Below are 72,089 nucleotides of genomic sequence, written 5' to 3'. Positions count from 1 at the left end.
AACCCAATCAACAACAAGATCTAATATGTATCTCACTCAACAGCAGTAGAATATACATTTCTTTCAAAATTCATGGAATATTCACCAATATAGACCATGTGCTAATCCTGGACCATAAAACAAACCTCAACAAGTTTAAAAGAACTGAAATCATACACAATATGCTCCCTAACAATAATGGAATCAAACTTGAAATTGTAACAGAAAGGTAAATCTCTGAATACTTGCATACAAAATAACACACTTCTAAATAGCTCATAGTCAAAGAGGAAGTCTCAAAGGGTTTCTATATATATGCATATATGGGTGCATATATATGTATACATATGTATATATATGCATATATAGATATAGATGTATATATGTCCCTACAGAATTCTATCTATATGTATATGTATATAGATAGAATTGAGTGAAAATGAAAATACAACATATCAAAATAGGTGAGCTATAGCTAAAGAAGTGCTGAAAGAGAAATTTACAGCACTAAATGCTCACATTTGAACAAAAGAAAAGTCTTAATAAATAATCTAAATTCCTACCTCAAAAAACTAGAAAAAGAAGAGCGAAATAGAACTAAAAGTAAGCAGAAGGAAGAAAGTAATAAATGTAAGACCAAAAATCAATAAATTTAAAAACAGGAAAATAGAGAAAATCAATGAAATGAAAAGCTGATTCTTCAGGAAAAAACCCAATAAAATTGATTAGCCTCTAATAAAAATGACAAAAACAGAGAAGATGGAAACAACCACCAACATCAGGGATGAAATAGAGGGTATCTTGCAGCCCTGTTAAAGTGACAATAAGGAGACACTAAAAACAACTCTCCACTCCTAAACTCAACGACTTAAAAGAAATAGACTAATTCCTCAAAAACTACAAACTACCAAAACTCAGCCAGAATAAAGCAGATAATCTGAATAATTCTATAACCATAAGAGGAAGTAAATTTGTAATTTAAAAGCTCCCAAAGAAGGAATTCCTAGGCACAGATGATTTCACTGGAGATTTATATCAAACATTTAAATAAGAGTTAACACTAATTTTACACAATCTCTTCCAAAAAATAGAAGAGAAACACTTTCCAAGTCATTTTGCATGGACAATATTACCCTGATAGAATGATACCCAAAACAATTCTAAGATATTACAAAAAGATGAAAACTACAGACTAATATTTCTATGAACTTACATTCAAAACATCTCCAGGAAATATTAGCAAATTGATCCACCAATACATATATAAAGTACATAAAAGAACTACACCATCAGCAAGTGGGATTTATTCCAGGTATGCGAGAATAGGTCAACATTCTAAAATTAATCAATATAATCCACCATGTTAATAGGCTAAAGAATAAAAATCAGATACTTGTATCAATAAACAAAAAAGAATTTGACAAAATCCAACACCTATTTAGTCAGGAAGTTAGGAATTGAGGGGGAACTACCTCAACTTGATAAAAAGTATCCACAAAAATCCCTACAACCAACACTATAGTGAATGGTGAAAGACTGAATGCTATCCTCCTAGATTGGAAACAAGGCAAGGATGTTTTCTTTCAACATAGCACTGGACATTTTAGCCCCTGAAGTAAGAAAAGCAAAAAAAAAAAAAGACATAAAGCAAGCGAGAGAGAGAGAGAAAGAAAGAAAGAAAGAAAGAAAGAAAGAAAAAAGAAAGAAAAGAAAGAAAGAACACTGCTCCTGTTTGCAGATGACATGGTTGTCTTCATAGAACATCCCTCAGAACAACACTAAAAAACCCTCCTGGAATTAATAAGTGAGGTCAATAGGGTGACAGGAAACAAAGTCTACATACAAAAATCAACTTCATTTCCATATACTAACCATAAACGTGTAGGACACAAAATTAAAAAACAATATCATTTATAACAATTTCAAAGAAAATTAAACACATTTATAAGCATAACAAAATGTACTGATTCTCTATGATGAAAAAGAAAGGCTGATTAAACAGATGTAGAGCCATACCATGTCCACGAACTGGAAGATCAGCATAGTAAAGATGTCAATTATCTCAAACTGATTTATGGGTTTAATTACATTCATATCAAAATCTCAGCAATATTTTTTTGTAGACCTAGACAAACTTGTTCTAATATTTATGTGGGAAGATAGAAGCCCTACAATAGCTAGCACCATTTTCAAAAAAGGAGAATAAAGTCCGAAGGATCTCTGTACCCAAGATTAGTTCCTACTACAAAGCGACAGTAGTCAAGATTGATTGCTTTTGGCAGAAGCACAGATCCACAGATCAATTGAGCAGAATCTAGAACCCTGAAATAGAGCCACACAAATATGTGCTAATGATTTTTGACAAAGGTGAAAAAGCAATTCAAGGGAGGAAGGGTAACCTTTTCAAAACAGTGCTGGAGCAGTTGGACGCTGAAGGAAAAATCTGACTCTCAACCAGTCTTCATGCAAAAACTATCTCCAAATGGACCACTGACTTAAATACAAACCCAATACTCTAACATTTTCAGGAAAAAAAAACAAAAAAGAGAAATTCTTTAGGGTAGAGGGCTGGGTAAATTATTCACAGATTTGACACCAAAAGCACGATCAGTAAAAGAAAATTTGACCAGTTGGACCTCATAAAAATTAAAAACTTTTGCTCTGTGGAGCACCCTGTTATGAAAATGAAGAGAAAAGTTACATATCAGAAAAAATATTTTCAAATTACATATCTGACAAAGGACTAGTATCTAGAATATGTAAAGAACTCTCAAAATGAAACAGTAAAAAAAAAAATAGTCCAATTAGAAAATTGACAAAAGACGTGAAGAGACATCTCACCAAAGGGGATGTACAAATGGCAGGGAAGCCCGTGAAAAGATGCTCCACATCACTAGCTTACAGCGAAATGCAAACTAAAACCACAATGGAATATCACTACACACCCTTAAGAATGACTAAAATAAGAAAAATATCAAATGTAGGCGAGGACGTGGAGAAACTAGATTACTCATACATTGCTGATGAGAATGTAAAATGTAAAAATTTTACAGTCACTCTGGAAAGCAGTTGGATACATTCTTATAAAACTATCCATGCAACTGGGTAAAGGGTGCATATGATCTCTCGGTATTTTTCTTGCATTTGCATTTGAACTTATGATTATCTTCAGAGAAAAATTAAAAATATTAGTCATGTGTTATCCTCTGCTTTCTTCCTCCTTTATCAGAACAGTCAGGCTGGGGACAGCTTGGCAAGATCCTGGATCTTGGTGACCAAATTAAGACAATTGGTGAGCCAGCACTTGCACCACGGTTTCCATTTTGCTTCTTTATCAGCCTGTGGAGCGTGATTCCACCCAGCGGGCCCGTCTGCACTGTTAATGCGCAGTGTGAAGGCAGATGCCTTCTCCTCCCTCCTCTTGCCACCAACCTGCCTTTCTCCCTCTCTGCTGCCAGAAGGTCCTCTCTGTCGTGCCACCAGAATGCCTGCTGTCATCCTCCCAGGCAGTCCTCTCCCAATTCCCATCATGTTTCAAACCGGAAGGAGCCACCACTAGAATAATGGAAGTGGGAGGCATTATTTATAAATAAGAGCAAAAGATAACTTGAGAATCTAGTGAATCCTGCAAGGAAAAAACAAATTTACAAATTACCAGGAATAAACATAACAAGAGATGCCTTTTCTTGAAAGACATCAAAGAAAATCTAAACAAACGGAAGGTTATACCATGCTCATGAATAGGTAAACTCAATATGCCGAAGGGGTCGATTCTACTTAAGTTGATCTGTAAATTCAATACAATTATAACCAAAATCTCAATGCACATTTTTTTGTGTGTTTTGTTTGTGTGTGTTTTGTATATAAGTGTGTAAAAACAATGTTAGTTCTAGTACATAGCGAAGAGCAAAGGAACAAGAATAGTCAAAACATGTCAGAAGAACAGAAACAATGGAGGGGGCAGCTTACTTTATCGAATATCAAGATGTACTTATTAGAAACCACAGGAATTAAGACAGAAAGGCATTGGCTCAGAGACATACCAAAAGAACACCATCGAGAATCCGGGAAGCTTGATTTGTGAATGAATGAGGGACCATTCTAGAGAAGGTACCTGGAGAAGTGATTATCCATATGGGAAAAAATAAAATGATTGACAGATATTATCACCCAGGATGTGGCCACATGTGTGGTATGAATGGCAGCAGGAGGTGGAGTTCGTGGCAACCCCACACCCACGCGTCCCTCTACCGCTGTGTCCCTGTCTGGAACAGCACTGCTCAGTAGAAACATAGAGTGAGTCACATACATATTCATGAGTTTTCTAGTAGCCACATTTAAAAAAGCAAAAAGAAATAAGCAATGTGAATTTTCATAGCATATTTCATTTGGTCCAATATATAATTTCCACATGTAGTCAGCAGTGACATGATGAAAAATGTCACATTTTTTTGTTCCCAGCCGTGAAATCTAGTGTACAGCTTACACTTCCAGCACATGGCAGTTGGGGCAGCCCCGACCCGGGTGTTCGCATGGCCGCTGAGTGTCGTGTGGGAGGGCAGGGCTCTGGGTCAGCTGCCTCAGAAACCTGCCCCACCTCTGATCCCTGTTCGGAAGCAAGTGTGCGACACACAGAGGCCAGGCCGGGAGGAAAGTGCTTTGGCTGGTGCACCACACAAAGAAAGCCAAAGATAAAAGACAATAAGATACAATGTTTGCAGGGTATGTTACTACAAAGAACTCCAGTACATCAATAATAAGAAAACAGAGAACCCAGTGAAATAAAGACACCAGGCATAGACATAAATACATCTCCAAAAAGAAATATCCTATAAAATAAGAAAATATGTTCAATCTCAAGAGAAAACACTCATGAAGACAATGAGATGCTTTTTTCCCTACTGCGTCGGGAAACGTGAAACACATCCACAGTTCCGAAGGATGTGGGAACGTGTTGTGAGGAAGGAAAGTGGACAAAGCCTGGTGTGACCAGGGCCAGCTTTCCACCGTCAATGGTGATGCCCAGACTGTTCCTTCCCATCTTCCCGACAGTCAGGCACTGGCGCAGGATGCAGGCTTTGTTGACGAAATCCTGGCCACAGCCTGAGACTCAGGATCTAGTGATGGGAAGAAGCAGGGCCAGCATGGACTCCTCCCTGTGCTTGCTGCCAGCACCACTTCCTAAATGCTGTGGGCGTACGGAATCCAGGAGAAACGACCCTCCCTGCTCTGTGCAGTGGCATGGCGTGTCTTAATACATTCTTTGATATATTCACCACCACCTCCCCTGACAGAGTGCAAATGATCTAGTATTTATCTCTTTGTCTTTAAAGTCTAGCAAAGGGCCATTCTTGTGGTCAGGGGCTGGGAATAATGTTTGATGAATGACTCAATCAGTGAATAAGTGAGAAAATGTGAGGATGGTGACATAAGCCCAGGAAGTCCTTTTTATTTTACGTTGATTTTATTTTTTAATTTTTATCATCCTTCTCCTAATGTGCATCAAAGTGATGGCATCTCTTAAGGCCCTGGTTTCTCCATAAAGACTGTCAGCCTTGAGGTTCGTGTGTGTGGCACCTTAAGTAGCCAAAGCAGGAAGCCAAGGACAGACTCTTCTGTCTCCAAAACACCCAGGCCTTGGCTCCTTCCCTCTTGGTCCTTAACTGGCTGAGCCCGGACAGCCAGCAGGCTCAGGTGTACTTACAGCGGCAGCTGGTCTGTAATCTGCACAGCTCCATGGCTTAAAGCCTAAATTGTTTCTCATTATTGTTCCTTCATTATAACTTGGGGTATCTATATTTACGCAGAAAACTCTCCTGGCTCATTTTAAACAAAAATAATTCTGTTTAGCAGTTTGCCTTGTAAACTGGAGTGAATATGGCCATAAAAACAATCATAAGTTTATTTCAGGCCTGAAAGTGTGGATTTCTTCACATTGGAAAGCCCTTTTCTCCTGGAGCCACTGGCGGGAAAATCCCCTTAGACAGAGATCGCGGCGATTCCCCTCGATCTGAGGAAGCCCTGGGCGGTCCTGCAGCCGGCAAGCAATGACAGGGAGAGCAAATTTATTACATTTTCCATTGTCTGGCCTCCATATTCTAATTGAATGTCTGCTTTAAGAAATATGCCGTGAATGTTAACAAGAAGGACTGACAGCCCTGGAAAGAGTTGACCCAGCACTGCCTCATGTTTCCTGCAGGCCTGTGCTCTCCTCCTTTGCTTTGATGTGGGTTTTGGCATCAGGAGCCTTAGCAAGGATGATTTGGAAATGGTGAGGCCAAAAGCAAGCAGAATAAATTTGCTTTCTGGGTTGATTTAGATAAATGAACTTCTCATTTAGAAAAAATTGCTGTAGGTGTTTTTGTTTATTCTTCTTAAAATACTGTAGACAATTACAAAGCAATTTCAATTGCATGCTAATTTCCATGTTGAAAAATGAGTGCCACATTGGGTGTTCGTTTCTGTGTTGGGAGAATTTTAGTCTGAACTGGAAGCAGGGTGGGACTTGAGTAGTCAAGAGCCGCCTAATAGCAGTAAAGCCGATGATGGGGAGGTAGCCGATGATGATAGTGACATTTTTGGGTCACATGCCAACCCCTGTAGACGTGCTAGGTCACCGAATCTTTATAACTCATGTTGGCAGTGCCATTACTGGTTTCACAGGAGATGGACAGGAGCTCAGAGTCAATAACTTGCCTCATCTTTTGCAACTTGTGAGAAGCCCAGCAAAAGTCAAACCAAGTTGCATAACTAAATCTGGTTAATTGTCTAAGATCATGCTGCTGATTTATAAAAGACACAAGTATTCTGTCCTTGGATCGATATTGATCTTCAACTTTCCAAGGTATTACTTCCAGAAGTGCATTTATTTTCTTTATTTTATGTGTTAGATACACATGTATTGACCAGCTACCATATAGCTAGGCCTACGGCAAATCCTAAATCTCTCTCTCTCCATTTTAAAATGCACTCGTTCAGTTAAGATCGCCAATTCTTCACTCAAATGTGCCAATTCCACTGTTTTCCCTTCTTAGTGAACACAGCTTAGTTTAAACCTGGGCCACTCCGAATTCCCAAGATCTTCCCACCTGTAGTTTATCCCACTCCTATACTTTTTCTGAACTATCATTTCGCATAGCTCTGTGCAAAATAATATTCATACCTCCTCGTTCCTCAAGTTATAATATACAAAATCTTTCCCCTCACATCTAAGGCTCCAAATAATTCAGTAATGAGTGACATCCTGCACAATCTTAAGGATGTGCAACTATGACAAAGCTCTGACAATTCTGTGATTGGAACCTCTCAGATCTGTCTTCTCTCCCCGTTTCTGTCCAAGTCTTTCATGCAAGAAGGCTTTGAAGGGCAGACCATAGGGCAAGGACCTTGCTTTGTTCACTTTCTTCCCTGAGAGTAGAGTGGGAACCTCTGTATTAATCACATGCATCCCCAGCTTTCTGAGCCAGAGTCGTCTCATAAACAAGAGTTACTATGGTAACAATGAGAAAATGGATTCCTCCTTATTTGATGTAAGTAATCTAGAATTTAGGGCTTGGGGATTTGCACTGGCTTTTGGACATTTGGCTGTGCTCTGTGGTCTGAAAGATGCTCAGGTGATGCTCTCTCCCAAGCCCATGACCTCACATGACTCCACTGTCTCAGGACCCCGCTCTCCTCCCTCTTGCTCTCTCTAGTAAAGTGCTGTTCCACCTAGTTCCAGGGAAGCAGGCGATGACCTTGACAACACTCAGGAAGGACTTGGGAAGGAAATTCTAACAGAGAAGCCAAGATCAGATCCCATCCCTTTCAATTCCACAGTGTTCTCCTAGGGAGTGTATGTAAGCCCAGTGTCCGATCTGCTTTCAGAAGAGGAACCAGTGCCCTTCCTCTAAGAAATGCCTGGAGTCCATCTCCCCCTACTCAACAGAGAGGACCCTAAGCATGGGAGGTCCAGAGAAAGAAAGCACTTCCCCCTTAGTTTAGTTATGCTCCCTTCAGGCTTACTCCCAAGCCCATCTCCTGCCCTAGAATTCTCTGGTGTGACTGAGAGTGTGAACATCCTGCTCCTTCAGAGGAAGACCACACTCCACCCACGGAGCTCAAAGCACATTCGGGGGTACGTTCCCAGGAGTCTGGGCTGCTCCCCGTAGAAAGCGCCACAGGCAAACTAGCAAAGGCACATCCTAAGTTCATCCTTGGAAATCCCGGTCAGATCTCCCGGTACATGTTAGAGTGAAGATGTTTTCCCTCCATCCTGCCATCTTCATGACCCTGCTCCCCATCTGCCATGAACAAGGGCCCATGTGCGCACTTTCAGGCCTCTGCCTGCCGTGTCAACTGAGTGTTTGTGTCCCCTCCAGATCCATATGTTGAAGGCCTAACTCCTAATGGGATAGTGTTTAGGGGTGGGACCTTTGGGAGGCAGTTAAGTTTAGAGGAGGTTGTGAGGGTGGGCCCCCATGATAGCATTAGTGTCCTTATAAGAAGAGGAAGAGACCCCAGAGAGCTTGCTCACTCTCCCTCTCTGTTCCCTGCCATGTGAGGACACAGAGAGAAGGCAGCCGTCTGCAGGCCAGAAAGAAAGTCCTCACCAGGAACCCAGTCTGCTGGCACCTTGATCTTGGACGTCGAGCTTCCAGAACCATGAGAAATCAGTGTCTGTTCTTGGAGCTGCCAGTCTATGGCACTTTGTTATGGCGGCCCGAGCAGCCTAAGACACCTGCATCTTGGGAGAAATCGTTTTCAGGGACTTTCCAGTGTAAAAACGTATCCAGAAAGGCAATTATTTCTGAAGAGAAACAAGCTGCAGAGATACAGCTCTGTTTTTAATGAAAACTGATGTTACATTATTTGGAGAACAGCTTATAGTCTTGGAAGCACTTCATCTCAAGCCTCTGTCTTCCACATGGTCTGCTTCTTGCTTTAGCCTAACCCAAAGGTCACTATAATGTTATTCCAAGAAAGTCAGTAAAGGTCCCAATATCTACAAAATGAGGAGCATCTAGAAGCCTGAGAAAGAGTTTTCCTAAGGTTTCTAACTCCAGGTTCTACTCCTCATCAGAGACCAAGTTAAAACATACAATAGACATTTCCTCCACCATGAACACCGACAGGAAGGTCAGTTGACCACACATATGGCCAGGCGTGCTGTTCCTCTCTGAGCCACTCAGGACCCAGGAGCGGTGCTTCCCTGGAGCCCCCTCCTTCCTCTAGACCACATTCTGTCAGCAGGGGTCTCAGACTTTTTTGGGCTTTATAGGATGTCTCTGCTGGGTCAGGGTGCGCCCACGGGGCCTGAAGTGTGGTTAAGGGCAGATGTTTTGGGAGGCCAGCCTTGGGTGTGCAGGCTCAGCAGCCCCTCAAGTTTGAGGAGAAACTGTGGGTTGGAAGGTAAAGTGGGCGTTACCCATGGCTGGGAGCTCCTGTTTGTGGTTATGCCATCAGCCCTGGAAGTAGTGGGGCTGGCCTGCCAGGATGTCTACCTGTATGCAGCATCCAGGAGGGTAATATTAATCCCCATGCATCTGAGAGGCTGTATGGGTCTGGTTGTATTTTGAGACTTTTCTTCCATTAGTTTGTAGGTCTATTCATATGTGAATGCCAACTTGTTTACAAGAGTATCTTTACGCTATGTTTTACTACCTGATAAAGCTGGTACCTCTTTGTAGCTCTCTTTTCTTCAGAATTCTACCAATTCTGGCTTTATCTTTCTAAATGAAGTTTAAAATGAGCCTATTGTTTTTTGTTATTGGGAATGTGTTAAATATTACGTTAAGTTGGGTAAAACTGTCCTTTTCACGATGTGAGGTCTTCTCTTTCAGAATACCATACGTCTTTCTTTTGAATCAAGTCTACTTTTTGGTGGGTAGGTTTTGTGCATTTCTTTTAAAGTTAATTCCTAGGTATTTAATTTTTAAATTTCATTATATTTTTATTTAATTTTTATAATTTTTTATGACTATTTTAAATGGAATATTTTTTCTCATGAATAAATCACTCATATTATTTAGAATGAGGGTGTGAAAACTGGTGTGTCAATTTCCTGCATAATTAACTTTAGAGGATGCTGTCTCGTAGCCATTGCACATCTACGTCATTCTGCAGAATATTTAAATAATCCAAATTATTTTGCTCTTAACAAACATTTACAGAGGACTTACTATATCATGGGTACTGTTCTCAGAGATTTAAAACATTAAAACACTTAATCCTCATGGCCCTATGAGATCAGAACTACTATTTCCCCTATTTTAGAGATGACACCACTGAGCCATAGCAACTCCGCCACTGTGACGCCTTAGTGGTCATTGTGCCGAGACCAGGATCCAGGCCCTACAGCTTCAGAGTATATGCTTGTAGTCATAGAACTGAGTTATTTAATTTCAAATTAAATTACATCTAAAATAATTTTTCTCTGTTGTACAGAGAGAGTGAATGTGAAACTCTACGAGCTACTATTTAAATGTTGATAAAATTTGAAGAACACTGAACTTTGTCTATTTCAAATGCCAGCACGTCAGTTAAGCCCCAACACCCCATAGACAGGATGTGATATAAACAGCAGGCAAAAACGTTGGATTAGGGGCCAGCTGAGTGTTAAGTTTGTGAGCTCTGCTTCAGCTGCCCAGGGTTTTGCTGGTTCGGATCCTGGGCACAGACCTAGCCCCACTCATCAAGCCATGCTGAGGTGGCATCCCACATAGCATAGCCAGTAAGACCTACAAGTAGAATACAACTATGCAGTGGGGGCTTTGGGGAGAAGAAGAAGGGGAAAATGAGATTGACAACAGATGTTAGTGCAGGGCCAATCTTTAAAAAAAAACCAAAATAAGAACATTCGATTATCGTGCAGATCGGCCCACCAACACTGCTGAAACCTACAATCTTTAATAAGTGTCAAGGAATGACCTATTTTAAGTAATCAAAAGATTAAAAAAAAATAGAAAGTCTGAAATAAAAAGTTTCGCAATTTCTCTAAAAATTTTTCCAAGCATGGTTTATTTTGGAACAGAAAGATTTTCTTTTTTTGCACAGAGAACTTGACCCCGTTAATGTCTGATGGCATGAAACTCCCTTGATTGCACTTCTGACTTTGTCCTTTAGTTAATCTATTGTATTTATTTGTGTGTAACAGGGCAGGGGCTAGAGGCAAATTTGGACAAGTCTGTTTTGTTTAGTCGAGGCCACAATGCTTCACTGCCCTCCTCTCCTCTCTCTCCTCCTCTCATACTCCACCCTTTCCTGAGGGTGAAGAACATCTGTGAATAAATAGCCTTAAAAAGAGAGTATTTAGATTATTTTTAAGGTAAGCATTTTCAGCAAAGTATAGAGGTAGGAGAATTGAGACTGAAATGCTAGTTGACTTGCATTTGCCACCCAGCTCAGAAGTAGCTGCAGCAGAACTTAATGCAATGCATTCTTCACCATTGTGTGATACAGCCTTCCAGGTTCCTTGTGACAGTGGCTTACATTGGTAGGAATTTATGGAGAGCATTCGTGGTCCAAATCTTCTCAGGAACCCTAGGATAGAGGTATTATCTATACTAACACATGGAAGGGGTGGCCGCAGGAGTAAAATAGTGAGCTCCTGGTCATGTAGTTAGCAAGACTCAACGATGTCTAACTCCGAAGATGTGCATGTCTCAGCTTGTGATGTTGATGTTGACTCAGTGTGACTATCATCCAAAAATACTAGATCAAGAGGCCAATTATACTTCTATGTAGTTTCTGTAGCCATGTTTTCAGTTTTACTGATCTTTTCTTTTGTAGTGTCTAACCACATCCCATTGAGTGCATTTTCTACCTACAACTAACATTATAGAGGTCATCTAGAGAAGTTTTATGTGTGTCTTTTTCATATTTTCCATGTCTGAACTTACCATGTTTATCTTTCTGCTAGCCTTTTGAATATGTGGAATAGTTATAATAATGAGTGAATGTCCTCGCCTACTATTTATCATCTGTCATTCCTGAGCTGATTTTCTCATTATGGGTTGTAGAGCTTCTTTACATACCAGTCAATTTTTTGTTAGATTCCAAACACTGAGTTTCACATGGGGTGCTGGGTATCCTCTGTTGCTCTATTGAGTTTTGAGCCTTGTTCTGAGATGCGGTAAATTATTGAAAACAGTCTGATTCTTTCAGATCTTACTTTAAAGCTCTGTTTTGTGAGACTAGACCCAGGACTAGAACTAATTTGGGCCAACTACTGACGCATTTCAGTGCTGTGACCAATATCCTGTGGATTATAAGGTCTGTCACTCTGGCTGGTGGCAAACAAACTACAGTTGCCCTTCCTGCCTCCTCCCATGGCTGCTGCGGTTGTTTCCTTTCCTGGCCTCAGTGCTTCACTCACACACGTGCAGACTTGTGCTCACCTAAATGTGGGAGGTGTCCCTCTGCAGATCCCTGGCCATTTCTCTGTGCATGCTTCCCTCCCGGGGACTGTGCTTGTGGCCATGTGGCCTCCTGACTCCCAGCCCCATCTGCCCCACTCTGGGCTCCCTGCCCTGTCCTGTGGCCTGGGGATTTCTCCCAGCAGGTGCAGAGGCAATCATTTCTTATTCCAGGGCTCACTTCATTGCTACATGTCCAATGTCTTGATAACCACTGTTTCCTACATTTAGTCAGTTTCTTTAATTCTTTCAGTCAGGAGAGGCATTTTTTAAAAGCAAAAAGACCTTTGGTCAAACATTTACACTGCATATATCATTCCAACTTCCTTCCTTCCTTCCTCCCTCCTGCTCTCCCTACCTCCTTCTCTCTTTCTTTATTTCTAGCAGGGGACGTATGGCATTTCATTGCCTCCCCCATGCATCTGAGGTACTATCAGGGCTGAATTGTGTCCCACAAAATTCCTACATTGAAGTCCTAATCCCCAGGACCGCAGGATGTGACTGTATTTGGAAATATGGCCTTAATTACATAAAGAGGTAATTAAGATAAAATGAGGTCATTAGGGGGCCCTAATCCTCTGTGACTGGTGCCCTTGTGAGAAGAGAAAATTAGGACATAGACATGCACAGAGGGAAGACCCTGTGAGGACACAGGCGGAAGACACAGTCATAATAGGGAGCCCTCAGGAGAAACCAGACCTTATCCACACCTTAGTCTTGGACTTCCAGCTTCCAGGATTCAGAAATAAATGTCTGCTACTGAAGCCGCCCCATCTGTGGTATTTGCTATGGCAGCCCGAGCAGACTCATGCAGATACTTTCCCTGGGCCACCCTGGGGTTCTCTCACCTGCAGGCTTACCTGTCCTCTTCCCATACCTGCTGACCTACAGTAGTCCTGTAGGAGGGTTCCCCTGCGCAGCCAGCCTGGGTCAACCCAGCCTCAGGCTTGGGAGTTGTACGCTAACTCCAGGTTCCTTAGCTCACATTTTTGGCTTCTGCTTTGGCCCATTTTTGATGGATCCAGCCTTGCTCAGATGTCCTGCTTTTAGGAGCCCATGGGCTGACCAGGTTTCGTGTGATCCTAAGCTTGTGCAATTCAGAGGGATCCTCTTCTTAAAAAAGATCACACAATTACAAAGGCAAAATTGCAAATTCAAAATTAGGTGCAAACTAGAGGATTTAGAGTGAAGGAAAAAATCACAAAATCATAATAAGTTTTGCTAAGAACACTTCTGATCATATTAGAATTTTGGTGTGATCAGTAATTTTAAAAATATAAAGGCTAATCTCAAATTACACATTAACCAAACCAGTTTTATGTGCTGCTGTTGTTTTGAGCTACATAATTGTATTATCAAATTACTCCTCCAGGATCCCAGACATCCTGCCCCATGGTGACTTGTGTAGGAGTTGTGGCTGGATCTCTGGTGTCTCCGACTTTCTCTGTATCATGTCGAAGGCAGCTTTGCCTGAGGTTCCGTCTGGTATTGCCGGGTGGGACACATCAGATATTCTGGCACTTTCTGATATGTCAGAATGTGTAAAACTGACCTCATGCACAGACATACCTGCTCTAGGTGGGGACACTGCAGTTTGTGGCTATTATTGAGAAGCAGGAGGCTCTAAAGGAAAAGAAGCGTGTGTGTTTATGTGTCATTGTGCCCACCGCATAATTGAATCTGATGCTCAGAAGGAGGGGACTTCTGTTCAAGAGAGCAGGAATCGCCCCATGTCCCGTGTCCAGGAAGTACAGCCTGTTCTAGAACATTGTTAGTGTGTGCATGCCTGCTTTGTCTCGGGACAGCGTGGACTTTGTTTCTCCTCCCCTTCCTGCAGACATCTGGTGTGGGGCACCTTGGGAAGACTTCATGTCACTCTGTGACTTCTGTCCCTCATCTTTTGGTCCAGATGCCTGTTGAGAGGCACTGTGGACACCCACGGGTGATTCTGAAAAGCCATTTCTGCTTTGGGGCATCTGGCAGTGACCTAAGTGTATGTGAGAAGGACTGCAGACCACATGAATATATCCCACTGAACTCAGCTTATGAACCCAGTTTATGCCGCCCCGCCTTTGCTTGAACCCCAAATGCCTGCAGTCTTACCAATGCTGCTGAAATCATGGCCGTGTGCAGAAGGGACCTTGGGGTGGAAGAGACGGTGTCCTGAACATGTGCAGTTAAAGTACCTTCCTTTTGCAAATTTTGCCAAATTCACAAATATATGGATATGAGCTCATTGCTAGGGCCCTCTCGAGGTCTTGGAAGGGGCCTGTGCAGGGGCAGGGCTCTGAGGCTGACACTTGAGACTGCTCAGTAAACCTGCCCTTGTATGGTGCCTGTCCCCCAGGGGATGAATGCCCAACATCCAGCCCCACCATGTGACCCACCATAAGGAAACTTCTGCACACAGCTGTGTTGAGCACAGGCACCTCTTCGCTGGACCTCAGACGCTGAGTCTTTCTCAACTTCCAATGAGCTGGCCCTGCTGGCCTGACTGCTACCCCCGGCACCTCCTAGTGAACCACGGCTCTCCCTGTGGGCTCCTGTCTTAGCCGTCACCATCCCCCACCCTGCCCCTGTGGGCAGGCTGGGCCTGCTTTCCTGCTCCACTTTGCAAGGACAGAAGGACTCTAAATGCACCTTAAACAAGGTCAAGGTAGGTACCAAAAGCAATGATTCTCTGGAAATGAGGATAGTTTTCAGGATCAATTGTATGCGTCCGACTTGGCGGTTTACCAAATACTTTGACCTCATTTTCCTCCCGACCCTCCCAGCAGCCCAGTGAGTTAGGGGCAGTTTTCTTCAGGGATCTTAGTCAGCTTGGACCACTGTCACAGAGTACCACAGATAGGGGCTGAAATAACAGGCATGAGTTTGCACAGTTCTGGAGGCTGGAGGTCCAAGATCAGGCTGCAGCATGGTTGGTTCCTGGCTTTCTCACTGTGTCCTCCTCACATAGCAGTGTCTCCTCCTCTTCCTACAAGGACACTTATCACATCACGAGGGCCAGACCCTCATGACCCCATCTGACCCTAAGCACCTCCCAAAGGCCCCACCTGCAAATAGGACCACATTGGGGGTAGGGTTTCAATATATGGATTTTCAGGTGTACAATTCTGTGCATGGCACCATTTTACAGATGTGGAAATTGAGGCTCAGGGAAGTTTATAAATGACCTGAGGTCCCAAGGTTGGGAATGCAGAACCCTGACTTACATTCAGGTGCTCTGTCCTAGCAACAAACTCCAGCAAGTACACTAGGAAGCCCTTTATTTAGGATGTCAAGTTTCTAGGGCAAAGATCTCTGCTTTGTTGGTTGAAGTTTGCCAAGATCCTCCAGGCAGGTTTCCTTGACAAATGGGTGCTCACTTGTCAGTCTGCAGAGGCTCCCGCTCACCCCAAGAGGAGGACTCAAATGAAACATCATGACAAAAACGTGAAGGATGTGTAAAATATTAATTAAAAATGACGTTCAATTCTCAACTTCAAATCATTGGGAAATTAAAAGCAAATTTTTATTTTCTTCCCATGTTTGTTCTTTCTGATATAATAAATATTAGATCTAGCTTATCATTTCATAGACCTTTCCAATGACCTGTTTTCTAGAAGTTCATCTTGCACAGTCTACTTATGTTCAATGTTATCTAGTCCACACTTTCTGAAAAACAACATACATTTTTTTAAATGGGACGTCTCCAGGATTATAAAAACAATTTGTCCTTTGGCCTTTTTTTTTTTAAAGTACATGAAAAGCTTTGGTTCTCCAGGGAACATTTATAGGAAAGTTCATAGAATTTGCAAACAACCAGAATTTATTTCTCTTCCTAGAACTATCAAAGGCATCAAATACAGCAGACACAAAACAAACCTATAAAAATAAAAATAGATTGTGTTGATGGCTCTGTTGGGAGGGATAGCAGAGGTGTGACTCCATTTAGGAGAAAGAAGAAATCTATATGGTTAAACTCTAAACAGTAATATGCTTAGGAGGGTATTATATACAACAGGAGAGGAGGGCTTGCCAGGAATCAGGACACACATAGAGCATGGGAATGTCAAGGAACTCATGCTTTAGTGTTGCGGTTTTGTCCATGATATCTTCCCTCAGACCCATCCCTCTAAGGTCGTGCTTTGATGTCTGACCTCCTTCAGGTCAAGATGAGACTTCTTCCTCTATCATTTCTACCAAACTTAACTTCTGCCAAAATAATTAAATCCTTCCACTTCCAAGAAAAGCCTTTCCTCCCCCATCCCCCCGAAAGACACACATGGAGTCACTCTTCTCTCCAAAGACTCACCAGGTCTTTGGAATTCTACAGCCAGGAGATACTAAGGAGTATTCTACTCAGAGAAGTTTAGCTGGTGCTGGATCGAGTCATAGTAAACTGGCTTGTTTCCAGGAGAATCTCCGCATGTTTAACGTGCCATGTACAGTGGAACACATTGGTCAGGCATGTTGTAGATTGTCCCTCAGTATGGATTTGTTTCATGTTTTCTCATGATTAGACCAGGGCTATGGATTTTGGGATGGAGACCACAGAGGTGACGTGCCCTTCCCATCACTCCATGTCAGGGGTCCATGCTATGAACACAACTTAATGCTGTGATGTTAATTGATCACCTGGTTAACAGCGAGTCTGCGGTGTCCCCACCTCACATTACTGCTGTCCCTTTCTGTTCTTGTTCACTGGTCCCTGAGTCCATCTCCACCTCCTTGGAGGATGAAGGACTTTCTAAGACTTTGTTAAATTCTCAGCGTAGGTTAAAACCACGAGCATAAGTGATCAATATTTGGGCAGAGATACTTTGAGGTTCTACAGATGTCCTCTGTCCCCTTACAGCCTCAGCACTATTGTCAGCATCAGCAGTGGACCAGCACTTACGACTGCGAGGTTCCAGTGCTGATTTCCCATTTCCCTCACTCCTTCTGTTTATTAATTGGAGTTCTTCTGTAAGGAGAATTTGTCTGTTCTTATTTGTGTGTTTGTTTATGCAGTTGTTCATCTGTATCAGTGTGGGCCATGGGTATTATTTATTCAGTCACTCATCTGTATCAATGTGGACCATGGGTGTTGTTATATTTGGTCATTCATATGTGTCACTGTGGACCATTGGTGTCAGTTTATTCAATTGTTCATCTGTATCAGTGTGGACCACGGGTGTTATTTTATTTAGTCCTTGTAATCCAGTACTGCCTTATTTGTTCAGCTGTTCACATGGTTCCAGCTCTGCCCATTGGGATCTCTCTGGTTAGCTCCTGTGTTCTTTCGACATTCTGCATCCTATGTTTTTGTTTGTTTGTTTTTTGAGCACTTCCTAACTTTCGGCCGCTGCAAGATGCTCCAGGCTCACCTGGTATTTTCTCTGCACCAGCCCTCACAGCAGCCGTTGTCCAAGGAGCCCTGTTTCCTTCACTGGAGAATGGGGTTGGAGCAGAGGGTGTGGTGTTGCTACTGGGCTGTCATTGTATCTGGGCTTTCTCAGTAGGCAGAACAAGGAAGTATGTGTGTGTATACTCACCCGTGCACACACACATCTGTATTTATTTCAATAAGTGGTTATCTGTACATATGTATATATTAAAATACACAGGAGTTCATACCGATGGATCTGGCTCAAATATGGTACCATAGCCTCATTCTAGCCTCCTTCTTGGCTTACTTGTAACTTCTTGGTCTGACAGTGAAAATCTTGCACTTTCATTATCTACAAAATATTTACTAGTTTGTTCAGATCTAGTCTAGTTGTTTCAGAATTGCTAGAAAACACTCTGGTGAGAAACAAATTTACCTCTGAAGTGTTTGTATGCAGTTCTTTTGGTCTTCAGCCTTACACTGTCTTGTCCAACACTTCATCCCACAAGTTACTCAGGTCAGTTCCCCCTCCCCACCCCTTTAGTGATATTGTTATACAATCTACGTTCTCCTTGCATTTTGATTGATTTTTTTAAAACATTTGCATGCAGTCAAGTCAAATCTCTGTGGTATAATTTATGGGTTTTGCACAAAATGTATTCATTGTGTCAACCCACACAGTAGCATCCGACATACAGAGGAGTTCCCTCACCCTGAAATTCCCTATGTGGTCTCTGTAATAACCTCTCCCACTCACCTCTGCCTCCTGAAAACCACTCGTCTGTTTCCTTTCTCCATAGCTTTTTCTGGAAGACATATAAATTGAATCATATGATAGGTAAACTTTTAGATCTGGCTTCGTCCCTTTAGCAAAATGCATTTAAGATTCATCCATGTTGTTGCAACAATCAACAGCTTATTTTTTGATTCCTAGCAGCCGTTCATCGTATGAATGCACTGCATCTTGTTTATTCATTCATCTATCGAGGGTCTCTGGGTTGTTTCCATATTTGGGCAATCGTGAATAAAGCTGCCATAAACTTTAGGTACAAGCTTTTGTCTGAACATAAGTGTCCATTCCTCTTGAGTAAATATTATGAAAGAGATTGTTGAGTCATATGGTATATGTTTGCTTTTATAAGAAATTTCCAAATAATTTTCCAAAATGGCTGTATGATTTTGAACTCAGAATGCAGTATGGCCGCAAATGTCCGTCTCGTTCCATATCCCCATGATCATTTGGTATTGCTAGTATTTTTATTTGAGCCATTCTAATAGTGTTAGGTAGTTGTGGTTCTAATTTGAATTTCCTAAAACATTAATAATATTGTGTATAATTTCAGATACTTATTTGCCTGCCATCTTTTATCTTCTTTGGTAAAGTGTTTGTTCAAATAATCTGCCCATTTTTAAATTTGGGTAGTTTGTTTTCTTATTGTTGAGTTTAAAGAGTTCTTTATATATTGCAGAAACAAGTCTCTTATTAAATATATGATTTTCAAATATTTTCTTCTTTGGTCTCTGGCTTACTTTTCATTCTCTTAAAAGTGTATTTTGAGAGAAAACGTTTTTAATTTTATAATTAATTGTCAATATCAAATAGCCACTTTATTGTTTATGTGTGGGTGAAAGGCCAAATGAATCTTTTAACAAAAGTTTCTCAAGATTTTACAATGAACAGCTGGCCTTTAGTGACTAGAGTTTTTCACGGGTACATTGAATTTAAGAATGAAAGATCTGGTGGCATAGCAGTTATGTTCGCATGTTCCGATTCTGTGGCCAGTGTAGACCCAGCACTGCTCATCAAGCCACGCTGTGGCAGGCGTCCCACATATAAAGTAGAGGAAGATGAGCACAGATGTTAGCTCAGGGCCAGTCTTCCTCAGCAAAAAGGAGGAGGATTGGCAGCAGATGTTAGCTCAGGGCTAATCTTCCTCAAAAAAATAATTAAAAAAATAAAAATAAACTAAAAAATATGAAAGATCCATCTCATGATCTGAATTGTCTTTTTCTTATACGTGTAGATATATGAATGTGTATGTATGTGATCTACATATGCAAATGTATATTCAATTTATGAGCTTGAAAACACTCACATAACCTTACAAGCTTGGGGATAGGGGTTGGGGTGAGATGACGTTGAGTAACTAAGGCTCCAAGAACAATTTTCTCCTTTCCTAATATACTTAATGAGAAGAATTTGTGTAAATACTTTAACTTGAGGTAAAGAGCTCAGTGTTCATGCTAGGACATTTCTGAGTTGAAGTCCCAGCTCGGCAGTGTCTAGCATGTGACCTCAGGTGAGCTGCCTGATTTTGGCTGACCCGCCTAGTCTTTTTGTAAAACCAGGGGAGCGATCTCTGCCTGTGTATTGTGAGGGCTTCCTAGGAACATTTCAGGAGTAGTCATCAAGGCAGTGTTAATGTCACACTGTTGGATTCTTACTGAGATACAAAGAGTTGCAATTGTTACAACACCACAACTACAAGTTGTTAGTCTATCAATGTTTGTGCCCCTGTCTTTGTGTTATTCCATGTAAAATACTTAACCAATAACACCCTTGGGATGGATATTGGAGAAACGGGAGAAGGGCTTTTAATGAGATAACACAATGCAGCTATATTTTGGACCAAAGCCAGGGAGGTGTGTGTGTGTGTGTGTGTGTGTCTGTGTGTGCATTTTTCGTCAGAATCGCTATCAGGAATTTTGTTTTTTCCCATCAAGAATGAGAGAGCTTCAAAGTTCTTTTTGAGTTCTACAAGATATTGTTCAGCATAAAAAGCAAGACGTAAAAAATGTTTAAAACAATGCACCTCCTCCACATGTGTTTGTGTGTGTGTTCTTTTATTGTGAAAATATATGATGGAGGAAAACCACAGAAGGCAGCATATTAACTGGTAAAAATGAATTAACTGAAATTAGGCTGGGAGAGTTGAGACAAAGAGATGCAGAAGTAGAAGCAAACGATCAAAGAAAACGGGAAATATAAACCTTAGACTAAAAAAAGAACAGTAAGATAAACATAATCTTGGTTTTATTTTTGCAATAATGCAAACTACTGTGTGCACCCGTGCATAAAGGAATTTAATGCAATGGACTATAACAAACCCGTCCCTTTGACACAGAGCTCTGGAAAGCCCCAATGGGGCAGAGATAGAGGCTGCCGCAACAAGCGCAGAGCCCAGATGGAGAACCGGAGAACGAAGCACAGACACGTGGGTGCCAGGTATTGTGAAGAATTCACTAGGAGAAAGCCTGTCTCTGTGGAACCAGGATTTTTAGAGTCTTGGTAGGAATAAAAGCTTTTGACCTCGAGCTGACATGTGCCTGTAGGCATTGAGGAACCGCGGCAGCGTGGAATCCAGATGAGGTTCAGCTGAACTTGCACGAGGCAGAGAACAGCCAGGCAAGGGGCTCTTCCTGAGATGCGCCAGGCTGGGGCCGGTGCTGGTGGAGAGTCTTCTCCAAGGCCTAGGACAACAAATGGACCATAAAAGAACCCGAGAAACTTTCCAACGTAATATGTCCTCCCTGAGTCAAATTCCATTGCTGTAAAGGGTTCAGTTCTGTACTTTGTTTTATCAACACACATTTGCAATCAATACCATTTTTATAGAGATGATATATGTCTGGATTTGCGTAGGGGTCAGAGTTTCATTTCCTCACCATTCCTTCTTCCCACTCACCCTTTTTTCAGGGATAATTTTCCTTCTTCGTGAAGCACCTGCATTAGATGCTCCTTGAACGTACTGTTTTTTGTAAACTCTTTCCACTTTTGGATTCTGTATTTCATTCCCTGAAAGATAGTTTGCTTTGTGCATATACTAGGTTGACAGTTATTTTCGTCCTTCTTTCTGAAGATACTATTTGAATGTTTTCTGTCTTCCATTGTTGCTATTGAGAAATCTATGTTTATCCCGACTTTTACTTTTTGGAAGTCCTTTCTCTTCCTTTATGGCTACTTTCTAGATCTCCTCTTGTCTTCTGTAGTTTTAAAACAATATGTCTAGCAGCAGATTTCTTACTAATTATCTTATATGGTATGCATTGGCCTGCAGCATCCTGTTTTTGTATTGGTTCTGGAAAATTTCCAGCCTTGAGCTCCTGAGGTTACCTCTCTTCCATTTTCTCAATTCTCCCCCTCTAGGACTCTGCTTAGACCTGTGTTAAAATATCACCGTCATTGGCACAGTTCACCAGACACGTCCAGGTGACTGCTTCCGGACACCTGGGAGGGTTGCCCTTGCAGGTCTTCTTAGGGTGTCTGGGGACACATGACCTATTCTGGTCAATGAACTGTAGGCAAAAATGATGCATTTAATTGGCAGTGAGAGCCCTCCTGGATCTCTTCCTTCTTCTGCCAAGGTGAACAGATATACTCCAAGCTGTGGCCGTTTCAGTAGGTCCCAGAGGAGGCTGACCCTGCACACAGGCCACAGGGGACTCAGGATGGACTTGTAGCCCGAGCAGTAGATCACGTTAGATTGTTTCAAGGCACTGAGATGTTGGAGTTATTTGTCATCATAGATTTACTAAACTTATCCAAGCCGAGAGACCATCTCAACATGTCGTCCATATCTGTTAATGCCTCCTTTATGTATTTCATCCTATTCCACATATTTCTTTTCCCGTATCTTCGATTTCACTAGGTATTACTTCAGTTGTATGTAAACGAATATTACAGTCACATTTCCATTGCTATGTGTTCTTTTTCTAATAGCCTAATTTTGATTGATCGTTTGTTTAATCACGCCATTTATTTTTCAAACATTTTGTGTGTGACTATTCTATGTTCTGGATCTGAAAATCTGCAGCTCTGTAATCCTCAGGGGTATGATCTATTATTTGTTGTTTCTGTGGACACTCATTCCTGGTGGTTTGCTTTCTCCTGGCTTTTGTGAACTTGGATTACAACCTCCTTGATCAATGTTGGCAGTGGGATCCTTGTGGGGAACAGAGAAGCGTCCCCCACTCATTCTGCGTGAGTCTTGCCTCAGCTTTCTGGTCAAGCTTGCTCGTCTCCATATGGCTAGCTCCAGGACTTAGTGTCTTGGTTACTGTGGACATCTCTCCCAGGGCACTCAGCCTCTCCTGCTCTCCTGTCTCCCTGCAGCTCTAGATCCAGTGAACCCCATCTCCTTGATGCGCCTCTATCAGCTCGTTAATGTGTGTATGTGTGTGTGTGTGTTTGTGTGTGGTGTGCTTTGTTTGGAGGAGGCAGGAACCTGGAGACATCAATTAATATATGAAAAAAAGGGCAATGTTTCAAAAATTATGTGTATACCTCACTTTGTTGCCCCAAGCACACTAGAAACATTTTTTTAAAAAACAACCTCATTGAGTTGCAATTGACTTAAAATACATATAGGTCATACATATATGACTTGCAATAAAAGACATATAAAATACACATCATATAAATACGTATATACAATAAAATGCATATATACCGCTTACAATAGAATACATATAAATTTAATTTACGATAAAATACACACACAAAACAATTTGCTATTTTGTTGTGTTTTTACACCCATGGAAACACCACCATCAAAATGATGAACATAGGATCACCCCTGAATGTTCCTTGTGCCCCTTTGAAACCTCCCCTCCCTACCTCCCACTTCTTAGATAACTCCTGATCTTCTGTTACTATCAATTATTTCGTATTTTCTAGAATTTGATAGAACTGGAATCATACACTATGCATGCTGTTGTCTTTACTCATTATAATTATTTTGCAATCCGTCCGTGTTTCTGAGTTGTATTCCATTATATGGATGTATCACAGTTTTTTTATTCATTCATCCGTTGATGGGCATTTTGATGGTTTATAGTTTTTGTCTATTACAAATAAAGCTACTATGAACATTCATGTACAAGTCTTCATACAGACAATGGTTTCATTTTCTTGGGTAAATAATCTAGGAGTGGAAGGGCTTAGTCTTAGAGTAGTTGTATATTTGATTATATGTATGAAAAAGCCAATCAGTTTTCCAAAGTGGTTGCACCATTTTACATTTTTATCAACAATGTAGGAGAGTTCTGTTCTTCCACGTTCTTGCCAACACTTGACATGGTCAGACTTTTTAGTTTTAACCATTCTAACAGGCGTGTAGCATCTCATTGTGGTTTTAACCTGCATTTCCCTAATGACTAATGATATCCAGCACCTTCCACATGTTTATTGGTCGTCTGGACATCCTATTTGATGAAACATTTGTTCAGATATTTTGGCCATTTTTTAAATTGAGTTGTTTTCTTATTACCGTGTATTGAGATTTCCTTATATATCCTGGATTCAAGGTCTTTATAAGCCATATTACTTATATTTACTGTCTCTTAGTCTGTGGTTTGCCTTTTCAATCTTTAAACTCGTTATTTTAGCTCTTTTTATCCTTTCATGCTTTTTTTTTTAAAGATTTTATTTATTTTCCTTTTTCTCCCCAAAGCCCCCAGTACATAGTTGTATATTCTTCGTTGTGGGTCCTTCTAGTTGTGGCATGTGGGACGCTGCCTCAGCGTGGTTTGATGAGCAGTGCCATGTCCGCGCCCAGGATTCGAACTAATGAAACACTGGGCCGCCTGCAGCGGAGCGCACGAACTTAACTACTCGGCCACGGGGCCAGCCCCTATCCTTTCATTCTTTTAACTCATACAAAAGTGGAGCTGAAGTTTTTAATGTTGATAAAGTCCAATTTACTTTGTGAATTATGCTTTTGGTGTTGTATCTGAAAATTCTTTGTTTAAGCCAAAGTCAAAAAGATTTTCTCCTATGTTTTCTTTTAGAAGTTTTATAGTGCTAGTTTTTACATTTATTCCTTGATTAGAGGCTTTTGATTCTCATTTTACTGAGTAAACTGAGGACAAGTCCGACACTGAATTGGACCCTGCTTTCCTCAAAGTATGATAGGTGGGTTGGGGATGGGGCAGTTCATAGAGAGTAAAGTACAGCAGAGAGGAGCACAGGGTGGGTAGGAATGCGAAGGTACCTCTTGTGCTGTCCATGCTTCTAGACGTGTTAGGTGAAGATTTTTAGGAGAGTGTAAATTACTGTTAAAACAAAAACAATGATAAAAATATCCACACTACTTTCAGAGCAGTGCAACTTGAGAAAAAAAAATCAATGGTTTTTAAAAATCATAAAATGTATTTTTTTGTGTGTGTAGGAAGCCTTTGGGGTGTTTTTATTCGCAGGTCAAACTGGGCCCCTCCCCACTCTGAGCCTCCAGCATTCTGCCCTGCGTCCGCCTCTTCAGCATGCCCACCTCCCAGGGAAGGCCTCCAGGCAGCCACCCTGCACACTGGAAACCCAGCGGCAAATGCCTTCCTCCGGAGGGTCCCTCCAGAATAGCTTCTGAAGGACGAAGCCACCATCCAGCAAAAGCCCCTTGGAAGCCCTCCCAGCACTCCCACCCTTTCCTGTCGCCTGCTCTCGGCTTGCGTGCGAGGCGCCACGGGATTAGACATCGGGATGTTGTTACAACAGCTAAATTAAACTGTTTCTGCAATGACATTTTGGCATGTATGAACATGATAGTGAAAAGCCCTCTTAATACGTTTCTCAGCTGGGACATTAGAATCATGTATATGCAGCTGTTTTTGTTTGCCAAAAAAAAAAGAAGAAGAAGAAGACTTGTCTCCTGCTTGCCTTTTTCCAGAAGGCTAAAATTGCAACACAAAATGGTAAAGGAGGAATTTCCCCAGTCTTCATCTTTCTACAGGGTGCCTGCCGCCGTGGTTGTCACCAACAGGCTTTGACAGTACTTAGGTGACATATGCAGGCTGGACCCCGTGCCAGGCAAGGGACGAGGGGAGGAGACGTTCCCACCCATTCTAAGTGACAGAGATGAGCCCAGAGTCCCCTGTGGGAGAGTCATCCTAGCACCTTTTTAATAATTTAGAACATCGAGGTTCTGAGAGTTCAACTAACTTGCTCCGGGTCATACAGAAAAATGGCGGAGCTGGGGCCTGAGCTCTGACATGTGGCTCCAAAACCACTGCCTGAGTATAGAGAACAGATCAAAACTGTTGAGTTTATTTGCACTTGGCATTTTTTTTTAAAGGACTTATTCCTGGGCAGCAGAAAGACTTTTTTTGTGAGATTATAGCACGGAGATTCCAGTCTCCTGTTGCCCTCTTTTATTTATTTTTTTTGCTGAGGAAGATTAGCCCTGAGCTAACATCTGTGCCAATCTTCTTCCACATTGTATGTGAGTTGCTGCCACAGCATGGCTGACAAGAGGTGTAGGTCCAGGTGGGGTACCTGCCAACCTAGGCCACTGAGGCAGAGTGTGGCAAACTTAACCATGCCACCACGCCACCACGGGCCAGCCCTCTCCTGTTCCCCTATTTTGTTGTGTGATTCTGGAAATGTACTCCCCCATTCTGTGCCTTAATTTCATTATAAAATCCTCTTTAAACACACTCTAACTACATAGCCATTTGTATACCTTACATATGAGAAAATCAAAGCGGATTATTTTTTAACCATCTCCTCTGTATGTGACCAAATTATTTTCAATAATAGCCATAGAAAAATCAGTGGTAATTGTTATTTTCCATATTCATTCTTCAACGAAATAACAATTAATTTAAAAAATAATGTTTTATTTTAAAATCCATTAGTCGAATTCAGTAGAATATTGAATATATGAAGTAAAACGAACTCTTACTAATCATAGAGATAATGTCGCCCGGTGTGCCCCCTGCTTCACTCTTTGGTTCAATTTTAAACACAAATAAGAACTCCAGGTGGCCACGCAGAAGGACAGAATCAAGGAAGGCAGGTGTTTCTCTGCTTTCTAATCACTGTGTTATCATTGCTGATTCAGAAGGTGCTGCTGACAGCTCAGGAATGTGTCACACAGTGGGGTGGGGATGCGGTGGACGGACACACCCTGAACTCAGATCCAACCTGAAGGACTTCTAAGCCTCACAAATTCACTCCAGAAATGAGCCGTGGTGGCAGAATCCTCCAACCATGGAAACAGCAACAGATTTGGGTGGGGGGAGTGTTTTGTCACTTTTAGAATTGCCTGCAAATGGTGATAAGAACAACCAGACTGGCTTTCATTCAGTTTCATGGTTGTTTTTAAGCTTTCTACAGACAAATCACCCTGTATTGCCTACGTCTGGGGGGATCCGTCCATTGCCCTTCCCGGGGTGCAACACTGCACGTCATCCGTTTCTGTATGATTCCACTTTGGTAAAACCACGTGTTGCTAGAGACCTTACAGGTCGACTTTCTCTACATGTGTGTCTCCCCAAAGTCCCTGTCCTGGCAGCAGTACTAGAGGTGAGGGTTAACGAGCGGGCCACATGCCCCTGACCCTCTTCTCTACAGTGTTGACATGCTTGGTGATGAGCTTGTGTCTTACTCCTCTCGCCGTGGATGAGCAGTAAGCTCCAACTCTGAGACTAGAGATGACTTGCCAATCAGATTTCCTCTTCTCTTCATAGAGAAAGGCTCACTTTCCCAGCTGTAATTAGGAGAAAGTGGACTCTTAAGAGAGGGAAGACCCCTAACATTGCGTTTCTTCTAGCAATGGTTCAGTCTCAGCGAAGACGGACTGCATACTGACTATGTGAACTTAAACTGTTAACTAAGGTCTTATAATCTCTACAGAAGGAGGGCACTGATATTTGCTGAATACATACCACGTGGCAGGGGAACATCATTCTCTTCTTAGGAGATTAAGTGGAGACTTCGGTCAAGAACGCCTAGTTAAGAACATAAGAGATTCTCCAGACGTCCAGGCTCCAGGCTGCCTGAATGTCAAGGGGAGCCCATCCAGGCAGACAATGGCCAGGCCCAGGGGAAAAGGCACAGCCAGCGATTTCGACTCAAAGCTGCCGCTGGAATAGCTCTGCTTGCTTCAGGGTGGGGTGCAAGGCGATGATTTAATCTACAGCGCTTCTGCTCTAGGCCAGAGGAGTGACCCCACCCAGCGAGAGAGGCGCCGGGCCACCATTACTCAGACTTCTCCTCCCCAGCAGCAGAGTCGACAGGCGGCTCCATCAGGCACGTGGGCAGGGTCATCCCAGGCCCAGGCGCAGGCCTTCGGGTCCCCGCTGACACGCCCACCGCATGCTTGCGTCTCCTGTGTGACGCGTCTCAAAGAGGCTGTGGAGGGGTTTTGTGTGGGGGTGGTCGGGAGACAGGGTTGCCCCGGGAATTGCTGACTGTGACGTGTTTTCATTGCTGGGGGCTTGTCCCTGTCCCTGTCCCGGTTAGACCGTGAATGCCACCAGCACAGGCATCATGCAGCCCCCACCTCGATTTTCTCGTGGCCCCACTCTCGCTGCTATGCCTTATTTTCGAGAAAAAAGAAAAAAAGAAAAAAAAAGAAAGGTACTTAAGTTGAATGAATAAATTGGTTACTTTTTCCTTAAATGTGTCGTTTGAGAATCCTGAACCCGTTTTGATCTGGCACAAGGGAAAACATTCTCCCCCTTACGTGTCCATCTCCTGATCAAAGCCAGCAGATTATTTTCAGTGTTATTTGCAACCAGTCATCTTAAAACTTGATATGAGATAGCGATATTCTAATAGTTTAGGGAACACTGAATCAGCCAGTCAAACCCTGAGCGTGCAAGACCTAAAAATAACCAGCTTGCTTTAGAAGTGGAAATTCCTTGACTTGCGAACGAGCTGTGTCTGACTTCAGCATCTGGGATCACCCCTCTTTGCTGCAAGGGAACATTCCTGTCCCCAATTCCTAGCGTCTCCCTTGGCCTCCGGGGGCTGGACGCATCCCTGGGCGGTGGGAGCAGCGCAAACACGTGCGCACCCCGCCGCCGCGCTGTTTCAGGTCCAGCACCACCGCTGGTGGTCGTGGAGCAGAAGGGGCCGCTGGGTTTTCCTTTCTTCTGAGTGTTCGTTGATGTCCTCATGTTTATTTGTGGCATTACCTATTTTATTACTGAAACTTTGAGTTTCAAATTTGGATTGGAATTTGAAAATTAAAAAGCCTCAAAAGTGAATAGATAAAAGATACATTTTATATTAGTTCTGGCAACTCAAGTATTACAGACAAAACTTAAAAAAAAATAAAAGAACCTTCATTCTGCCCAATAATTATCTTAATTTTAATTATTGAAAAAAAAAAAAGACAAAAACAAACCGATCATATAAGCAGAAGGTTAGATCCAGGTAACTCCACTTACAGATGACATTCATGTCTAAACGGCACAGTTATAAGATGATGCTGACAACGACTGGGGACCCAGGGAGTTCTCTAACAGCAAAAGATTGGGGTTGTTTAAGATAAATGAGTTTGGAAAAATTGTCAGTTCTCTGGGGAGGGGGGAGGGTGTCTGCTTTTCAACTTAGCTCATCTCTCATTTTATCCAGTGAAGTTTCATACTCTATCCACAAAAGTCCATTTTAAAAACATTGGTTTTCATAACAATGTTAATTTCAAGTAGAAAATTCAAGTGCCATAGAATAATATACCAGGACAAGTATGTCTCCTCTCTCCTCCCCTCACTGAGTTCCAGGCTCCCCCATCACAGCCTCCTACTCTCTCTGTGTCTGTCTAGACATGACTATATGAGCACTGACGGGACTGGCGGTACCATTCCACTTTTTGTTTCAACATCAGTGGGAGCGTAAGGTTTACACACTTTCTCGGTTAGCTTCTTTTATGGAACATCTCTAGGGCATCTTTTGTTTCATCACTTGGAGAATATTTTAATGACTGCGTTGTGTTTCATTGTTTCAATAAACACTAATTTATTTAACCACTATTTATAACCTACTGCTGAATATTTAGGATGTTTTCCAACCATTTCTTACCACACAGAATTCTGCTATGAATGCATGCATCTTCCCATGCATGTATGAGTATGTATGCATACATATAAGATGTTAAAATTAGAACATCTCAGACAAAGGGGACGTGTGTTTTCCACATGGCTAGAATTTAATGCCTGATAGAACTGCCAACATTGCCAAATTGACTACAAATAGGTGTGTGGTATACTCTCTCCTAGTGAGCATTTGTAGCTGAGGTTTCTATTTTCTAGGAACTTCAAAAGCAAACTGCATGGCCAAGTGTGCACTGTCTGCAATCCTACAGCAGAGTGTGAAGAGCCATAGGGGTCTGAGACATGCCTGGTGCTCACCTCTGCTCAGTTGAAACATTTTAACTTTGTCAAGGTCCTTTTTAAAAAGGCCACAGTTGTGGTCCTGGCCACACACAATGTTAAACTAAGAGAAACTCTGGAGGGCAGCAAGCCAGATTGGGAGCCCAGGACAGGAGGAAGAGCACAGTGGGAGAATGTCTGATGCCTCCTTGCCAAACAGAGGGAGGTCACCCAGGCCTGGCATTTGCCCACCCCATTCTAGTAACAGAAGGTGGTCCAGGTAGGAGCATCCCTCACCTAGACTGAACAGGAGACCCTCTGAGAGCATCTGGCAAACCAGACCCACCTTAGAGGAGACTGATGAGAGCCCTGATGCCAGGGGAGTGGCCCCGCTTTCTTATTGGGCCCCAAATCTCTTTTTCTACTTGGAGAGACCAGTATGGACAGGTGAGAAAAAGATCCCACTCACAGAAAGAGGCTGGTCCAGGGAGTTTTGGTTCCTGCAGCTCAAAACCCTCTACACTGCTCAGACACGAGAGGGGTGGCTAGGTAATGGAATCCCATCACATTCTGTCCTCCCAGATAGTCAGGTCTGGGCTCATCCTTCCACTCCTCAGGTGGCTCTAGAGGGACCAGTGGGAACCCCACTAGCACCAGATAAACCAAGGAGACCAGACCAACATGGGAAGACTCTGAAAATGCAATGGCCATTAGAACAACAGCCCACAAAGCAGGCCAGGAACTTTATGCTGAGCCTAACCAGGGTGACCACCTGCTAAAACAAAAGATTAAATAGGATCCAGAGTCTGCTTACATAATAGACAAAATATGCAGAATACAATAAACATTATCAAGAACCAAGAAATTCACTGCATGCATGAGAAAAGACACTTCAACTGACGCCCTTACCAAGATGAGTCAGTCTTTGGAATTATCTGAGAAGGATTTCAAAGCAACAATCAAAAAAAAAAATGCTACAACAATCTATTGGAAATTCTGTCAAAATAAATGAAAAAATAGAAAATCTCAGCAAAGAAATGAAAGTCATTAACAACAATAAAACAAGAATCAGAGGAAAACATAAAATTGATAAACAACAGAAATAAAGAGAAAAGCTTCCTGAATGGATTCAATAGTAGAGAGAGGATGATAGATGATAGAACTGATAAAGTCAGGGATGGATCAATAGAGAGTAATTAGGCTGGACAAAAATGAACAGAACTTCAGAGATAAGTGAGACAATGACATAGGCTGAACATCCAGATGGAAGGAATCTCAGAAGGAGAAGAGAAAGAGACTGGGGCAGAAAGAAAAGTTAAACAAATGTTGGGTGAAAGCTTCCCAAATTTGGTGAACTTCACAAACATATAGACCCAAGAAGCTGAATAAACCCCAAGTAGGATAAACCCATCGTAAGTAATTTATTTTTTTTCAGATATGAAATGGTTTTGTTTTTCTTACTCACTGCCTTAAAAATGCTCTGTGGAACATGCATTCCTGGTTCCTTAATAATCTCTCAGACATAGTCAAGTCCAGTTAAAACTGTCAATATCATATTCAATTCAACACTCACTTCTTCCACCTCTTCTCTCTTCCTAAATACATTTCTGCAGCTCTGACCCCTCCCTTCAACTCCAGCAAAGAAAGAGAATGTGGAAATTGCTGAAGTGTTGGTGAAAAGGAATGGGATGCTCAACATCTATATTTTCTCTCTGATAAGACAAGTACTTCATGCTACTATGTCCGTTTGGTCTTCCTCTTCCACATCCAACAGTGTTGACATTGTCTAGAATTTTGCCTCTATGATATTACAGATTTAGTTCTATGACGTTCTTCTTTATCTCCCTTAGTCTATTAGACAATTATTTAATGATTTTCACTTTCCATGTGTCTAGAAGCATCTTCCTAGATTGATTTATTTGAATCCTTCTCTCATGATTTTTTAAATTGAGGTATAATTGATATATAACATTACCTTAGTTTCATGTGTAAAACATAATGATTGAATATTTGTATATATTGAGAAATGATAACCACAATATGTCTAGTTAACGTTCTTAACATTTTCCTGAAAACTATAGGCAAAGAAGAATCTTGAAGAAACTAGAGAGAAACAATGCGTTACATAGGGCCCACCAACAAGGATGACAGTGGCTTTCTTGTCTGAAACCACAAGAGTCGGAAGAGTGAGAATATTTTTCAAGTGCTGAAAGAAAAGAATTGTCAACCACAAATTGTCGGTCCAGTGAGACTATTTTTCAGGAATGAAAGGGAAATAAAAGCCATTCTCAGATGAAGGAAAAGTAAAAGAATGTGTGGCTATCAGACCTGCTCCTACAGATGGTCAAGGGAAGTTCTTCAGTCAAAAAGGAAATAGTCAAAGAATCTTGGAGCATGAAGAAGCAAGAAAGAAGATGAAATGAGTAGAAGTATGAATACATACAATGGACTGGCATTTTCCTCATGAGTTTTGTGTAGATATTTGATGATTTAGCCAATAGTTATGATAACACCATCTGATACTCAAGACCACAGTATTCAGAAGTGGGGAAAGTGAAAGGACCTAAACAGAACTCGGGTTGCCACACTTCACTGGACATGATAAAATGTTGACCCCATAGGTTTTTATAAGCTGTTATAAATGCATCATAATACAACCACCACTGTGAAAACATGCAAAGAGATACACTCCAAAACACTGTAAATAAATGAAGATGTTTCCCTATAAAATATTCAAGAAACCCAAAGGGAAGCAAGAATCAAGAAAAGAAGAACGAGACCAGAATAAACAAAAACTAATAACAAAATGGCAGAATTAAGAGCTGACACATCAATAATTACCTTAAATATAAATGATCCAAATACACCAATTTAAGATAGCGATTACCAGAGTGGATAAAAAATATGATCCCCACTACATGTGTTTACAAGAAATTGTCTTTCAATTCAACAACATAAGTGGATTGAAGATGATAAAATGGAAAATATATGCCATGCAAACATTAATTTTTTAAAAAGCAAGTGTAGTATTAATATTAAATGAGTGACATTAAATAAAGGGAGGAATTCACAGGGAGACAAAACAATCCTAAATGTGTATACATCAAACAACACAGCCTCAAAATGCAGGAAGCATGAGCTTGTGGAAATAAGCAGAGAAATTGACAAATCAGTAGAGACTCCGACACACTCCTCTTAGCACCTGATAGAACTACGAGCTAGAAGATGAGCAAGATCTGACAACAAAATCGATTGACAAGATCTAATTGACACGTAAGGAAGACTCCACCCAATAACAGCAGAATACACACTTTTTTCAGGTGTCCATGGAACATTCACCAAGAGGGATGACATCTTGTTTCCTTAAACAAACGTCAACAAATTTAAAGAATTGAAATGATGTAGTGCGATCCCTGAGTATCATGGAATAAAATTATAAATAAAAAATAACAAACAACAGGAAATACTTGTAAATAATATAATATACATCTAAATAATTTATGAGGGAAGAGACAGTATCAAAAAATTAGGCGTAGTACTGAATGAAACTGAAAACACGTGTCCACGGATGTGGGCTGCAGTGGAAGTAGAGTTGAGAAGGAAATTTGTGGCTTTAAAGGTTTGCCTTAGAAATGAAGAAAGGTGTTAAGGGAATAACGGAAGTTCCTACCTGAAGAAACCAGAAAAATAAGAGCAAAATAAACACAAAGCAAGCAGATAGAAGAAAATGAAAAAGCAGACATCAGTGACATTGGAAACAGGAACACACTAGAGAAAAATCAACTTAAAAAGCTGATTCCCCCCAAAACATCAGTAAAATTGATACTCCTAGCAACATTGACAAAAATAAAAAGAGAGAACACATAAATCACCGATATGCAGAATAAAATGGGTATAACACTACAGAGTCTGAAGCCATTCAAGGAAAACTGTGAACACTTCATGCTCATAAATTTCACAGTTTAAAATAAGTGAACCAAGTCCTTGAGAGCCACAAACTACCAAAACACAACCAAGATGGAACAGAAAATCTGAATATGCCTGTAACCATTAAAGAAATCAAATTTGTAACTAAAAGCTCCTGAAAAAGTAACCTCCAAGGCCAGGTGGTTTCACTGGAGAATTCTACCAAACATTTAAATAAAAATTAACCTAAATTTTATAAAACCCCTTCCAGAAAATAGAAGAGAATGAAGTACATCCCAACTCATTTTATGAGGTAGTATTACCTTGATAGGAAAGACCAAGATATGAGAGAGAGAGAGAGAAGGGAGGAGAGAAAGGAAGAAGAAGAAGAAGAAAGAAGGAAGGAAAGAAAGAAAGTGAAAACTACAGACACCTGTCGTGAACACAACACTCCTCAACAACGTATTAGCACACCAAGTCTAACACTGTCTAAAAGGAATTATGCACCATGACCAAGTGATATTTACTCCAAGTATGAAAGGCTGGTCCAACATTTGAAAATCAAGCAGTGTAATCCACCTGTTTCATCAAGCGAAAGAAGAAAATCATATAGACATACTAACTGATGCAGAAAAATTATTTGACAAAACTCAAAATTCCTGATAGAATTCTCAGTAAGTCATGAATAGAGGGGAACCTCCTCAACTTGATAAGAACATCTGCAAATCACTTACAGCTAGCATTGTACTTAATGGTGAAAAATTTACTGATTTCTCCTTAGAATTCAGAACAAAGTAAGGATGTCCACTCTTACCAGTCTTATCCAACACATTACTGGAAGGTCCAGCCAGAGGAATTAGGTAAAAAAATAGAAAAAAGGAAAAAAGTCACCCAAATCAGAAAGGAAGAAACAAAAGTGTCCCTATTCCAGATGACATGCTTGTCTACATCGAAAATCATAACTACAAAAACAACTCCTAGAACTGATAAGTGAATTCAGCAAGGTTGCAAAACACAAGAGCAACTCACAAAAATCAATTAAATGAATATGTATTAAAAAATAAAAATGCCATAAAAATGCAATACCATTTACAATTGCTCTGAAGGAAATGAAATTCTATGTGCATTTAACACATGTCTAGTATCCATATGACGAAAATTACAGAATGCTGAACAAAGAAAACCTAAATAAAGGGAGAGACACAACACGTTTATGGATTAGAAGACTCAACCTAGTGAAGATATTAATTCTCCCCAAATTGATTTATAGGTTTAATGTAGACCCTATAAAAATCCCAGCATGGTTATTTCAAAACATAAACAGATTGAGTCTACAACCTATATGGAAGACTGCACGCCTTAAAATAGATTAAAAAAATCTTGATAAAGAGGAATAAAGTGGGAGAAATCACTCTACCTAACATTTTCTTACTATATAGCTACAGTAGTCAGGACAGTGGTATTGGCAAAAGAACAGACGAATAGATCAACAGAAGACAGTAGAGAGCCCAAAAACAGATCCAAGCAAATATAGCCAACTATTTGACAAAATTGCAAAAGACATTCAATGGAGAAAGGATAGTCTTTTCAATAAATGGTGCTGGGACAATGGGATGTCTGTGTGCCAAACAAACAAACAAACAAACAAAAGACTAAACTAAGTAAACAAACAAAACAAAATCCAGACCTTAGATTTAGACAGGACTTAGACCTTTCGCAAACGTGACCTCAAGTTGGATCAACTGATTTTTGACAAAGGTGTGAAAGCGATTCAATGGAGGAAGGATAGCTTTCATAAGAAATGGTGCTGGAGGAAGTGGACGTCCACGAGCAAAAAAATGACCCTCCACTGAGTCTCACATCTTAGACAAAAATTAACTCAAAACGGACCACAGATTTAAATATAAATATAAAACTCTTAGAAAAAAATGAAAGGAAATCTTTGGGATCAAGGGCTTGGAAAGAGGGAAAGAGTTCTCAGACTTGATTTCAAAGGCACAATCCATTAAGAAACTCATAAACTGGACCTTATAAACATTGAAAAACATTTGCTTGGTGAAAGCTCATGTGGAGAGGATGAAAAAGCCATCTATACCAGGGACCATATTTGAAAACCACGTGTCTGACAAAGGGTTAGTATGTAGAATACAGAAAGAACTTGCAAAATTCAATAGTAAGCAAACAAGGCAATTAGAAAATGCGCAAAAGTTATGAAGAGACATTTCAACGAAGAGAATAAAGTGATGGCAAATAAGTCCGTCAATAGAGGTACAACATTACTAGTCATCAGGGAAATGCAAATTAAAACCACAATGAACTATTACTACACATCTATCAGACTGGCTGAAATAAAAGTAGTGACAACATTAAATGCTGGTGAAGATGTAGAGAAACTGGATCTCTCATCCATTGATGGTGGAAATGCACAATGATATATGTACTCTGGAAAACAATGTGCCCAATTCTTTTAAGAATAAATATGCAGTTATCATATCACCCAACAAATTGCACTCTTGGGCATTTATCACAGAGAAATGAAAACATGTTCACACAAAGACTTGTACAGGAATGCCCATAGCAGCTTTATTTATAATAGCCAAATGGGAATTAGCCCAGATTTCCATCAACAGATGAGTGGTTAAACAAATTGTTGTACATCTATTCCATGGAATACTATTCAGCAATAAAAATGAACAAGCTAATGATACATGCAACAACTTGAGTGAATTTCCAGGGAATTAAGCTGAGTGAAAAAAAATACAAAAGGTTACATACCTTATGATTTATTTATATGATGTTGTTGAAATGACAAAATTCAAAATGGATGACAGATGGTTTGTTTGCCAGGAGAAGGGCCATGAGAACAGGGGTAAGGTGCAACACAGGGGATCCTTGGTGTGGAACGATTCAGTATCTTGACTGTGATGGTGGATATGAAAAACTACCCTGGTGACACAACTCTGCAGAACGGAAAACACACACACACAAATGAGTCCTACTAAAACTGGAGAAACCTCAAATAAGATTGGTGCATTGTATCAATGTTAATATCTTGGTTTTTATGTTATACTATAACTATATGATATATTTTGCAAATTATTACCATTTAAAGAACTTGAGCAAACTGCACATGGGATCTCTCTGTGTTGTTTCTTAGAATTGCATGTGTACTTACAAATATCTCCATAAAAATTTCAATTAAAAGTGGAATGAAAAGTACACAAATTCTGAAGTAAGAAAATTAAAGGAAGTAACATTTAAATTCTAATATCAAAGATGCGTTCTTCAGATTTCTTTTTCTCTTTTATTATATTTTCAGCAGTCTGAGCCCCAAAATGGTGTAATGAAACAGCTGAGATCACACAGAGTGGCTCACATGGATTTGAACTACTCTGCCTGCCTGAATCTGGGGTCCCGAATTCCCGGGAACTAAAGAGGAAGTCCTTGCTGTCTCAGCAACAGTTAGATAAGCCTCACTGTGGACTTGCTAAACTATCTTTCCATCTAAATTTTCCATCATAGACTTTCACTCAAAATACATGTTTACCCTAAGTATTTTGCTTGATTTGAGCCCATAAGTCTTGTGACATCAGTGACAGTGCACATGGAGAGGGACACACAGAAAAGAGAGATTCTTGTTTGTATGGCACAATGCCTACTGATATCTTGGGCAGCCTACAGTTTGGATATTTTTATTATGAGTGTATTCCCAAGGGTTTGGCTTTGTCTGGGTGTGTTAGGAAAGCTGCATTTCTCAACCCCCAGGTCAGCATTGGAGTGTGCTCACTTGGCCAGTGCTAAGCCTGCACTGTGGGCGCCGAGGTCCAATCTGCCAGTCTCCCTAGGGAGAGGGCACCTGCAGGGCTGCTGGCTTCTTGGCCTTCATCAGCCTGCCTGGAGCAGGTCTCGTCCCTCTGTAATGTCCACAGGGACCAGAGGAAGCTTGTGAAAGGCAGACACTCTTTCAGAAGATCTTGGGTGGATCGAGAGCCCACATGTCTGACAAGCTCCCAGGTGAGGCTGATGCGCTGGTCCCACAGCCACACCTCGGGGAGCAGCAGGGGCTGTTGAGTCTCATCAATAGAAGTGTCTTCGAGGGTCGGAAGTGAGACGGGGATTCTTCAGGTCTCAGGTAAGTTCTTGGGAAGATGTAACTGTGCTCAGTGAATGTGTGAACAAGGAGAGGAACAGAATGTCAGGTGGCAAGATAAAGGGATGGGGAGGACGAGGACCTCTGAGTGTGATGGAGAAATGATGCCTGGTAGGTCAAACCCGGGGAAGCGCTGAGCTCTCATCAAGAAGATGGTTGTTAGCTTCCGATGGTTGCTCTCCATTTCCACCTCAAGTGTCTGGACTTCAATTCAACCCAATTCTGACACCAACTTGCTGTGTTTGTGCAGACCCCACAGGCTAAGGGCTCAGTCCCTCAAGACTGCCCCCTTCAGATGCCAGTCACCCGCCCTTCTGAAAAGCTCACTACAAATTTGATAGTTCTCTAGAATGACTCACAGAACTCAAGACAGCGTTGTAAGAAGGATTATAGCTTTCTGATAAAGGGCACAACTCAGGAACAGTCAAATGAAGAGACACATAGGCAAGGTCTGTAAGATTTTGAGCACTTACTCTTCACACCTTTTTCCCATTTTTCTTTTTTTGAGATCAATTTGTTTCTGATTTGGAAGACAATGGCATAAATTTGGTTACAAATCCATTGCCACATATGCATATTGGAGATTTCACCTACTGATGTATTGCTTGACTTGATATTTTTGAAAAGGGTCTTTAATCATTTTTTAAAATTTTGATATACATCAATCTAGTGATAGCTCCCTTCTTAATTTCTGTCCTTTGTTTATATGTTAAAAACCTTCTCCATAACTATTTTATAAAGATGAACTGCATTTTTTCTAAAAGCTTTAACATTTTAAAAAAATCTTAGCTTTAAAATAGTTGGAATTTCTGTGTATGGCATCGAGTGGAGCTTTCTCAGTAGACAATTCTATTGTCTCTCCATCGGGAGTCTCTCCAATCTTCACCTTTTCGCTTCCTCTTTGTTAGCTTTGCTGGCTCTGACTACCCGCCAAATGCGTGTGTACAGCTATTGGAAGTTGAGCATTTGCGTTGCTCCCAGACTCAAAGGGAACACTTAGGGTTTTAACCTTACTAATAAATTTGCAGAATGATTTTTATAGGTACCCTTATCAGTTTAGCAATTTCCTTTATAGGGATTTATTTTTTATCATAAGTGGAGATCGAAATTTATCTGATGCTGTTTCAGCCTCCATTGAGAGACGCTCGCATGATTATCTAATTTCTAATCTACTAACTTGGCAATTTTCTCTCTAGTTTGTTAATGTGGTGAACTCAATTTAGTCACTATTATTATTGTTATTTTAAATATTGCTGCGTTCAGATTGCTAATTTTTCTTTCAAGGACTGTTCTTGAGTTTTGGTCTCATGGAGTTTTTTAATCAATTAAATACTTTAAGTCATTTCATTTTTTTCTTCTTCTGCTTATTTGGAAGTTACACACTCTGGTTCTAGTCTCTAAGTAGGTACCATTGAATTTACAAAATGCAAAGTCACCCTAACAAAGTCTCAGGACCATTGATGTCTCCATCCTTACACATCTGGATGATGTGGGGCCATAGACCATGTGAACATCTGAACTGTTTCCACCCCTCCCTCGCTTGTATGTTACCATCACGTAAATTCAAGTTTACCATCGCACAAATTAGTAATGTTATCATTGTCTTCTACAGTCACAGTTCATTTAGATTATTTCACACGCAGACCACTTTCTTTAATCTTCATTTTTTCTCGTACCTCTGATCTTCCATCTGGGATTGCTTTCTCTGCCTGAAGTACATCCTTTAGAATTTTCTGTAATGACAGTCTGCTAGGCAAACTCTCTCAATATTTGTTTGTCTAAAAGACTCTTTATTTGCCCTCATTCTTGGAAGACACTTTTGTTAGAATTCTGGTTTGGCAGGCACTTTTCATCAGCACATCGGAGACATCGCCCCATGGCCTCTGGCTCCCACGTGGTCCTTTTGAAGTCAGCTCAGACTAACTCCCACTCTTTTGACTGTAGCTGGGCTTGTCTGGGGCTGCTTTTTAGATTTCTATTTGTCTTTTACTCTTATTTTGCCTCTATTTCACTGGGATATATCTTGATGGGAATATCTTTTATTTGTCCTCTTTGGGATTTGATGGGATTCCTGAATCAGTTCTAGAGAGTTCTCAGCATTGTCATTATCCATCCAATCATCATTGCCTTCCGCCCATCTGCCTTTCCCCTTGTCCTTTAAGTTCAGGTTTACCTTCTCTACCCTCCTTCCCTCAGCTTCTCTTCGTTTTGACTCTCTCTCTCTCTCTTTCGTCTCTGCTCCACCCAATATCTTCCTTCTGAAGGGACTCACATTTGCTTCTCTAAATTGCCTAAAAGCAATGCCTTTGGAGGGTGGGGACATGTAAAATTCACAGACTGAGAATGTTTTCTCTCTCTCCCTTTTTTTCTTTTCCAACCAACACAAGTGATGGAATTTTGGGCTACATATCATGTGAAAGCCACCTTTTGATTACAGTTCCTTAAGAGTTCCCCTCTCCAACACACACATGCACACTTGCACAGACACACCCACACACTCACACATATGCACATGCACACAAATGCACACATAGACACACGTGTGCATGCACACATGCTGCTCTGCCCAAGTCCAGGGGCAGACAACCTGTGAGCCCCAGGACCCTCATAGTTAAGATGGGGAGAAGTTTACTTTCCTTAACTAAAAGATGAGGTCCGTAATGGAATTAGCTGAAAGTGTGGACTTCCCATCTTGGGTAAGCCTTGGGTTTTGCTATCAGCCAGTCTGTTCTGTGAGGTGTCAAATTTGAAGTTCAAGTTTTTCAGAATAAACAAAAGTCTTTGAGTCAAAAGTAGTCTCATTGCCTCTATCTCTGTGCATTCCTGCATCCTGTAGTCCTGGCCTTAGAGTCCCTTACCATCTTGTGGACAATTGTGTTTACGCTGTCTTTACATTTGATCCAGCATTTGTAGTTGTTTTCAGCGGAAAAGTTGGTCTAAGTTACCTAACCCATGAGGTTTCTGGAAACAGAAATACTATGCCTTTACTTTGAACTCTCTTTATCATTGTCTTTAATGGTGCTCAAAAATGCCGGGGGACTGCCTTTTGCTTTGTCTAAGTGGCAAGTTTGCCCAGATTTGATTTCTGATACCTAGGGAGCTACCTCGCCATCTTAGTTTTGGATATATATCCATCATGCCTTTAAGAACCAGTAAGCTCACTCTAGGAACCTGCATGCATTCATCGCACAAGCATTTATTGAGTTCCAACTCTAAGCACGGCATTATATTGACGCTGCATGAGATTGGAAGTTTTGTAGAAAAGGACATGACTTTGGCCAAGGATATATGGTGTTCAGTTAAGAGAACAATTCCAAGGTGAGATCTAAAAAACTAGTTCAGGAAAGGGTGACAGTAAAGGTACAGGGAAGAACGCACCCAGCCTCATTCCAGATGCTCTGCACATGTGATCTATTTCCACTTCAGTCCTGAAAGGTGGACATGCTGCCTCATTTTCTGTGTATGGAGATCAGGAGTCATTAGCCTTCTTGAGCTCACGTGGCTTCTCAGAGCAGACTCAGGGTTCACAACTGGCTCCGTTTCATCCCACAGGTCCTATTAATTTCCCTACAATGTGCTACCTCCGTTCCTCCTCATTTTATGGCTCCTTCTTGTTCATGAAATATTTTCATGTATGATGTCATGTTGTCTTTGTGGCATCCTCAGGAACTAGGTGTTGTAGGAATCCCATTTTACCAATCAGGAAGTGAGGCTCAGGGGGTGAGGTCATTGTGCAAAGGTCCCAAGGTTATGACTAGGTGTTCTGCGTGCATGGCAAGAGCGGTCATGGTTAGAGGCTACCTTGTTGCTCCTGGGTGGGTGCTGGGGCTACTGGACCCTTGGGCACTACATCACGCATCACTAGAGCCCCTGTGTGCACTACAGAGATCACGAGTTGCCCTGAGGGCCAGCTTACACCCTAGAGCAGGTGTAAGAGAATATTTGTCCCAATGAGAGGGTCTTACATCCCAAAATGGCCACAGAGGGCCTTGCAGTCCAAGCACCAGAAGTAGAAACTAAATCTCAGTGTATCTGGCCAGCCTCTGGACCAGGAATTCCAGTTGGGTGGAACTCCAGTTTCGGGGCTTGCTCTCTGTGTGGTTGCAGTGTGATAATTAACCCTTCCCTGCTCAGTCCCCTTATCTTTAAAGTGGAGGTAGTAATCGCCTGCCCCATGAGATTTCTATTGAAAAATAGTAAGTTAACCTAAGCCAGTTCTCTTTCCTCTGCATTTCACCATCTAGCATACATATTGCAGATCAGTTACCATAATATGACACAATGGTCAACAAGGGAATCTTGGCATGAATGTGGGAATGCTTCTTGAACTTGCTAGACACATTCTATTATTCCAGACGGGCCAAGTTTGGATTTGGTGCTTTTAAGCATAACTGAGACTGTTGGCTGCTATCTAATTTCCATTTTTCCTATTCTTCTCCATGAACACAATCTCCTGTTTATTTTAGATGGCGATGTCCCAAATAAAAAGAGACATTTCCTTGCCTCCTTCCCACTGTGTCACTGATGTGATGTAAGCATAAGTCATTAGATGGGGCTCTCAGATACTTTTTCTAAAGGTCCTGATCCAATTGGGACATGTGTCCTTTTGCCCTCACTCCTTCTTCCTATCTGGAATGTCAATAGAATGGCTGGGGCTCCAGCAGCCATCTTGAATTAAGAGACAAACTAAAAGAAAGCCACATTTGGAGGCTACAAGGTGCCAGCTTACAAATGAAATTGTGGAGCCAGACCACCAGCCTTGCACTTCTACCCCAAGACTTCTTTTACTAAAGAGAAATTAACCTCTTTATTTTTGAAACTACTTATTTGAGTTTTCTGTTTCTTGAAGCCAAATCTAATCTATATTGAATACTTTAGCCTAGAAAAATGCCCAAGTTAAGAGTCAACAAGGAGTGCTGTACTTTATCTGTCTTTCTTCTCTTTTGGCTCATCCTGAGATGAAGAAAATGTTTGCTCATTGAAGTGCACAAACCGGGAAACTACACAAAGCTCACGTGCGCATCGTTGTCATTTGGTAACTTCATGTTATCATGTGCCTGCATGTCTGAGCTCACCCATTTTTCTCTTTTCTGGGAGATGCAGACACTCATTCCTGCAGGCAGAGTTGTTAGGTGTCTTAACTTTACCCAATATATATGTATATATTATATGTAAATCTGATAAAATATAACTTTTGATATCTATGTTATAAATATCATCTCCATTTGACCATTGAAAAGAATTGACTTGTTGAATTTTACACAACCAGGAGATATCGAGACTAGGATCTAGTCTGTTCCAGATCAAATGTCTCTCTTAATCCTCAACAAACCTAGATTCTTCAATGGAATCCTAGACTTCATGTTTTACGGATATTTCCCAGCCATCTCCATGAAATATCAGAAACACCCAAAGCTATCACATTATTTGAATCAGCACTAAAGAATGCTCCAAAGTCCATGTTTAGGACTCATCAACTTCCTTCACATAGCTTCTGCTTCCCATTGTTCCTGAAGAGCCACAGATGGGGAATTTTTTCCCTTGACCCTCTTCTAAGAATGCCACTCATTCCTTTTATGACAGTGTGCAATGTTGAGGTTAAATTTTATTTTAGCAATTGTGTCTGAGGCAAAGTCAGACCTTCCAGTTTCATGCACAGAATGGGATCTGGGGGCAGGAAAATGTAGACACAATGTCTCCTTCTAAGTGATTCTCTATGCGGCTGGAAACGTGGGATGAAACACAGCGGATAATTTGATTTGTGGAACTGGATTTGGTCATGATCTTAAATTGTCTAGACAGCACACATCTGGCTTGTATATTGCTTGCTATATTTCTCTTGGCACCTTCGAGCCCTTGTCATAGTTTCCATGATAGTACTTGGTCCATCTGTGGAGCTGTAATGTACAGTTCGGCACAGAAGGGAGTTATAGGTTATGCCTTCAGATGGAGTGAGTTGAAGAACCTGCCTGTGCTCACTCTAACACTCAGAACACACTGGGACTCTTGGGCCATAAAGAACATGGGAGGATGACAGACCACGGGAGGATGACAGACCATAAGCAGGCTCCTCAATTTACATGGAAGTACACATCAGGTAGGGAGATTTGTGACTTGCCAGTAGAGGCAGAGCTGGTTTTCCAGCTCAAGTGTCCCTGCCCCTGGTCTTGTTACTTCTCCAAACAACTCCAGATCAATCTGGAACCCTTATCTTATTTACTTCTTAAAATCACCCAGTGAAGCAGAGACTGACTCATTTATGAATGAGCAAGGTAAGGCTTAGAAGTGGAGCTACGCTGTTCAAGATCAGAGAGCACGTACCTGGTGAAACTGGGATTCAATCCACACTAACCAACGCGAACTCTGCTCATATTCTTACTGAATTCCCATGGCTGACTCAAGAGGTACTCACAGTGATGCTTTATGCTTGATTACAGTGTTGGCCTTCACGCCTAGTTTGAGATTCCTTATGTTGACATGAGCCTTGACAGCTAGACTTGAAGTCATGGTGGTGACTTAGGTTGTAAGATCCACTTCCTCCTCTCTCCCTCTCTGATTCTCTTACATGGCCACTAGCATGGCAGTGTCTGGAGTTACCCACTGTCCTCCTTTGAGACAATGTGGGACACATCTCAAACTCCAGCCCTGTACGCAAGTCAACACTGGTCATCTTCACACCCAGTGAAGCGCCGGACAAGAAGGGAAATGGGTATTCTAGAAAGAGAAACAATACCATGGATCTGATTGACATAAAAGTGTTTGCCAATCCAATATACTCCCTTTATGGTGGTCTCACTCTGCTGAAGGCACCAGACCCCAGACACGTTGCTAAGTATTGGCCATACGTCATTCCTTTTAGTATATTTAGTTCTTACAGTGGCCTTTACAGTCAGAACTATGGTGTCCCTTTTTGGATGAGGTAACCAGATTTAGAAAGGATGAGTGGCATGCTCAAGGCTGTCGCTGAGCATGTCTTCCTCCTTTGTCTATTTACACATCATCATTTGTAAGTGGTTAAGTTATTCATTCCCCTCAGTTTTTCTTTTGATGTGTTCATCTTTCTCATACAATTTTGTGAGAGCTTTTAACAGACCAAGGATAGCCACCCCTTGTCTTCTGGGTGAGATGCTCAGATTTCTCTGAGTGTGGCATTTGTCTTTTACCTGGGTTTATGGTGAGCTTGGCACCCCAGAATTCTGACTAGAAGAAAGAATAGAAAACTTGTTCGACCTTTCAGATAACGTAACATCTTGGAGTCATATAACTTTGGCCTCAGCTAGGCTCCCAGTACAGACTTGCCCCTCAGCAGCTGACTAATTTCAGTCTAGTTCGTCCATTTACTACTCATATTTCTCATCTGCATTAAGAGATTACTATTAAGATTAAATGGGATAAAATACACAAAATTCTGAGCACAGTGCCAGGCATATAGCCAAGACAACAAAATAAGTCAGTTTCTGCTCCCTCTGGGTAAAATACTCTACACCACCTCCCTGTAAATTTGTGTCTTTAAGATGTCAATTTGCATTCCTTTTTTAGTAGTGTTGTGTTCAAGGTGAGCACATTAGCATCTAGCAGGTAAGAACTTTCCATTTTCTTTGGTAAGAAGTTGACAGAATAAATGCAATTTGCCAAAATCACACTGCACTGTCTGCCAGATGTGTAGTGGTATGAGCAAAGTCTAGTTTGTATTTGGGCAAGAAATCAACAATTTTTGTTCTATGTTTCCTGCAATCTCATCAAAATTTTCATGGAAATGAAGACAATGATGTGAAACTCCATTTTTCACATCAAAGTACCTATGAACCAAGGGTGGGACTTTTCACTGCTATGATTCCAGGTGTCACTTGACATTAGGCGGAAAGCCTGCCAGTGAGAGCTGACAGAATCAGCTTTACCTGCAAGGCACCAAAACATTTCTTGTCACAATGTCCCCTGGGTAGGCCCACAAGATGTTTCAGCTGCAATCTGAATCAGGAAATGTAGTTGTTCTCGGTTTCGCAGAGAAATCTAGGGAATGATACGAGAGTTCGTGTTTGCTCATGTGCTGCACCCACACGCTTTCAACAGCCACTATTTTGGACTAAGCTTCAGTGATTTTGGTGGAGACAAAAATACCCTTCTGATTGATTTAGAAAGATTCGTCGGTCTCGTCCTGGACTTGCAAGGTTCGGTCTTCATATGTACTCTCATATACACGTTCTTTACTGCACTTTGTGTGATGGGCTCTGTTTTGGCTATTTACCTCGCTGATCGACCTGTGTGTCATTCCAACTCTTGCTGAACTGATGCAATTATTTGCATGCTTTTCTTGGTGATGTTGTAGTCCTGCTGGCATTGGTATTGTAATCATTCTCATTTTCATTACTTGAACCTTAGAGAGCATAGTCACACCATTTACATGGTAGAAATTAAACTTGCACCATCTCAATGCAAAACAGAGTGGTTAATCAACAGGCAAAATCAAAGACAGACTGTTGAGTTTGACACCCTCTATTTACACACTTAATTCACATCATAGAAATTGATACAGTGGATGAACCATTGTTGAGTCCTGCACGTCCTGGTCACAAATGTCAATAGTCAGAGTGAAAAACAGAGGCAGTAACTACTACAAAAGGTAGATCATTTTGTACTTTTGATTTGGCACTAAAATCATTGTTGCTTTCAGCCCGTTTTGTGGACTGAAACTGGGTTTTGTACTTTCCCTCCAATCTTCTGCATTAATCACTGAAAACAGGCCTTTTCTCGTGGGAGAGGATATGTCTTGGGCCGTGAGACTTCCAGTGGTAAAATTGGAACAGTTCAGGCAAACCAGGACAGTTGGCTCCCCCAGCTGACGGGACAGCCAGCACCAACCACCAAACACATGACAAGCAACCTGGGAGATTGCCCACTTCAACCTTCCAGATGTGTCACCAGCCAACATGTGACCACAGCTGGACCCCAAGACAGAACTACCCAGATGAGCCAAGTCCACCCCTAGAACTGTGAGATATGGTAGTTAATTATTCTTTAAGCATTAAGTTTTGGGTTATTGCTCAAGAAGCAGTAAGTAAACGGGACACCCAGGAAGAGGATCCCAGGCACAGTGTCTTGCTGTGAAAGCTAGTGTCCTAAGGGAGCGAGGGCGTGCTTCTGTAAATAGTGTGGGCACATCTCTCCCAGGATGCACACACATTGCATGCTTCCTTGATCTGGCAGCTCTGAGGTTATGAGATGACCACATTCACCCAAGACTGGTGACTTCTAGGACGTGCAGTCACTAACGGTACCCTGTGAGCACTTTTTTCCATAGTGGTCAAAATCTGTTAGGCAATGAGGCAATAAAATGATACTTCTCAACAATCAAGTGATTCACCATCAGCAGAGAAGTGTGAATATCCTAAAAACAGCGAGATTCCTCCGTTCTCATTTTTTCCACAAAAAGGGCAAAGTAGAAAGCTGGCAATGAAGCAGTTGCACAGCATCATTGAGGAAATAAAATCAGACGATGCTGACCTCTAGGTGAGGTGATGCAGGAAGCCATGGATGAACTCAGAGATGTGTTCAGTTATATGGAAACAGGGGGCCCGGTGCCTGCGCTGGATCAGGCATTGTCTTTGCTGCTTGGGATAAAAAATACCTGAAAATTCCTTTCCCTTGGGGAGCTCTTAACCTACCAGGGAGAAAGCCGTGCAAATTAGTACTTCCTGTGGGGTGAGTTCACACTTGTGGGAACCTAGAGGGAGGCCCAAGGGTGCAGGCAAGCCGGCTGTCTCTGAACTCTGTGAGGTCAGCCCTGTGGCTTCCCTCTCTGCATGTCAGCAAGTGAGATCATCTGCTGACCTTTAGAACACTTTGCTGATGAAACGAGGTGGAGGGCGTGAAATCCTCCAGGGCCGTGCTCTGGAAACTGTAGGTTCATAAATGTGAGTTTTCATCCACCTTCCTTCCTCCGTTTCAGTGGAGCTTCCCGGGCAGTTTCTCAGCATGGTGGTGGTGGTGGATGTGTCAGAAGTCGAGCATTGTGAGGCGTGCTTGCTCTCACGGTGGGAAGGTACTTACTTCGTTTCCTTCTCGATGACTCACCATGAGCGTCGGCAATTGACGGCTCTAGGATGTGTACAGTTTAAAAAAGAACATTGTAATTCTGTTTCACCTAGCATTTCCTGGATTTGTTTTATTATTGCATTCTTTTTTCAGGAAATGCCTTTCAACTTCCCATGAGGTACATTTTGTAAAAATCAACTGTCCCTGAGAGACGGCTTGAACGAACAAAAATCTTTTTATCAATACTTAGGCAGTTTCTAGAATCGTCTGTCAAAGAGTACCCACAATTCTGTGGGGCTGATACACTCTGAACGTTGTGCAGAGGATCCAAGCCTTAAGGAGAGACTGTCCAAAATGCCGTGGAGGACTGTCAGCGTTCAAAACCTCTGGTTCCACCCAAAGTAGTGCAAGGTCATTGTTTCTGGGGTTCAAGGCATGTCAAGAAAACAAAACGGCCATGAAAGCATTTGAGTCAGTAGTCGTTCTAGATAATAACCTGAAAGCTAAGACTCAGGTGCTACTGCAATTCCATTTCTTATCCATCTAAAGCAATCATATCCCAGAAACCATGCCATACTCAGTGTCGTCTCCTTCCAACCCGAGACAGCAGGAGGGGGTCTTTCGTCTCCATCATTTTTCAGTACCATTCTGAAAATCCCATAGAATGGAATAAAACACAAATGCAATAACTAAATGAATTACATTCTGAAAGGAGGGCAGACAAACTTATTATTTCCAGATGATATCATGGTCTTCCTGGAAAACTGTGGAGACAGTTTTGAAAGTGACTCCAATAGATGAGCTCAGTAATGTGATCAGTTAAAAGTAAAATACAAACATAGAGAACTTCCTTTTGTATAGTCAAAATCAGTTAGACAATGAGGCAATAAAATGGTACTTTTCATCAATCAAATGATTCATGATCAGCAGAGAAGTGTGAAATAGCTAAGTATAAATTTCTTAAGAAACATGTTGGGCCTGTATGAAAAAGCTAAAAAGTTTACTAAGTCTCATAAAAAAGCCAAGACTTCTCAGTTGCATCAGGTTCTTGGTTATGTCTGGGAATGGGCGGGAAGCATGTTCTGGCAACAGGGGGATCTGGTCGCAGGACGAGGATCAGGACCAGGACCAGGGACCTGGGACCATGAACCAGGATCACTGACCAGGACCAAGACCAAGACCTGGACAATGACTGGGACTAGGACAAGGACCAGGACCAGGACCATGACCCTGGACCAGGACCAGAGACCAGGGACCAGGGACCAGTGACCAAGACCAGGATCACTGAATAAGACCAGGACAAGGACCAGGGACCTGGACCAAGATCAGTACCAGGACTAGGACCAGGACTAGGACCAAGACCGGGACCATGACCAAAGACCAGAACTAGGGACCAGGACCAGGGAGTAGGGAGCCAGCATGGCCACAAGAGAGGCTCACAGCAGGTGTCCTCACTGTGCAGGGTCTCTTTAGCTTGGGTGGGTTCCCTCAGTGTGAGGAGCAGATGATGTGCCTCTAATAAAGAAGTGGTACCTGATTTCCTTGTAGAGGATTATTCTGGTGTGACTCGGGGGAGGTGCAGGAGAAGGAGCAGGGGGGATGTTCACAAGGAGGGTCCAGGAGTCCAGGGGGAGACAACGTGGTGGTCTGGCTCGGGATGTTTTGAGCAGGAGATGAAATGTGCTCGCATGAACAGATGGATCGTATCATCAATGGCACGGGGAGAACAGTTAATCTTTGCAAATGTATGCATGTATTTATTTAACACTACAGCATGTATGAAAATAAACTCTGAGTGGAGCAAACATTCAAATTTGAAAGGAAAAGGTACTTATAAGACAGCAAGAGAAAAATGCGTGTCAATATAACCTTGACTTGAAGAGGAAATATCTAAATGTTGCTCTATATTAGAAAACATACAAATTAACTACATGATTACATTTTAAAGTGACACTTCTAAATATAATACAAAGATAGCAAATCCTATAAATACAGAAAAACAAAAACCCCACAACATGCACACAAGAAACCTGGAGTGGCAGAACTCTTATTTCTACCTGAATACACAGCCTTCTGGGAAAAAAGTCTCCATTTCCTGGGCACGTTGGCAGCTCTGAGAGTCCAGTGGTCAAGCTCTGTCCAGTGAGCAGTCATGCTGGGAGGACTCCCAGGAAAGATATTTAAAAGAGAGGGAGTAGGCTCATTCTGCTTCTCCTGCTTCTTTTTTCCTTCTGCTGATGTCCTGGAAGGTGGATGTGATGGCTAGAGCTCCAGCAGCAGAACTAGCCCATGAGACACTCCTGACTGTGGAAGCCACATGTGGAGGTTAGTGGTGCAAGAAGATAGGTTGGTACCCGGGCCCCTGGGGCCATCATATGAGCATTCAACTGCCTTCCTCCAGAATTCTTTCACTTCACAGAGAATTAAATTTCTGTCTTGGTTGAGCCACTTGTATTTCAGGGTTTTCTGATAATCACACAAAAAAAAGATTTCTCGCAGTGGCTTGGTAACCTTAAAGAATTTTTTATACCAGTAGCCAAAAAGAAAATCACTATGGATAAACAAGCAAAGGGCATGAAAAAATTCAGAGAATTATAAATGGACAAAAACATGAAAGATGTTTAATAACCATCATGAGTAAATAAATTCAACTTAAAGCAAAATTATTTCTTTAATGAAGTGTGTAAATACAAGTTGAAATAATAATCTCAAAATTAGGAAAGATGCAGGGATATTATTGAAAGAGTATCTTGTTATAAATTCTGAAGAGGACAGCTTTCAATACCAAACTCTCTCCAAAATTGTTTCCTCTTTTATTCAATAATTTTGTTTCTACGTGTGTGTCCTAAAGATGTAATTTATGAATGTGCCTCTGACAGCATCGTTCAAATGATGGGAAGAAGAAAATATAACTGAACTGTTAAATATAGGAAATCAGTTAAATGTTTGGTTCGTTCAATGAAATGCACGACTGCTATTATATGTATTGTAGAAGGGCAATTGATGAAATAGAAAAAAAGTCAAAACGTGTTGTGAGGTATAAAACAATGATTCAAAACAAGATTCCCATTTTTGTAATTTCTGCCAAAATGTAATTAAAGATTTCTTAATCTCCTCTTCCATGCTCTGTGCTATAGAAGGGCTCTGGTCCTCTCTCCCTCTCTATCGGTCTCTTATGCTTTCATAGCCAAGCTTACTAAATAATTTTCTATATTAGTTGTTTCTATCTCCTTATATTTCATTCATGCCTTAGCCCAGTGCAAAGTGAGCATTGTCCCTAACCCTGTCACTGAAAACGTCCCTGTTCTCAGGGCCCTTTTGAGAGATAACCCTTCTTCCTGTTACTTCCCAAGGGGCAGGGGGCTGGGAGAAGTGGGATCGTCTGCCCACTGCAAGACGTGCCAATAGTCAGGAGGGAAGGAGGTAGGAGAGAAAGGACTTTATTACAACTTGCAAGCAAGAGGGAAGATGGCTGACTCACGTCCGAAAGAACCATTTTACAGAACAAAGACTGCAGGCTAGTTATATAGAAGCTGGTCTCTGGATGGGACAGACATCTGGTTGTAGATCCTGATAGTCCTTTGTTTTACTGGATTTGCATCAGAGACCGGAGCAACGCCCTATACCCTGATCTGTCAGCTGTCCTTGATGATGGCTATCAGCATAGGCTCTCTGTCTAGGAGTCATCACATTCCTAGGGAACTCAAAAGAACAAAGTTATCAACTTATAGCTGCTAGGAGGGGCCATAAAATCTACACAGCATGTCTGGGTTAGTTAATCAGAGGTTACTCAAAGCTACAATATAGTTTCTTTCCTACAATATGGCTTCCCTTATGTCAACCTTGTGTTGAGCCTGTATCATTCCCACTTGTCTTTCTTGCTCAGTTGTCTGTTGAAATCTCTGGCCACTCACTCACTTGTCAGCTCTGACGAACCTCACCTGCCCCTCACAGATAAAGGCAGCCCGGCATCTGCAGGGTCTTCTCCTGGGATGCCTTCCTCCATGCCAGCTCAGTTCAATGAAGATCACCTTGTCTGGAAATATTTAGATTTGGATGCTTCTCGGAGGTGGGAGAGAGAGGAGGCTGGCCTTCAGGTGAGGGGCTGGAACAGGACCTGGGAAGACTAGCAGGTTGGCAAAGGTGATGAGTCCAGTTTTGGTTGGAGATCCAGACAGACGTGTCTACAGGCCGCAGGAGTTAAGGTTCTTGAGCTCTGGAAAAGCGTTGAAATTGCACTGAAGTTATAACAGAGGGAATAAATGCATCTGGAGAGAGAGAGATCCAAGAAAGAACAGAACCTGGAGAATAAATCCATCTAGGATAAACTGGAGAGAGCAGCAAAGAGACAGAATAGAGGAAATGCAAGAGTGTATCGCTGTGGTAAAGGACAGGAAGTGGGATATGAGACAGAAGGGTTGAGGCAGAGAGGCTACAGAGAGGGCTCTGGCTGGTGATTTCTAAGAGTAGAGGCAGGATGGTTCATGCAGCTCAGAACCACTCTGATCTGCAGAAGGTGCATCCTGGCGGGCCCGCGCTGCAAGGCAGAAGGGCTAGAATGTACAACGTCAGCAGCTTATGAGACAATTGATACATGGATTTCATAAGTGTGGGGGAATTTGGGGCAAATGTTCCAACTATTTCATCTACCCAACTCCTAGTACCAAATTTGTATTGTAAGATTGAAAGCATCTGAGCCATAAATTGCAGTGCAGAATGACAGGCATATGAGGTAAGTGAATAATTATATTATGTATCTAAGGAAACAAAAGGTCGCCATACGTTTTCTGTGTTTTAAAAGTAGAAACCAAAATTCACCATCTTCAATCTGAATTGTACCAGAGATGGAAAATCTCTAGAGTCTGGAAAAATCTGTGCCCCAAACCTGGCTTTAGTGTTTATTATTTTTGAGACATTGGGTAACTACCTGCAAATCAGTTTTATTGACTGTAAAACGAGGTAATGAATAGCCTGCTGCCAATTTAAATGGGTTTTTGTTACAATAAAATGAGTTAATGAGCAGGAAAGAGCATTGTAATCTGTAAGAAATTCTTCCAGGAATTCTTGCATTCTAGGAAAATCCAGGACTTTTCAGGTGATGGAATTTTTGAGATTTGGGGCAAAGATATTTTAGAAGGTATGAGTGAAGAGAAATTTCTCTCCCCAAATCACATCATAAATTATTTTTCAACACTGACAGTTTGCATGAATATCAATAGATGATAGAAGAGGCAGGGGGTCAGGGCCCCCATCCAAGTAGAGAAGCAAGTCCATCAGGAGCTCGCCTGTGCTGTGGGGCTGGTGCCCTTCTGGCTGGTGCCAGCTGTGTGCTCTCAGGGAGAAGAACAATACAGAGAGAGAAACTTCCATGGAAATTGAACACAGCATACTGTTAAAAAATTGGTCTACATCACATATGGAAATCAAAACAAAGGGAAAAAAACCCTGGTCCTGCCTCCCAGATAATTTGGGAAGCATTAGTGTCAAGAAAAGAGAACAATAGATGATATTTATATTGAAATTCACCAGAAAACATATATGCAATGAAATATCTTTTCAACATTGAAGCAATAAAAAACATCACACATACTTTTTTTTTAAAGGTTTTTTTTTTTTCCTTTTTCTCCCCAAAGCCCCTCAGTACATAGTTGTGTATTTTTAGTTGTGGGTCCTTCTAGTTGTAGCATGTGGGACGCCGCCTCAGCGTGGCCTGATGAGCGGTGCCATGTCCGTTCCCAGGATCCTAACCAGCGAAACTTAACCACTCGGCTACGGGGCCTGCTCCCACATATACTTTTTAAATAAATTTGACTATATGTATATATAAAACCTTCTGGAATATAAGGTGTATTAAATTGAAATATATCAGAAAACCCATTCTATATAAACATATAAAGGATATTGTGATTAAAAATGGCAGACCAAGAACAAGCACAAAGTTGAGTGAGAAACATTAAAAACCTCCAAGAAACAGCCTGGCAAAGGCTATGGATTGATTAAAGTCACAAAAGGAAGTAGAATTTATTTATATAAATAGCAAATTATTGCTAATACTTGAATAATTATGAATTATTGTTTTATACTTCAGTAAAAACCAAAACAACAAAACAGCATTACAAAGTTCTGGTGGAGTTTGTACAATTGGGAAGCCTTGGCATTTTTAGCTCATGTGCCTTTTTGATAAGTAAAAAAAGTAAAAATTTTAAAAAACAGCTTAATTCTCTATGTGCTTGAATTCTGACACACACCTCCCACTGTGTGGTAAGATAAGAATTTAGAGTCACTGTACATTGTTTTAGTGTTTGAACTCTCAGAAGTTTTCATTAAGCTTTACTTTTTAAAAGTCATGTTGAAATTGATATTTCTACATTCTCTCATCATAGACTATATTATATCATCAAATATGCTATTTTGAACTTCATTTTTCCCTCCAAACATAAAGGCACACACGCACTAGATTCATTGTGCTAAATAAATTACTAGTTGAATTGTAAAGTGAAAAATACATTTTGAAGAATTTTGCACGTAAGGAGTCCTAAAGTGTTAATAACTTTTAATTCAAATAAAATTAATTTTATGATTATAAGAGAAGATCCAACAAAAGCACAAACAGTTACTTAAAAATACCTTCCTTTTCCTTAATTTCCCGTTATTAGTTTCTCCAGCAAGCAAAAGCTGACTGCATACTTCAACATCCATCTCAGGTACTGCTTTCAGTCTGAAACCACACACAGCCTCTCTGGACAGGCCAGCTGCCCCAGGCCTTTTGCACAGACTGCCCTTTTTTAGCAAGAGACTTATTTTATTATTGTTGTCGGTTGCGTGTTTGCCTACATGGTGGCTCTCTCAGATGGAGGACCTAAGAGATTCCTCTTCTTTCCTCTTTTTTTTTTTGGTCCCTATCTCCTTTGTTTTGCTTTCTCTTTTCCACTCAGTCTTCCTTCTCTCCTTTTCTTCCTCCTTTTAATCCCCATTCACTGTCACCATGCTTCTCAAATACTAGGTGGTCCCTTAAAATATTTCCAATAAATGGTTCCACACATACAGAGGACTTAGGTAAGCAAGCCTCTTCTAGTGTATTAGGAACTCCAATATAAAAACAAATACCATATCACAAACTATGATAATTATGCCCAATAAAAGATTCAAACTAAATTATTAAAATTACTAATTATATCTGAGTGCTAGGGTATGCCATTTTTATTCTTTTTGTTTATCTGTATTTTAAAAAATTTCTAAAGCAAAGGTATAATATCTTAGCATTAAGAAATAGTGCTTTTAAGAGGTATCTAAGCATAAGTTTTCTGTCGTTTGTGTTGTTGATTTTTGCTGAGACACACACCAAACATATTTTAGGTACTAGGACAACTGTTGTGCTAAAGTGGCATTTGGATACATGAAGACACCGAGTCAGTTAATGGATTCTTAAGAAGATGATGCCTGTTAAAAATCTGCCACACTAGCCTCGAATAGCACCCTGAACAGACACTTAGGTGGCAAGATCCTTGAGCTTTTCAAAAATCACATGGAGTTCATTACTTTCCCTGTGAACTTCATTAAAAAGTTCGTAGAAATAGATGCCACAGCAGAAAGTTTTGTGGTTCCAGACAGAAAGCACTGTTAATAATCACTTTTCAAAGCAGAAACGAGAGCCGTTCTCTGAAGGCACAGAATGGGCGTGTGGGAGCAGATGAGAGTAGGGCTCTGGACTCATCCATCTGGCTTCAAGTCCTTGCATCTTACTTCACTGGAATAGTTACAGTAACAATAAACTAAACGAGTACTTTATCCCTCAACAAGTATGAGAACTTTTGAAGTTTCATTAGCACAGCAAATTACCTTAATTTGACTCCAAATCGTCATGGAAATTTTGTTTCCTATTTTTATATTTGAAAACCATCCATAAGCTATCCTCTTCAGGGACTACAAATTGAGTTAGAAACTAATTTGTCCCTAGATATACCCAGAGTGAAGAAATGGGCTATTGGGTTATAAATTCTGGAAAAATGAATGTGCGTGTTGGAAATAGTGAGTCAAACTAAAGCTGTGTTGTGGCTCCCACAGTGATTTCCAGCTCAAGCCCCTGGGCTGGGAGAAGTAAAGGTTTCAAACCATCTCTTCTATGGGAGGTCTTTAGTAAATGTTGAAGGAGGTTCTAGTATTCTTGGGGATAAAACTGCTGAAATACAAATTGATGTTTTCAAAATGTTTTCTCTTTGAGGTAAAGCAACGCTGAGCTGTGCAGCAGAAGTCATGCGTCTGGTTCCCCATTGGGCCATTTTAGGGTGAAATGACCTTAAGCAAGTCCCTAGCCTCACCTGGCCTAATTTCTCTAAGTGAAGTGGGGTTCTCATCCCTGTTCTGTCCACCCCATAGGGTAACGTGGAGAACGGGATGAAATGAGGAGTGTCATGGCTATGTGAACTTTCTCTGTGATGCAACAGCAAGGAATCCCGATAACCTTACAGAGGAGGCAGTTGAGACTTGCAGAATTATGGCAAAATATGCAATGTCACAAACTTAGAAAATGACAGGAATAAACTTGAAAACCTCTCTCTTGATTCCAAGTGCAATGCTCTTTGTATCACACCACGTTTACCATTAAAGCATCTTGGGGCACCCTCAGAAAAGTGATGCACTGCAAAGACCATTTAGTCTTGACTTCTTCACTATGCATATTTCATACGTGGTAGAGTGTGTAAGCTTCCAGTGGAGAGAGAGGTAGAGAGCTGGAAACAGTGTCACTCCTTGTCTTACTGCAAGAACAAACCTGCATAATCTGCAAATTAAGGACTTTTCTTGAACCTAGGAGAGAATTGAGGTCATAGGGCAAATGACCATCATGAAAGGTGGAAAGAGACAGGTGCCTGATGTCAGAAGTGGGACTGGTACCTGAGGCTTTGCTTACCTGAAGCAGATGCTGCCAGATGCCATATTATATAGGAAGGAGATTGAGCTAGAAAGTTTAGATGAACCACTCAAGGTGGAATGTGGGTCAGCATGAGTGGTTGAGGCCCTGGGGGTTTCAGACATAGAGGATTTTGCCCCCCATCTCCACTTGCATGCTTTTACTTCAGGGATCCCAAAAATGAGGATATTAGGAGAATCTTGAGAAGCTTCCCATGGGGTGCACTCTGATGGAGGGAACAGCAGCCAAATCTTCATAAAGACCCGTGGCTCCTATCTCCTTTAAGGACCTCATGGGAAAGACAACAGGACAGGGGCTGTGAACTCTTGGAAATTCCTTCACTTGGGGAGGAGAACAGAGAAAACAGCTCTACCCTAGGGAGTAGCAGGATCCATGCTAGGTCCAGCATTACATCCAGATGAGGCTCAGGAGCATCTGTGAGGGCCATGCCAGAGACTCAACTTCTCAATGCCCACCAACAGAGGGCTGCCTGAGAACCACAGAGACTGTGTCCCAAACAGCCCCAGCACCACACCAGCGTACACTGAGAAAACCAACACTGGAATGAAGTGGGGAACACTGCCAAAGACATCTCTCCAGAAGACATGCAGAGAGGAGACCCAAAGCCACATGTGAGACCCAACTCTTGAGTAGATGACCCTAAATCCCCCCACCAGAAGCCCAGCGGAGGGAAACGTGTGCTCATATCCAAGCATCAAAAATATTTACTTCACCAGCCACCCCACTACTGGGTATCTATCCAAAGAACTTGAAGTCAGCAATTCCAAAAGTCCCATGCACCCCTATGTTCATTGCAGCATTATTTACAATTTACAATAGCCAAGACGTGGAAGCAACCTAAGTGCCCATCAACTGATGATTGGATAAAGAAGATGTGGTATACATATATACAATAGAATACTACTCAGCCATAAAAAAGAATAAAATGGCCCCATTCACAACAACATGGATGAACCTTGAGGGAATTATGTTAAATGAAATAAGCCAGAGAGAAGGACAATCTCTGTATGACTCTGCTCATATGAGGAATTTAAAAATGCAGACAAAGAGCACAGATTAGTGGCTACCAGGGGAAAGATGGGCTGGGGGGTGGACACAAAGGGTAAAGGGGTGCACCTACAACAAGACTGACAAACAATAATGTACAACTGAAATTTCACAAGATTGTAACTTATCATTAACTCAATAAAAAATATTTACTTCAGCATCTGTTATTCTATACAACATCTGTTGCTTTCAAAAAAATATTATGAGCATATAGAAGGATAAAGAGAAACATAGTCTGAAGAGGCAGAACTATCATCAGCACCAGATTTTGATGTTGGAACTGTGAGAGGGAATTTAAAACATTTATGATTGATAGGTTGAAGTCTCAGACAAAGGGAACTTCAAAACAAAATTAGCATCAAGGATAAAGATTGCATATTGATATAAGTTAATTTTTCAAGAAGACATAATAACCCTAGATATTTAGGCACCTAATTTCAGAGACTGAAAACATGTAAGACAAAATTACAGAGCCTAAAAGGAGAAATCGATGAATGCACAATTCTGTCTAGAAACTTCAACACTCCTCTCTCTATAATTGAAAGAACAAGTAGACAAAAAAGCAGTTAAGGATATAGATGATTGGAACTGTGCTATGAACTGGCTTGATCTAATTGACTTTTATAGAACACTTTATTGAAAAGGAGTGGAATACTGTTCAACTCTCCTCAGATGAGCATGGAATGTTCACCAGAGTAGATCACATTTGAGGCTATAAACACACCTCAACAAATCTAAAAGAATATAAGCCACATAGAGTATGTTGTCAGACTACAACAGAATTAAATTAGAATCAATAACAAAATCAGTAACAAAATGATATCTGGAATATACTGATTATTTTGAAAATGAGCAATTAAAGGTTCTGGCCACTGATTTCAGCTCTGATGTGTGTGAAGGGGTTTTCACCACACCACCAAGCAGTTCTCTGACACCAGCTGGGTGTCCTACAATTCAAGTCAATTCGGACACTATCTACCTGGGGATAGCATCAGATCCTGCAGGTTAAGGGTTCAGTCCTACAAGATCGACCCCTCCCCTTCAGATGCCAATAGCAAGTCCAGGTTGTTATCTGTACTTCTGACCAATTGGTTATAATTCAGAGGTTCCCACAGCCCCCTCCTTGGGTTTGATTAATTTGTTAGTGGCTCACAGGACTCAGGAAAACAGTCTACTTACTAGATTACCCATTTATTACAAAGGATATTAAAAGATATGAATCAACAGCCTGGTGAAAAGATACATAGGACAAGCTCCTAAACAAAGGAGCTTCTGTCCCAGTGGAGTTTGGGGCCCAGCATGGTGATGTGTGAAAGCATTCTGGTTCATCAACCTAGAAGCTCTCTGAACCCCATCCTTTTGGGTTTTCATAGAGGTTTCATTACAGAGGTAGGATTGAGTAAATCATTGGCCATTGATGGTTGACTCGACTTCCAGTCCCCTCTCCTGGAAGGAGAGTTGGGATGAAAGTTCCAATCCCAGAATCACATGGTTGGTTCCCCTGGCAACTGGGTCCCATCCTTAGGTCCTTCCAAAGTCACCTCATTGACATAAACCAAGCTGTGGAAAGGGGCTCATTATGAATAACAACACGCTCATTTTACCTTGATGACTCTGAGGAGATTTCAGAAACTGAGAACAAGAGACGTTATAACAAAAGATGCTCCTGTTGCTCTTATGGCTTAGAAAACTCCAAGAATTTTGGGAGCTGTGAGCCAGGAAATGTGGATGAACAACAGATATATATCAGAAATATGACCAAATATGTATTTTTTGTAAATCACAATATCACAGCAAAACACTTTTAAATTACTCATGGGTCAATGAGAAAGACTCAAAGAGAAATTTTTAAATAATATTTGTAAATAAATAAAAATGAAAATACAAGATACCAAAACACTTATGAAAGAAATTTTAAAAATCTAAATAAATGGAAACATATAGCATATTCATCAATCTGAAGACTCACCAGTATTAAAAAGTCATTTTCTTCCAATTTGATCTATAAATTCAATGTGATTCAAATAAAACTGCAAGATTTTTTGTATACATTGACAGGTTGATTCTAAAATTTGCACAGAAAGGTGAAGGAACGGTCACAGACTAATTGTCCCAAGGAACTCAAGGGAGGTTTCAGAAGTATTTAACTGTTTCTTCAAATTGCTTTTTTTTTGTTATGTTAAGAGATGCCATCACCAACTGCCCTGAACCAGGCTGAGCCCCACTGCAAGAGCAGCGCCTGTGCAGATGAGCTGAGAGACGACCTAAAATTACCCGTTACTTCATTTTAATGCTAAGATCTCTGCCCCAGGAGGAACTTAGACCTTATGACCATATCATGTGATGTATGTGGAAGCATGTTTTCCAACTGAGCCTCTACAAGTGAATACCCACCTCTCCCTTTTGAATATTCATTCCACATCTGAAATAAAATGCCCCTACTGTCTCATGCCGAGGGAGAGCCACAACTTTGGAAATGATTCCATGTGGTCTCCTATTTGCTGCAAATAAATTTTACTTTTGTGACAACTACTTCTAGTGAAGGCCCTGATTTCAACTCACCAAGAAGAGAACCCACTTTGGTTCGGTAACAGAAGTAGGACGGCTAAAACACTTCTGAAACAGAGGAATAGAGTCGGAGGACTCATGCAGCCCAGGGTCAAGATTTCCTTTAAAGCTACAGTACTCAAGACAGTGGTATTGGCAAAGGATTCACATCTTACACAAAAAGTAACGCTACATGCATTATTGACCTAAATGTAAAACATAATATTATAAAAGGTCTACAAGAAACATAGGAGAAAATATGCATGACCTTGGATTTGAGTTTTTAAATACAGCATCAAAAGTTGCATTGAGGGGCCGGCCCTGTGGCTGAGTGGTTAAGTTCACATGCTCCACTTTGGCAGCCCAGGGTTTTGCCAGTTTGGATCCTGGGCATGGACATGGCACAGTTCATCAGGCCACGTTGAGGCAGCATCCAACATAGCACAACAAGAGGCACTCACAACTGGAATAAACAACTATGTGCTGGAGGACTTTGGGGAAAATAAGAAGAGGAAGAAAAAAAAAGATTGGCAATGGATGTTAGCTCAGGTGCTGATCTTTAAAAAAAAAGTATGATTGATAAAAGGAAAAGTTGATTAATTAGATTTCATCAAAATTAAAACTTTTGCTCATTTCAAGACACTGCTATGAGAGTGAAAATAGGAACCACAGACTAAGAGAAACGAACTTCTGCAAGTCAGGTATCTGATAAAGGACATGTTTCTAGAAAATATAAAGACTACTTAAAGCTCAACAATAAGTAAACAAACCAAAAAAACCCACAAAAAAATAGGCAAAAGATTTGAATACATGCTTAATGAAAGAGGATGTTGAGATGACAAATAAGCATGTGAAAAGACACTCTCCATCATTAATTATTTGGAAAATGTAAACGAAAGCCACAATGAGATATAAAAGGATATAACTCAGGAACAGCCAAATGGAAGAGATGCGTAGGGAAAGGCACTCGGAAAGGAGGTGGAGCTACCAAGCCTTCTCCAGGCACCACACTTCCCAAATCACCGTGTGTTCACCAGCCCCAATGCTCTCCAAGCCCTGTCCTCTTGGGTTTTTATGGAGGCTTCATTACAGAGGCAGGATTGATTAAATCATGGGCCATTGGTGATTGACTCGACCTCCAGTCCCCTCTCCCATCCCAAGAGGTCAGGGGGTAAGACTGAAAGTTCCAACCCTCAAAGCACATGATTCGTTCCTCCGGCAACCAGTTCCGATTTTTAGGGGCTTTCCAAAAGTCACCTCATTAACATAACGGAAGACATCTTTAAGGCTCTCATCACTTAGAAAATTCCAAAGCTTTTGGAAGCTCTGTGCTACAAATGGGGACTAAGATCAAATACATATTTCTTATTATAAATCACAATATCACACTAGTGTATGGGTTAGCAGTTCGCAGGTGGCTTAACATGTATACTAAGGTTGAACAAATAAGTAGCTAAATAGTAGATTATAGGATCCAGGATTCTTATTATCAGAGAAAGAAGCTACAAAGACAGCAATGGAAGAAAAATTAGAATGGATACTATGGTATTGGATTAGTCAGAAATATCATTATAAACATGTTTGTTTTAATATATATTAATATTACTTATTTTAATATATTATAAATATTCTATTGTATACAATAATATATATTGATATTGTATTTTATGTTATATAAGCATATATATATATATATATATATATGCACACACAGATGCCCAAATAAATATGAGTATACATGTCTGCATAGATTAGTAAACATACACACATGTATTTCCTTTCTTTGTCCTCCGAGAAGGCCTAAGAGAAATGACGTCCCAGTAGCAAGGAGCACACCAATGACCAGATCTTAGTTTCTATTAACCTCTCAATTTTCTGTATACATTTTCAAATCAATTTTCCCATTTATACATCAGTTTATGAGGCTGATCTATTCAAAAATATTTTCTGTGTCAATGTAGTGTGTTTCTCCATTTTAAGTGTTTAATACCTGTAATAATGCTTTATTATATTCTGAACAAAGATATTGCAAATCCTTCACAAACTCACTGCTAGGGGCAGTGGTACGCTTCTGTTTGCTATTGTAGTCTGTTTTTTATTGTTTTTTGCTGTCGTTATTTTCAGTTTGTGACTATTGCTGCAGTAGAAACATATTAGATTTTTGCATATAAATTATCTTTTTGGCGATCTTGTTAGACATAGACACACACACAAAATAAGAAAAATATGCAAAATAATGTAGAAAGTTGCCAATAATCCCTCTATGTTACCACTGATTTTACAAGCTGATTACTAGAGCTGACCAGTGTGGACAGAGGTGTGCAGGTTCCTGTCTTTCTCCAGATCACTTTCTAAATGTGTACCTTGTACAGTGTGTAACATACCCGTGTTTAAAAATGCACCACATATTTTATTGATATGACACCCAAGGCATTATATATATTATATATAATGATTTACATATATGTTATACATTATATATGTGAATATATAATGATTCGGGTGAGATATGTATTTTACACAGACACACACACATAGTCATGAGCCATGTAACAACGTTTCGGTCACTGGTGGACCACATATACAATGGTGGTCCAGTAAGATTGGTACCATACAGCCTATGTGTGTAGTAGGCTATATCATCTCAGTTTGTGTAAATACAGTAGCAGATGACAAAATTTTCCTCTACCCTTCTTGGTTCTTCTGGCTGATCTAAAAATTAAATTGACATGAGACAGATTAATAAGAGAAAAACAGATGTTTAATAACACATTTACCTGGGAGCTACCCAGGAAAACCCAGGAACTTGCCAAAATGTCCAAAGTCCTCACCTTAAATACCACCCTCAGCTAAAGACAAAAGAAGATGTTGGGGTTGGGGAGAATCAGGGACCTCAATTCACAGGGAGGTGAAAAGGAGAAAATGTTTGGAAAAGAAGTGTTTGGCCACACAGACACAGAAGAACACAGAGGGGAGCCCAGCGAACAGGCTTTTCTAGGTTCCTCCCTGTCTACCACCTAGTTCATGTCAGCTCACTTCCTGAGATAGGTTTTTTAATCTGAATTCTTCTGGGCAGTTAAGGAGGTAACAAAATATCATTTCTAAGTCTTTGTTTCTTAAAAATAATCAGCCTAAAATAATCCCCATGTTAAAGAGACGCATTTTGGGGTGGTAAGTTTTGTTCCCCTTCAGTACACTCTATGGTGTTCACGCACTGAGGAAATTGCCAAAGGACACATCTCTCAGAACGTATCCCCATCGTTAAGTGACACATGACTACATATATCTACATCTATATGATAGAAAGACAGATTTGAAGCCAGTATTTCTTATCTAATAATGTTATGTTGGCGAAATTTCAGTTTATATAAATGATCCTAATTCTTCTTCAGCAGTTGCTTCGTTTTATGTAGGGGATTTATTTATGTAACATGATACTTAATGAACCAATTAATGGCCTGATTACCCTCATAGACAATCTTACATGTGCCTGCAAGATACAGTATGAAGAGGAGTCACAAATTCAAAGTGTTTGCATGCTTTGAACTTGGACACACATGAACACGTTTTCCCCTGTGGAAGGCAGTGCCGTCTCCCCTTTGCCACCAGCACACACTCATACAATTTTCTCTCCCTCTTGTAAGAACTGGATGTTATAGTCACATTAAGTGGGACTTTTGTTTTGATTGGAAATGTTGAACTTGACTAATCTGATAGGTTAAAAAAAAGACATTATTTTACTTATTAATTTGTTTTTAATTTCCCTGAATGGTTGGTTCCAGTCTGTACTATCTCCGAGGCAGAGGATAAATCAATAACTCATGAGAGAGGCTGTTTTTAAAGAAATCACTGGTCCGGTTGACCTATTGGGTTCTTAATAACTCTAGGAGTCTATGTAATGTGTGCATAAGGAGTTATTTCCAAACAATATCTTCCTTTTGTTAAATATTTATAAATATATATGTCTTGAATAGGAAAAATGTGTGTTCAACCTTTTCTCTGTTTCCACTAGTCCTCTGCAGGGCTCAACAAAGCCACAAGTGATTACGTTGACTGATCAAAATCTTATCAGGACTGGCTGAGCCTTCCCACCCTGGGAGCTGTGACTGAGTACGGGGTGAATTACTCAGAGCCACGCCAAGAGACTGAATAGTTTTGAGGATTTCTGTTTTCCCCAGAAACACTCAGCACAGGTGAAAGAGTCAGGTATGAAACTCCACATGGTGATTCAGCATTAAATCACAACCACTGAAGTGATTCCCTCTGACTTCTGAGGAGTTCCTCTAAATCGTTCACGCCTCATCCCTTTCTAGGGAGATCTACCAGTCCTCCTGTTCCCACCTTTAGGACTATTTCAGTGGGGTTGACAGTAATGATGATCATAATTTTTGATATTTAGGGGGAGTGTTTATGGAACAAGTGTGATGTGAAAAAAATTCTTCTGCAGCTTTGTAGATTAAAAGAATCTTTCCTTAAGGACTTGATGATCTAGAGGAGAAGAAAAATACTTAAACAATTAATTGCCACTAAATTAATACCCACAATGCTAGAAGAAAAGAGGGATTGGATAATTAATGATGCCTGGGAATTATAAAAGCATGAACATCAGGGATATTTATAAATTGGAGATGAAACTGGATTTGATTATTGAGGAACACCTATCTTCCAGTTATATATGGGGAATAAAAGGCATTACAAGTATCAGTGAAGAATCAAAATAAAAAAAAACTGAAAGTCTCCTGGGAAAGTTGAGGTCTCAGTAGCTCCAGAAGGAGGTTCCTGGAGGTGGGTGTTTTAGGCAGACTTCTAAGATGACCCCCGAAGGTCCCTACGTCCTGGGATTCATGCCAGAGTGTTATGTCTTCCTCTGGAGTGGGTGCTGGACAAGTGACTTGCTTCTAACCAGCATAATATGGCCAAGTTACAGGATGCTTCTTCATGATTAGATTATAAAAGACTATGGCTTCCACCTTGCTCACAGGGTCTCTCCACACCTCATTGATTTGCTTACTTTGACGAAACAAGCTGCTGTATCTGAAGGGCCCACATGCAAAGAACTGAGGGCGGTATCTGGCCAAGACTAGCACAGAAAGAATCCTGCCAACAACCACATGAGTTCGGAGGTGGGTCTTTCCCCACTGGAGACTTCAGATGACCACAGCTCCGCCAACACATTGATGCAACCTGGGACACATGGGACCTTGGATAACCAACCATCCCAGGGTGCCCAAGACCAAGGAGGAGTGTCTGAGATGTAGGACTTTTGGTTTTATAACTGGAATCATCCAGGGAAAACAATTCTAGAGGGGCTGGGACTGAGGGATGTCCTGGGATCCCCCATCCATGAGGGACATGGATGTCCTGGAATGCAAGATTTTCAGTGCTAAAACAGGAAAAATCCCCAGAAAAATTCAGATGAGTTGTTCATCCTATGCAGAGGACCCCGAGAAGCTGCGTCTGGATTCCTGATCCACAGGAATTGTGTGCTGTTTAAACCTGCTAATTTTTGTGACAATTTGTTACGTAGCAATAGATAAGGAAGTGGCAACAATCAGGCTGAATTTAATGAAGATAATAGAGAAGCAAAGTTTAGTTTTGTGTGACAGAGCAGAGTTCAGATTATTCCGTGGGCAGTGGAATATGACGGCAAGTTCTGTGCAGGAAAGCACCACGCTTGGTAATGCTTTTTAAAGCTCTTTCTGGTGATAAGGTGGTATGAATTTATTCAATAATAATTATAACAGAAAGTTAAAAATAAAACATATGCTGAGTACTCAATGTGTGTCAGACTATGTGCTCTGCCTTTGAAAGCACTATTTAATCTTCCTCAAAGGTCTGTACATTTTTAAAAATTATTTTATTGAGGTCATATTGGCTCATAACATTGTGTAAATTTCACATGTACGTTATTATGTTTCAGTTTCTGTACAGACTGTATCTGCTCAGTTTCTGTACCGACTGCATCGTGCTCATGACCAATAGTCTGGTTTTTATCCATCACCATGCATATGTCCCCCTTTACCCCTTTCGCTCACCCTCAATCCCCTGCCCATCTGGTAACCACTAATGTGTTCTCTTTATCCATGTATTTGTTTATCTTCCACATATGAGTGAAATGATACAGTGTTTGTCTTTCTCTGTCTTGCTTATTTCACTTAACATAATACCATCAAGGTCAATCCATGTTGTTGCAAATGGCATGATTTTGTCTTTTTTATGGTGGAGCATTATTCCATTGTATGTGTGTGTGTGTATATATATATATACACCACATCTTCTTTATCCATCATCCATTGACAGGCACTTGGGTTGGTTCCATGTCTTGGCTATTGTGAATAACGCAGCGATGAACACAGGGGTGCATAAACCTCTTTCAATTGTTGATTTTATACATTTTTAACCCCCCTTTCAGAATGGAGAACACAGGCTCAGAAATACTGGGGACTGTGCGGTCAGCCAGGCAGTAAGTGGCAGTCACACTTAGACCTCAGTCTATGAACACTGATGATAGAGAGTAGAGTCGAACTTTAGGATTGATGAACTTTTCAGGTGTTGCACAATGACTCAAATGTTCAAAGTAGCATGAATGCCCTAACTGTAGAGGTTTCAATGGATGATGCTGCTCATCTTTTCTCCAGTATTGGCTGAGGTTTGAAAGTATTTATGTCTTTGTTAAAACAACAGCAACAACAAAGGATTTGTTGCTAAAGTGAATGTCAAACGCACGCCAGAATGTCCCCACAGAGGTTCACTGAGCAGACGTTTGTGCCAGTCCCATGTTGGCTCTGTGGAGATGGGCGGGACAGGAGGGTTCCCTCCAGGAGCATGTGCCCTACTGGGAGTGAGAAAAACAACAACTGCCAGTAAGAAAGAGAGCAGCAGTGTCAACGTGGTCAAGCTGCAGTCAACTTAATCAAGAAAAAAGAGGGGCGTGTTCCGGTACACAAAATTGGAAGTGAAAAGAAGAAATAAAAATGGCTCAGAGGGACATTCAATAATTGTATAGATTGCTATGTACAAATGAAGTGAAAACCCTGACGACTTTAGGGAACCACAAATGTTCCAAATGACCCCAGCAGAGAGACAGGAAACGTAAACAGAGCCCTAGGGATGGGAAAAAAAAAAAGGAAAAACATTCAGATATATTCCCAGTAAGAAGGAGGATGAACAGTCTCATGGGTGAATTTTATAATAGAATAAAGTTTACGTGAAAATGCACTTACACTAAAAAACTAATGAAATTCAAATAACGATGTGATGACATGTTTTACCTCTCACATTAGCAATATTTAAGAAGTTTTATAACATTAGTGTTATTTTCTATCAAAATTTGAAAACTATTTGACACAGCAATTCCACTGTTTTCAATTTGCCCTGCAAATTTCACACATATGTGTGCAGACTTAGGAAGTTTTGTTTGGAATAGCAACAAAAACTACTAATGACCTGATAATTGATAAAGTCCTGGAAAGTTATCATGACATGTGTGCTCCATGAGAATCCAGGTGGATCTTAGAAAGAATGAAGTGTGCTGACCCATGCTGATACAGAAACAGCTCAAGGGAATATTATAAATGTGGTTTTTATTTTGCTTTTTTAATTGAAATATATTTGACATATAGCATTGTATAAATTTAAGACATGCAATGTTTTAATTCAATACGTTTATCCAGTAATATGATTGCCATTGTAGCGATAATTAGAACTTTGATCACGTTATAAAATTAGCAATGCTTTTAAAAGCAGAGTATCTATTTATGTTTACAAGTATCTCTGATATGTTTTTTTAAAAAGTAGATAAAAAGGTAGAGAAAGACCTAGAGTTAGAAAGATACATATAGAGATAGGGACAGAGATACAGAGATAGACATGGGCATAGACGTAGACATAGACGTCGTCATAGATGGCGAGGGTATGAAATACATGGAACTACCCCCATGTGCGCTTGAAAGGACAATCTCTAGAAGCACATGCAGAAAGCTGCTGGTAATTTCTCTTGGAGCAAGACTACCGATTTAATATCAGCTGCCGGCTGACCAATATTTTGTCTTCAAATTATGAGCTATTTCAGATATATACACATATAAAGTATAATATACCAAAAAGCATTACTCACTCTGCCTACAAAATGAAAGTTTCTAAAAACATTGCCCTGCATGGCCTTCAGCAACCTCTTCTTCTTTCTTGTCCAGAAGTTACCACTTCCTTGGGCGGGGTTTATAACGTTTTATATACATGTTACAGACATATGACTCTGTGAAAATGCATACTCATTCTGCATACTTTTACATTTATAGAATAGTAGCCTGAATTACGTATCCTTTTACAGCTTTTCTCTTTTCTGCACTTACTATCTCTACCTCTATAGCAACATTATTTCAGGTTATTCTATGGTTCTTTTTGCAACTTGCTTATTGTTTCTTATATTTTTCATGTCGAAACCTTTCTAAGGCATTCGTTTTCAGTGCTTCTAACAGTCTATGGAATGAAGAAATACTAATTCGCCTCCGCTCTCTCCTGTTGCTGCACTTTAAGGGTGTTTCCACTAGTGCCATGATAGGTGAGGTTGCCATAAGCATCTTGGCCCATGTCCTTGTGTCTGTGTTTGCCTCTTTGGGGTGGACACATTCATAGGAGTGGAATGGTTGGGTTCCATTTTCCAGTTTGCTCAAATTTCTCTTCATTTTATAGAAATACTTGCAAAGTAACAGCATTCTCTTTGCTCCACATTCTTACCAACATTTTCCTTTGTAGAAGTTTTTTATTTCGTCCTATGTTCATGAAACAGTATCATAATCATCATTCCCATTTCCCAATTGTTACCAAGATTGTCACCTGGGGTAGAAATCACTATTGCCATTCGTGTTCAGTTTCCCTCTCTGTGGACACGCAGAAGACTGCACTGTGCTCCCCTATTTTTATCCTTGTGAGCGCAGGGGTGAAAGAATGGTGGGAATATCATTGGCTCTATCTTTTGAAAAATTACATGTGGCTTATTTATTACTGCCTCCTTTGGGAGGCAGTAACATTTTCATGTCGACACCTTATTACCCAGAATAACGTCTTATTATACTAATTCCTAAATTTGCATGTCAAAGGGTTTTTTGCGTAAACTGTAAAAATCATGTGTTTTTTTCCTTTTAATCTTGAAAGTAGTGAATCACAGGAATAGATAATCTGATTAGAATCTTTCCAGCATTCCTCAGAGGAACCCAGCTTGGACATGATCTCTGGTTTATATTGTTGGCTTAGGTTTGTTAAAAGTCTGTTAGGATATGGCCATCTATGCCCATAAATAATTTTGATCTATAGTTTTTCTTTTCAATATACCAAATTTGGGATTTATGCTTTAATTTTACTACCATCTTAAACTTTGGGAGTTTTCCTTATTTTTTATTCCCTGGAAAGGCTTGTATAAGACTGGAATTTTGTGTTCCTTGACTTTTTGATACAACTCACTTAAATGCAACCATTGTTGTTGCTGTTTCTGTGAATATCTTCAATGCTGTTTCAATTAATGGAGTGGTTGTCGGTCCACAGAGGTTTTCTATGGCCCCTTCCAATGAGTTTTTGAAATTATGTTTCTGGAGGAAATTGCCCAACCTATTCATGTAAAAACATATTAGCAGGCCATTACTGGTCTACACAAGTTGACAGGGACCCTTTCTCCCTATTCTTCCTGCATAAACACAACTACACATCTTGGAAATAGTGGAAGAGACAACCAAAGGCAACCCTGAAAAGTGGTGGGAGAAGGAGAAGGGATGTGGGGCCCCAGGGCTGGAGGGACAGTGTGGCAGCAAGGCGTCAGTGCTCCCACGCAGCAGAAGAAGGCAACTCATGCCCAGCATTGCCCGAACCCCAAACCAACAATGGTGGGCAGCTCAGGTCAGTTATTATTCTTCTGGGCTGACAACACCAGTGAGCTGAGACCCACCGAGAAGGTGGATCAATCATGAGCCCAAAGGAGAACCAACCCGGGAGCCTCCTTTTCTATTCCTGCACGACTGAGACTCCCCTTTACGCCCAGAGGCAACGAGATAGGCTGGGCAGCAACCACAGGGACCCACCTCAAGCGGTCGGGCCCCTTGGCTTCTTTGTCACTATAAGACCAAACTCAGGGCTATGGGAGAAGCCAACAAAAAGGATGCCACCAAAAGCTGGAATTGGCCCACATGTTCTTCAACGTCTGAATGGTCGAACACTCTGGTGCATTCATACCTGGAGGGCTGTGGCTCTTTTACACGCAAACTGACTGTAATATCTGTCCCGAGTCACTCTCGCCACGTGCTTACATGACAGTACGGAACTTAGGGTGTTCCTTCTGCTCACTCCGTCCTCTCACATGTTATCTTTCCAGCAAATTTTCCACCTTGGTATTTTCCTCCCCCCAAAATTAGCCACTGTTATTGTTGGTTTTATTTTTAGCCAATGCTTCAATAAATTACTGACAAATTTACACATTTTTCGTTCATAATTGCTTCTGGAAGATAGACAAAGATATTGAAAATATTAAAAAAAAAGGTGAAGAGAAATGAAGAATAAAATGAGAAAGTTTAATATCCATCTTATTAGATTCCAGAGAAGAAAATAGAAGGAATTGGGAGAGAAAATATCTTCAGAGAGGTAAGAACGAGTTTTCATGAATTCAGGAAATTCTCAGTCTGAGGAACCTCTTTCTCCCATTGGACTATTTGAAATAATTTCTCTCTGCTTTGAAGTTGTGCAGCTTCCTAACAATGTGTTTGCTGTAAACGAATGGAAAAAGATACTCTATGCAAGTAGTATGCTTGCAAACCGCTTGTTATTGCTTCATTCGCCAGTATCCTTGAAATTCTATTTTGCTGTCGTTTTTGTTGATTCTCTGTAGAAGTGCCTTAAATCGTAGGAAGTGTGCTACGTGGAATGTTATTCTGTTGCTGATAGCTTGATAGCATAGGACCCGTCCTGAAACCAATCTTACTCAGAAAGCAAAGTGTCCTTGTCTTGCTGTTGGGAATGCAATGTCATTAGCAACTAACTATGAACATTGTGACCCATAATATTCAAGTGCTAATGTTATTATCCTTCATGAAATATGAATCTTTTGGCTGCTATATTAAAAAAAATGCTGTAACCAATATCTGTTTTCTCTGACACACACACAAAAAATAAATCTAGTATCTGTCGTGTGCCTTCATTTCTCCTGACATCAAACCTCATTTCACCATCTTTTCTGGAAGAAGTAACTGCATTGATCATAAGTTATACATCTCCTGTGACTAATAAGGTCTATGGCAAACTGATCGGTAAGTAATAGTCACATGGTATTCTAAACATGCTGTGACACAGGGATAAAGTACAGATGAAAGAACGTATTAACAACACAGGTGAGTCTGGCATCAGTTGGCCTCTGATTAATTATTTTTAGATAAAATGCTTTTAGCGTAGTTATTCTGGTACAAGATATGTTGAAACAAGTTAAGCTGCTATATATGGAAAATTTTATTACAGAGCTCAAAAGAAAAAATATATATAGTGAGAGATAATGTTCCTTGTGAAACAGTGTCATAAATTGGATACCAACTTTCAATTCATGTTCCATTGCTCATTGAGCAACAACTAAACAACTGTGGTTTGTAAAGTCAAGAGTATTTCAACAGACATCATTCCTTACTTTTT

Source organism: Equus asinus, chromosome 1, assembly GCF_041296235.1.
Source record: "Equus asinus isolate D_3611 breed Donkey chromosome 1, EquAss-T2T_v2, whole genome shotgun sequence".
In the NCBI taxonomy this organism is placed as follows: domain Eukaryota; kingdom Metazoa; phylum Chordata; class Mammalia; order Perissodactyla; family Equidae; genus Equus; species Equus asinus.
Note: the sequence above shows the minus strand (reverse complement) of the source record.